This window comes from Balaenoptera physalus (genome assembly GCF_965194825.1).
Source record: "Balaenoptera physalus genome assembly, chromosome: 14".
Lineage (NCBI taxonomy): Eukaryota > Metazoa > Chordata > Mammalia > Artiodactyla > Balaenopteridae > Balaenoptera > Balaenoptera physalus.
Window position 1 is genome coordinate 101,342,191 of NC_138893.1, and position 72,089 is coordinate 101,414,279.

The following is a 72,089-nucleotide window of genomic DNA, read 5'->3' on the forward strand; positions in this document are numbered from 1 at the left end:
GTTTTAGAGAACTGTGTACCCTCTAGCTGCTGGTGAGATGTAAGAGGGTTAAACGCAAATAATGACAACAGAAAGGAGCTGCGTTTAAAAGGAAAAATTGAGGTACCATTCAATCCAGCAGGCACACCAATGTGCCACTCACCTGAGAAGACCAGAATGAAGAAGACCCGGGCTGCAAAAGCTGCACTGCAGCCTGATTCACAATAGACAAGACAGTGAAGCAACCAAAATGTCCATCAACAGATGAAACGATAAAGAAGAAGTGGTCCATGTACACAATGAATACTAGCCATGGAAAACAATGAAACACTGCTCTTTGAGGCACCATAGATGATCTTGGAGATAATCACAGAACATGAAGTAAGTCGGAAAGCAAAAGTCCTATATCCTATGATATCACTAATAGGCGTTATCTAATAACTGACACAAATGAACATATTTCCACACAGAAAGTCAATCACAGACTTATTAAAAAAAAACTATGCTTATCTAAAAGGAAAGGTGGGGGGAATGGATAAATGAAGATTAGCGTTACCATATGTATACAAATACATATTATATACATATATCAAAAAGACCAACCGTATAGCAAGGAAGGATTACGGAACACTCTGTAATAATTTACACGGAAAGAGGATCTCTACATAAATAGTTATATACAATATGTAGATGAACCAGAGTGTGTACACCTTGGACGAACAACATTCTAACCATTACCCCAATTGAAAAAATTAAAACAACGAACTAGGAGTAATGGGACATAAACTTATGGGGCGTTTTCCTGGCACATTCCATCCAAATTTAAAACCTAGGCAAACAACTTCCAGAATGGCTCTGCTGCCCTAGTACCCAGATTGGGGAATGGAGAAATGCTGCATCCTTGTGGCCGTTTCCCACAAGAGCAGCTTTAAACCCACTTGAAAAGGTCACTAAATATTCACCAATTGCAGGTCTGTAAATGACACCGGCCCTCCAAAAAATACTGAGGTCGAAAATCGACCAAAAAATTCCAGAGTGCAACCTTCCAAAAAGAAAATTTGAAGAGGTATATTATACTCACACTTTTTTTCTTTTTTCTTTTAACAGAAAAGGAAAAGGTGTGGAAAAATGATGAATTGTAGGAATTTTTACAGACATGTAAACCCAAATTACAAAAACCTATCAGCTCACACCAGTCAGAACTGCCATCAACAAAAATGCTGCAAACAATAAATGCTGACGTGATTGTGGAGAAATGCGTACCCTCGATTCTAAGGGGGATGTGGTAAGAGCCACTAATGAAAGCACAATTGAGGTGCCTTGAAAAGGTAAACGTTGACCTACCATACCAGTCAATCAATCATACCCACTGCTGGGTCTATCACCTGAGAAAATGAAAATCAAAAATCACAGGCTGCCAATCCTGCACTCCAGCAATATTTACCATAGGCAACACTTGGAAGCAATGAAAATGTCCATCAACAGAGGAATGCACCAAGAAGAAGTGGTCCATGTACACAATGGAATATTAGCCATGGAAAACATTGAAGCACCGCTCTTTGAGGCACCATAGATGAGCCTGGAGATAATCACAAAACATGAAGTAGGTCGGAAAGCAAAACACCTATATCCTATATTATCACTTATGGCATTATCTAATAACTGACACAGATGAACATATTTCCAAAGAGAAAGACACTCACAGGCTTAGAAAACAAACTATGCTCATCTGAAAGGAAAGGAGGGGGGAAATTGAGAAATGAAGATTAGTGTTACTATACATATACAAACACATATTATATACATGTATCAAAAACACCGAACATATAGCAAGGGAGGTCGATGGAACACTGTAGTATTTTACATGGGAAGAGGATCTGTACATTAATAGATATACAGAATGTACAAATGAACCAGATTGTGTACACCTAGGACAAACAATATTCTAAACTTTACCCAGATTAAAAAAAATTTAAAAACCAAGAAGAAGTAATGAGACATAAACTTATGGGGGGTTTTCCTGGCAAATTCCATTCTAATTTACAACCTAGGACAATGACTTCCAGAAAGGCTCTGCTGCCCTAGTACCCAGATTGGGGAATGGAGAAATGCTGCATCCTTGTGGCCGTTTCCCACAACAGCAGCTTTAAACCCACTGCAAAAGGTCACTAAATATTCAACAATTGCAGGTCTGTTAATGACACCGGCCCTCCAAAAAATACTGAGGTCGAAAATCGACCAAAAAATTCCAGAGTGCAACCTTCCAAAAAGAAAATTTGAAGAGGTATATTATAGTCACACTTTTTTGCTTTTTTCTTTTAACAGAAAAGAAAAAGGCGTGGAAAAATTATGAATTGTAGGAATTTTTACAGACATGTAAACTCAAATTAAAAAAACCTATCAGCTCATACCAGTCAGAATGGCCATCAACAAAAATGCTGCAAACAATAAATGCTGACGTGATTGGGGAGAAATGCGTACCCTCGATTCTAAGGGGGATGTGGTAAGAGCCACTAATGAAAGCACAATTGAGGTGCCTTGAAAAGGTAAACGTTGACCTACCATACCAGTCAATCAATCATACCCACTGCTGGGTCTATCACCTGAGAAAATGAAAATCAAAAATCACAGGCTGGCAATCCTGCACTCCAGCAATATTTACCATAGGCAACACTTGGAAGCAATGAAAATGTCCATCAACAGAGGAATGCACCAAGAAGAAGTGGTCCATGTACACAATGGAATATTAGCCATGGAAAACATTGAAGCACTGCTCTTTGAGGCACCATAGATGAGCCTGGAGATAATCACAAAACATGAAGTAGGTCGGACAGCAAAACACCTATATCCTATATTATCACTTATGGCATTATCTAATAACTGACACAGATGAACATATTTCCAAAGAGAAAGACACTCACAGGCTTAGAAAACAAACTATGCTCATCTGAAAGGAAAGGAGGGGGGAAATTGAGAAATGAAGATTAGTGTTACTATACATATACAAATACATATTATATACATGTATCAAAAACACCGAACATATAGCAAGGGAGGTCGACGGAACACTGTAATATTTTACATGGGAAGAGGATCTGTACATTAATAGACATACATAATGTACAAATGAACCAGATTGTGTACACCTAGGACAAACAATATTCTAAACTTTACCCAGATTAAAAAAATTTTAAAAACCAAGAAGAAGTAATGGGACATAAACTTATGGGGACTTCTCCTGGCAAATTCCATTCTAATTTACAACCTAGGACAATGACTTCCAGAAAGGCTCTGCTGCCCTAGTACCCAGAATGGGGAATGGAGAAATGCTACCTCCTTGTGGCCGTTTCTGAAAACAGCAGCTTTGAACCCACTGCAAACGGTCACTAAATTTTCACCAACTTGCAGTTCTGTAAATGACACCTGCCCTCCAGAAAATTTTTCGGTTCAAAAGTCGACCAAAAACTTCACAAGAGGGCAACCTTCGAAGAAGACAATTTCAAGAGCTATATAGTACTCACCGGGTTTTATTTTAAGAGAAAAGAAAAAGGGGTAGGAATATGACGAATTTAAAAAATTTTAATGACATGCATACCCATATTACAAAAACCTATCAGCTCACAGCAGTCAGAATGGCCATTAGGAAAAATGCTGCAAAAAATAAATGGTGAAGGGAGTGTGGAGAAATGCGTACCCTCGGTTGTAAGGGGGGGCATTTAAAGAGTCACTAATGAAAACACAGTGTAGGTGCTTTGAAAAGGGAAACATTGAGCTACCAGTCAATCAATCACAACCACTGCTTGGCCTATCACCTGAGAAAATGAGAAACTAAAAGTCACAGGCTGGCAAACCTGTACGCCAGCAAGATTTACCATAGCCAGCACTTGGAAGCAATGAAAATGTCCATCAACCGAGGAATGCACCAAGAAGAAGTGGTCCACGTACACAATGGAATATTAATCTAATAATAAATATTAATTAAATTTAAAAACACACAAAAGCAAGGAAACATCAACAATTTTGGGTTGATCCGGGCACATTGAACTCTAATTTATAACGGAAGAACACCACTGGCCGGTAGGTCAGTTTCCCTAGTACCAGCATGTAGAACGTAGAAACGCTGCCGCTCTCTGGCCATTACCTGCAAAAGGAGGTTTAAAGCCTGAGCTAATGGTCACTTCATATGAAAAATTACTGCAGGGCTCTAAATGAAACCTGCCCCCAAAATGTCTTGAAGGGGAAAATGGCCAAAATATTTCAAATGGTGACACACACTTTAAGAAAACACTTTGAAGAAATAAGCTCTAATCACAGCTGGAAAAATAAAAAGGACATGTCTTAAAGCTCAATTTCAACTCATTATGAGACACATGCAAATTCAACCACAAAGAGGTATCCGCTCACACCACTCAGAATAACCATCAGCAAAAACTACAAAGATTAAATGCTGAAGGTGCTGGGAAGTAATATATACCCTCCACTTTAAGTGGGACGTAACCTGGAAAGAACCACTAAGGAGAACAAAATAGAGGTGCCTTTAAAAGGTAAACATTGAGCTACCATATGATCCAGCAGACCTATTCCTGGACCTATAACCTAAGAAGGCAAAATTGGAAGGACACAGGCAAGCAAATCTGTATTGCATATTATTACAATAGCCAAGATATGGAAATAACCAAAAAGTCCACCGACAGATGGGTGGACAAAGAAGAACTGCTATCTGTACAGATGGAATATGAGCTAGTGAAAAAATGAAACAATATCATTTGCAGGACCATAGATGAGTGTAGAAGTAATCACACAACTTCGAGTAAGTGAGAAAGCGAAAGACACATATCCTATCATATCACATATAGGGGTTACCTAAAAAATGATACAAACAATGTTATTTCCACAGAGAAACACTATCATAGATTCATTAAAAATCTTATGGTTCACCAAATAGAAAGGTGTGCGGATTGGATACCTTACCATATTGAGGTTAACAGAGAGATACAAACACATGTTAAATATATAATCACCAGAGACCTACGCAATACCAAGAGAAGACTACTCAACATTGTGTCATAACCTACATGGGAAAAGGCGCCATAGAAGAAGAGATATATGTATATGTGTGAAAGAACCCCATCTTGCACACCTAGAACAAACAAAACATTGTACTCAAGATTGCTGTGATAAAAAATATAAATTAAGTTAAAAATACCAACAAGAAGTAATGAGATATAAACTTAAAGGGCTTTTTCCTCGCACATTCCATTCTAATTTACAAACTAGAACACCACTTCCAGTAAGGCTCTGTTGCCCTAGTAACCAGATTTGGTAAAGTAGAAATGCTGCCGCCTTGTGGCCGATTCCCGCAAGAGCAGCGTTTAACCCACAGATAATGGTCACTTACCATTCACAAGGACTCAGGGCTGTAAAGGAAACCTGCCCTCAAAATTGTGCTGAGGTATGGAATGGATAAAAAAATTCAAAACAGGCAAAATTTTCAAGAAGATAGTATGAAGAGGTAAGTTTTACTCATCTCTTTTTAAAGAAAGTAAAATGGATAAAAGCTCAACCTCAGGAAGTATTAGGCTCATGAAATCTAATCTACAAAAGTCTCCAACTCACACCAGTCGAATGACCATTGGCAAAAAGTCTACAAATAATAAATGCTGAAGAGGTTTTAGAGAACTGTGTACCCTCTAGCTGCTGGTGAGATGTAAAAGGGTTAAACGCAAATAATGACAACAGAAAGGAGCTGCGTTTAAAAGGAAAAATTGAGGTACCATTCAATCCAACAGGTGCACCAATGGGCCTCTCACCTGAGAAGACCAGAATGAAGAAGACCCGGGCTGCAAAAGCTGCACTGCAGCCTGATTCACAATAGACAAGACAGTGAAGCAACCAAAATGTCCATCAACAGATGAAAGGATAAAGAAGAACTGGTCCATGTACACAATGAATACTAGCCATGGAAAACAATGAAACAGTGCTCTTTGAGGCACCATAGATGATCTTGGAGATAATCACAGAATAAGAGATAAGTCGGAAAGCAAAAGTCCTGTAACCTATGATATCACTTATAGGCGTTATCTAATAACTGACACAAATGAACATATTTCCACAGAGAAAGTCAATCACAGACTTATTAAAAAAAACTATGCTTATCTAAAAGGAAAGGTGGGGGGAATGGATAAAGGAAGATTAGCGTTACCATATTTATACAAATACATGTTATATAAATATATCAAAGAGACCGACCATATAGCAAGGAAAGTTTACGAAACACTCTGTAATAATTTACACGGGCATAGGATCTCTACATAAATAGGTATATAGAATATGTAGATGAACCAGAGTGTGTACACCTTGGACAAGCAACTTTCTAACCATTACCCCAATTGAAAAAATTAAAACAACGAACTAGGAGTAATGAGACATAAACTTATGGGGGGTTTTCCTGGCACATTCCATTCAAACTTACAACCTAGGCAAATGACTTCCAGAACGGCTCTGCTGCCCTAGTACCCAGATTGGGGAATGGAGAAATGCTGCATCCTTGTGGCCGTTTCCCACAACAGCAGCTTTAAACCCTCTGCAAAAGTCACTAAATATTCACCAATTGCTGTTCTGTAAATGACACCTGCCCTCCAAAAAATACTGAGGTCGAAAATCAACCAAAAAATTCTAGAGTGCAACCTTCCAAAAAGAAAATTTGAAGTGGTATATTATACTAACACTTTTTTTCTTTTTTCTTTTAATAGAAAAGGAAAAGCCGTGGAGAAATGATGAATTGTAGGCATTTTTCCAGACATGTAAACCCACATTACAAAAACCTATCAGCTCACACCAGTCAGAATGGCCATCAACAAAAAGGCTGCAAACAATAAATGCTGACGTGACTGTGGAGAAATGCGTACACTCAATTCTAAGGGGGACGTGGTAAGAGCCACTAATGAAAGCACAATTGAGGTGCCTTGAAAAGGTAAACGTTGAGCTACCATACCAGTCAAGCAATCATACCCACTGCTGGGTCTATCACTTGAGAAAATGAAAATCAAAAATCACAGGCTGGCAATCCTGCACTCCAGCAATATTTACCATGGGCAACGCTTGGAAGCAACGAAAATGTCCATCAACAGAGGAATGCACCAACAAGAAGTGGTCCATGTACACAATGGAATATTAGCCATGGAAAACATTGAAGCACTGCTCTTTGAGGCACCATAGATGAGCCTGGAGATAATCACAAAACATGAAGTAGGTCGGAAAGCAAAACACCTATATCCTGTATTATCAGTTATGGCATTATCTAATAACTGACACAGATGAACATATTTCCAAAGAAAAAGACACTCACAGGCTTAGAAAACAAACTATGCTCATCTAAAAGGAAAGGATTGAGGAAATTGAGAAATGAAGATTAGTGTTACTATACATATACAAATACATATTATATACATGTATCAAAAAGACCAAACATATAGCAAGGGAGGTCGACGGAACACTGTAATATTTTACATGGGAAGAGGATCTGTACATTAATAGACATACATAATGTACAAATGAACCAGATTGTGTACACCTAGGGCAAACAATATTCTAAACTTTACCCAGATTAAAAAAAATTTAAAAACCAAGAAGAAGTAATGAGACATAAACTTATGGGGATTTCTCCTGGCAAATTCCATTCTAATTTACAACCTAGGACAATGATTTCCAGAAAGGCTCTGCTGCCCTAATACCCAGATTGGGGAATGGAGAAATGCTACCTCCTTGTGGCCGTTTCCCACAACAGCAGCTTTGAACCCACTGCAAAAGGTCACTAAATTTTCACCAACTTGCAGTTCTGTAAATGGCACCTGCCCTCCAGAAAATTTCTGGGGTCAAAAACCGACCAAAAAATTCAAAAAAGGGCAACCTTCGAAGAAGACAATTTCAAGAGCTATATTGTACCCACGGTTTTTTTTTTAAGAGAAAAGAAAAAGGCGTAGGAATATGATGAATTTAAAAAATTTTAATGACATGCATACCCATATTACAAAAACCTATCAGCTCACAGCAGTCAGAATGGCCATTAGGAAAAATGCTGCAAAAAATTAATGGTGAAGGGAGTGTGGAGAAATGTGTACCCTCGGTTGTAAGGGGGGGCATGTAAAGAGCCACTAATGAATACACGATGTAGGTGCTTTGAAAAGGGAAACATTGAGCTACCAGTCAATCAATCACAACCACTTCTTGGCCTATCACCTGAGAAAATGAGAATCAAAAAGTCACAGGCTGGCAAACCTGTACGCCAGCAAGATTTACCATAGCCAGCACTTGGAAGCAATGAAAATGTCCATCAACCGAGGAATGCACCAAGAAGAAGTGGTCCATGTACACAATGGAATATAAGCCATGGAAAACAATGAAGCACTGCTCTTTGAGGCACCATAGTTGAGCCTGGAGATAATCACAAAACATGAGGTATGTCGGAAAGCAAAAGACCTATACCCTATGATATCACTTATGGTGTTATCTAATAACTGACAGAAATGAACATATTTCCAAAGAGAAAGACACTCACGTGCTTAGAAATCAAACTCTGCTCATGTATAAGGAAAGGTGGGAGCAATGGATAAATGAATGTTAGTGTTACTATACATATATAAATACATAGTATATACATATATCAAAAAGCCAGACCATATATTAAGGGGGTTTTACGGAACACTCTGTAATATTTTACATAGGAACAGGATCTGTACATGAATAGACGTATATAATGTATAAATGAACCAGACTCTGTACACTTAGGACAAACAATATTCTAATCTTTACCTCAATTTAAAAAATTAAAAAAAAACAAGAAGACGTAATGAGACTTAAACATATGGGGCTATCTCCTGGCACATTCAATTCTAATTTACAACCTAGGAACACGACTTCCAGAAAGGCTCTTGCCCTAGTACCCAGATTTGGGAATGGAGAAATGCTACCTCACTGTAGCCGTTTCCCACAACAGAAGCTTTAAACCCATTGCAAAAGGTCACTAAGTATTCAGATAACCGCAGGCCTGTAAATGACACCTACTCTCCAAAACAATCCTTGGGTTGAAAATTGACCAAAAAATTCAAACGAGGGCAACGTTCCAAGAAGACACTTTCAAGAAGTATATTGTACTCACACTTTTTTCTTTTTTTTTTTAAACAGAAAATAAAAGGTGTGGAAAACTGATGAATTTAAAAATTTTAATGTAATGAATACCCATATTACAAAAACCTATCAGCTCACAGCAGTCAGAATGGCCATTAGGAAAAATGCTGCAAAAAATAAATGCTGAAGGGAATGTGGAGAAATGCGTACCCTCGGTTGTAAGGGGGGGCATGTAAAGAGCCACTAATGAAAACACAATGTAGGTGCTTTGAAAAGGGAAACATTGAGATACCAGTCAATCAGTCACAACCACTGCTGGGCCTATCACCTGAGAAAATGAATATCATAAAGTCACAGGCTGGCAATCCCGCACTCCAGCACTATTTACCATAGCCAACACTTGGAAGCAACAAAAATGTCCATCAACCGAGGAATGCACCAAGACGAAGTGGTCCATGTACACAATGGAATATTACTCCAATAATAAATATAAATTAAATCTAAAAAACAAAAGTAAGGAGACATCAGCATTTGTGGCTTCATCCCGGCACATTGCACTCTAATTTATAACAGAGGGTCACCAGTGGCCGGAAGGTGTGTTTCCCTAGTTACCAGAGTGTGGAACATAGAAAGGCTGCTGCCTTCTGGCCGTTACCTGCAAAAGCAGCTTTAAAGCCTGTGCTAATGGTCACTTCATATGAACAAGTACTGCAGGGCTGTAAATGAAACCTGCCCTCAAAATGTCTTGAGGGAGGTAATGGCCAAAAAATTTCAAAATGTGACACATACTTTAAGTAAACACTTTGAAGAACTAAGCTGTAATCACAGTTTGATAAATAAAAAGGACATGCTTTAAAGCTCAATTTCAACAGATTATGGGACACATGCAAGTTCAACCACAAAGAGGTCTCAGCTCGTACCTGTCAGAATAACCATCAGCAATAAGACTACAAACAATAAATACTGAAGGTGTTTTGGAGAAATGCATACCCTCAACTTTAAGTTGGACGTAACCTGGAAACAGCCACTAATGAGAACTGAATGGTGGTGCCTTTAAAACGTACACACCTAGCTACCATATGATACAGCAAACCCACTCCTTGGCCTATAACATAGGAAGATAGATCTGGAAAGACACAGGCAAGCAAATGTGCATTGCAGCAGTATTACAGTAGCCAAGACATGGATGCAACCAAAAAGTCCATCAAGAGTTGCGTGGCCAAAGAAGAACTGGTTCATGTACAGATGGAATATTAGCCAGGGAAAAAAATGAAACAATGCCATTTGCAGCACCATGTATGATTCTTGAGGTAATCAGGCAAATTGTACTAAGTCAGAAAACAAAAGACACATATCCTATAATATCACTTATAGGTCTTAGCTAAAAATTGATACCAATGAAGATATTTCCACAGAGAAATGCAATCACAGATTCATTAAAGAAACTTATGTTTCACCAAATGGAAAGCTGTGAGGACTGGATACATTAGGATATTGGTGTTAACATAGATATAGAAACATATGTGAAACATGTAATCACCAAAGACCTACGTAATACCAAGAGAAGATTACTCAACATTGTGTCATAACCTACATGGGAAAATGATCCAAAGAAGAATAGATATATGTATATGTTTAAAAGAACCACATCTTGCACACCTAGAAGAAACAAAACATTTTAATCAAATTTGCTCTGATAAAAAATAAAAATTAATTAAAAAAAGAACAAGAAGTAATGAGACATAACCTTAAGGGGCTTTTTGCTGGCACATTGCATTCTACTTTACAACCAGAACATGACTTCCATTAAGGCTCTGTCATCACTAATAAAGCAGCTTTATAAGCAATGTTGAAGATAGCTTAAAAGAAGTCTCACTAATTATTGATAGTAGCAAGAAAACAAAGTAAAGTAAAAATCTCACTGCAAAAAGTATACATAGAGTGAGGATAGTAGATCAAACACTTATTACATTTCTGTAAAGAATAAAAGACAACAATAGTATGTTTTTTTTAAAAAGAAAGGGCCCAAATAAATCTGAAATGAAAGAGATAATGTTACAACAGACACCACAGAAATACAAAGTATCCTAAGATACACACAGGGTAACTCAGGGCTCAGACTGGACAGGGCCCACTCTCCAGTCCCCTTTACATGACTTACAGGAGCCTCAGGAACTGAGGAGGGGGTCCCTGAGGAGAGGCTCAAGATAGAATATGGTAGGCATTAACATGGCTCCATTCATCTTAAACATGCCTGAACTACATTCACACGAGATGATTTTGTCCTGTATGTACATCGGCACCTCTAGTTGGAACTGCAGATCTTTGGCTTCATCACCTCTACTGAGAGCATTAGCTTCACCTGCTGTGGACCGTCTCCTATAGGATTTCTAGAACCACAAAACATCGAAGCTTCACGGGACCCAGAGTCTGTGCGACTCCACGCAGAGTCTCAGAGTCTCAACTCCACTCAGATACTCCACTCTTGGAGGGCACACACAAAGTAGTGTGCACATCAGGGCCCAGGGGAAGGAGCAGTGACCCCGTAGGAGAATGACCAGAACTACCTGATAGTTTTAGAGGGTCTCCTGCAGAGGCAGGTGGTGGCTGTGGCTGTGGCTCACTGTGAGGACAACGACACTGGTAGCAGAAGTTCTGGGAAATACTCCTTGGTGTGAGCCCTCCCAGAGTCCGCCATTAGCCCCACCAAGAGCAAGGTAGGCTCCAGTGCTGGGTTGCCTCAGGCCAAACAACCAACGGGGAGGGAACCCAGCCCCATGGATCAGCAGACAAGCGGATTAAACTTTTTATTAAAGTTTTATTTAATCCGCAGACAAGCGGATTAAAGCTCTGCCCAACAAAGCAACACCCAGCTCTACCCACCACCAGTCCCTCCCATCAGGAAGCTCGCACAAGCCTCTAAGACAGACTCATCCACTGGAGAGCAGACAGCAGAAGGAAGAAGAACTACAATTCTGAAGCCTGTGGAAGGAAAACCACATTCACAGAAAGATACACAAAATGAAAAGGCAGAGGACTTTATACCAGATCAAGGAACAAGATAAAACCCCAGAAAAAAAACGAAATGAGGTGGAGATAGGGAACCTTCCAGAAAAAGAATCAGAATAAAGATAGTGAAGATGATCCTAGACCTTGGCAAAAGAATGGAGGCAAAAACAAAAAGAATAAAATATCTAGGAATAAACCTACCTAAGGAGACAAAAGACCTGTATGCAGAAAATTATAGGACACTGATGAAAGAAATTAAAGATGATACAAATAGATGGAGAGAGATACCATGTTCTTGGATTGGAAGAATCAACATTGTGAAAATGACTCTACTACCCAAAGCAATCTACAGATTCAATGCAATCCCTATCAAATTACCACTGGCATTTTTCACAGAACTAGAACAAAAAATTTCACAATTTGTATGGAGACACAAAAGACCCCGAATAGCCAAAGCAATCTTGAGAATGAAAAATGGAGCTGGAGGAATCAGGCTCCCTGACTTCAGACTATATTACAAAGCTACAGTAATCAAGACAGTTTGGTACTGGCACAAAAACAGAAATATAGATCAATGGAACAGGATAGAAAGCCCAGAGATAAACCCACGCACATATGGTCACCTTATCTTTGATAAAGGAGGCAAGCATATACAGTGGAGAAAAGACAGCCTCTTCAATAAGTGGTGCTGGGAAAATTGGACAGGTACATGTAAAAGTATGAAATTAGAACACTCTCTGACACCATACACAAAAATAAACTCAAAATGGATTAAAGACCTAAGTGTAAAGCCAGACACTATCAAACTCTTAGAGGAAAACATAGGCAGAGCACTCTATGACATACATCACAGCAAGATCCTTTTTGACCCACCTCCTAGAGAAATGGAAATAAAAACACAAATAAACAAATGGGACCTAATGAAACTTAAAAGCTTTTGCACAGCAAAGGAAACCATAAACAAGACCAAAAGACAACCCTCATAATGGGAGAAAATATTTGCAAATGAAGCAAATGACAAAGGATTAATCTCCAAGATTTACAAGCAGCTCATGCAGCTCAATAACAAAAAAACAAACAACCCAATCCAAAAATGTGCAGAAGACCTAAATAGACATTTCTCCAAAGAAGATATACAGATGGCCAACAGACACATGAAAGAATGCGCAACATCATTAATCATTAGAGAAATGCAAATCAAAACTACAATGAGGTATCATCTCACACCGGTCAGAATGGCCATCATCAAAAAATCTAGAAACAATAAATGCTGGAGAGGGTGTGGAGAAAAGGGAACACTCTTGCACTGTTGGTGGGAATGTAAATTGATACAGCCACTATGGAGAACAGTATGGAGGTTCCTTAAAAAACTAAAAAATAGAACTACCATACGACCCAGCAATCCCACTACTGGGCATATACCCTGAGCAAACCATAATTCAAAAAGAGTCATGTACCAAAATGTTCATTGCAGCTCTATTTACATTAGCCAGGACATGGAAGCAACCTAAGTTTCCATCATCGGATGAATGGATAAAGAAGATGTGGCACATATATACAATGGAATATTACTCAGCCATAAAAAGAAATGAAATGGAGGTATTTGTAATGAAGTGGATGGAGTTAGAGTCTGTCATACAGAGTGAAGTAAGTCAGAAAGAGAAAAACAAATACAGTATGCTAACACATATATATGGAATATAAGGGAAAAAAAAGGTCATGAAGAACCTAGTGGCAAGATGGGAATAAAGACATAGACCTACTAAAGAATGGACTTGAGGATATGGGGAGGGGGAGGGGTGAGATGTGACAGAGTGTCATGGACATATATACACTACCAAATGTTAAATAGATGGCTAGTGGGAAGCAGCCGCATAGCACAGGGAGATCACCTCGGTGCTTTGTGACCACCTGGGGGGGTGGGATGGGGAGGGTGGGAGGGAGGGAGATGCGGGAGGGAGGAGATATGGGAACGTGTGTATATGTGTAGCTGATTCACTTTGTTATAAAGCAGATACTAACACACCATTGTGAAGCAATTATACTTCAATAAAGATGTTTTAAAAAAAAACGTAAAAAAAGAATGGAGGCAAAGATCGAGAAGATGCAAGAAATGCTTAACAAAGACCTAGAAGAATTAAGGGACAAACACCTAGAAGAATTAAAGAACAAACAAACAGAGGTGAATAATATAATAACTGAAATGAAAAATACACTAGAAGGAATCAGTAGCAGAATAACTGTGGCAGAAGAACGGATAAGTGACCTGGAAGACAGAAAGGTGGAAATCACTGCCATGGAACAGAATAAAGAAAAAGAATGAAAATAAATGAAGACACCCTAAGAGTCCTCTGGGACAACATTAAATGCAACAACATTCACAATATAGGGGTCCCAGAAGGAGAAGAGAGAGAGAAAGGTCGCAAGAATATATTTGAAGAGATTATAGTCAAAAACTTCCCTAGCATGGGAAAAGAAATAGCCACCCAAGTCCACGAAGCGCAGAGAGTCCCAGGCAGGATAAATCAAAGGAGAAAAATGCCAAGACACATAGTAACCAAATTGACAAAAATTAAAGACAAAGAAAAATTATTGAAAGCAACAAGGGAAAAATGATAAATAACATAAAAGGGAACTCCCATAACAGCTGATTTCTCAGCAGAAAATCTACAAGCCAGAAGGGAGTGGCATGATAAATTTAAAGTGATGAAAGGGAAGAACCGACAACCAAGAGTACTCCACCCAGCAAGGATCTCTTTCAGATTTCACAGAGAAATCAAAAGTCCTACAGACAAGCAAAAGCTAAGAGAATTCAGCACCATGAAACCAGCTCTACACCAAATGCTAAAGGAAATTCTCTAAGTGGGAAACACAAGAGAAGAAAAGGACCCAACAAGACAAACCCGTAACAATTAAGAAAATAGTAATATACATATCAATAATTACCTTAAACATGAATGGACTAAATGTTCCAACCAAAAGACACAGCCTCTCTGAATGGATACAAAAACAAGACCTATATATATGCTGTCTACAAGAGACCCATTTCAGACCTAGGGACACATACAGACTGAAAGTGAGGTGATGGAAAAATATATTCTATGCAAATGAAAATCAAAAGAAAGCTGGAGTAGCAATACTCATATCAGATAAAATAGACTTTAAAATAAAGAATGTTACAAGAGACAAGGAAAGATACTACATAACGGTCAAGGGATGAATCCAAGAAGAAGATATAACAATTATAAATATATATGTACCCAACATAGGAGCACCTCAATATATAAGGCAACTGCTAACAGCTATAAAAGAGGAAATCGACAGTAACACAATAATAGTGGGGGACTTTAACAGCTCACTTACACCAGTGGAGATCATCCAGAAAGAAAATTAATAAGGAAACACAAGCTTTAAATGACACAATAGACCAGATAGAGTTAACTGATATTTATAGGACATTCCATCCAAAAAGAGCAGATTACACGTTCTTCTCAACTGCACACGGAACATTCTCCAGGATAGATCACATCTTGGGTCACAAAAAAGCCTCAGTAAATTAAAGAAAACTGAAATCATATCAAGCAGCTGTTCCGACCACAATGCTATGAGATTAGAAATCAATTACAGGGGAAAATCTGTAAAAAACAAAAAACATGGAGGCTAAACAATACGTTACTAAATAACCAAGAGATCACTGAAGAAATAAAAGAGGAAATCAAAAACTACCTAGAGACAAATGACAACAAACCACGATGATCCAAAACCTATGGGATGCGGCAAAAGCAGTTCAAGAGGGAAGTTTATAGCAATACAAGCCTACCTCAAGAAACAAGAAAAATCTCAAATAAACAATCTAACCTTACACCTAGAGGAACTAGAGAAAGAAGAACAAAACCCAAAGTTAGTAGAAGGAAAGGAATCATAAAGATCAGAGCAGAAATAAATGGAATAGAAACAAAGAAAATGAAAGCAAAGATCAATAAAACTAAAAGCTGGTTCTTTGAGAAGATAAACAAAAATGATAAGCCTTTAGCCAGACCCAAGAAAAAGAGGTAGAGGACTCAAATCAACAAAATTAGAAGTGAAAAAGGAGAAGTTACAACAGACACCACAGGAATACAAAGCATCCTAAGAGACTACTACAAGGAACTCTATGCCAATAAAATGGACAACCTGGAAGAAATGGACAAATTCTTAGAAAGGGATAACTTTCCAAGACTGAATCAGGAAGAAATAGAGAATGTGAACAAACCTATCACAAGCAATGAAATTGAAACTGTGATTAAAAATCTTCCAACAAACAAAAGTCCAGAACCAGATGGCATCACAGGTGAATTCTATCAAATATTTAGAGAAGAGCTAGCACCCAACCTTCTCAAATTCTTCAAAACAATTGCAGGGGAAGGAACACTCCCAAACTCATTCTATGAGACCACCATCACCCTGATACCAAAACCAGACAAAGATACTACAAGGAAAATAAATTATAGACCAATATCACTGATGAATATAGATGTAAAAATCCTCAACAAAATACTAGCAAACAGAATTGAACAACACGTTAGAAGGATCATACACCATGATCAAGTGGGGTTTATCCCAGGGATGCAAGGATTCTTCAATATACACAAATCAATGTGATACACCATATTAACAAATTGTAGAATAAAACCATATGATCATCTCAATAGATGCAGGAAAAGATTTTGAGAAAATTCAACATCCATTTATGATAAAAACTCTGCAGAGTGTGGGCATAGAGGGAAACTACCTCAACCTTATAAAGGCCATATATGACAAACCCACAGCAAATAGCATTCTCAATGGTGAAAAACTGAAAGCGTTTCCTCTAAGATCAGGAACAAGACGAGGATGTCCACTCTCACCACTACTATTCAACATAGTTTTGGAAGTCCTAGCCATGGCAATCAGAGAAGAAATAGAAATAAAAGGAATACAAAAAGGAAAAGAAGAAGTAAAATTGTCACTGTTTGCAGATGACATCATATCATAGGTAGAGAATCCTAAAGATGCCACCAGAAAACCACTGGAGCTAATCAATGAATTTGGTAAAGTTGCAGGATACAAAATTAATGCACAGAAATTGCTTGCATTCCTATACACTAACAATGAAAGAACAGAAAGAGAAATTAAGGAAACAATCCCATTACCACTGCAACAAAAAGAATAAACTACCTAGGAATAAACCTACCTAAGGAAGTAAAAGACCTGTACTCAGAAAACTATACGACACTGATGAAAGAAATCAAAGATGATATAAACAGATGGAGACATATACCATGTTCTTGGATTAGAAGAATCAATATTGTGAAAATGACTATACTACCCAAAGCAATCTACAGATTCAATGCAATCCCTATCAAAATACCTTTGGCATTTTCTACAGAACTAGAAAAAAAATCTTAAAATTTGTAGGGAGACACAAAAGACCCCGGATAGCCAAAGCAGCCTTGAGGGGAAAAAAAAAGAGCTGGAGTAATCAGACTTCCAGACTTCAGACTATATTACAAAGCTACAGTAATCAAGATGATATGGTACTGACACAAAAACAGAAATAGAGATTAATAAAACAGGATAGAAAGCACAGAGATAAACCCACGTACCTATGGTTAACTAATCTATGACAAAGGAGGCAAGGGTATACAATGGAGAAAAGACAGTGTCTTCAGTAAGTGGTGCTGGGAAAACTGGACAGCTACATGTAAAAGAATGAAATTAGAACTCTCCCTAACACCATACACAAAAATAAACACAAAATGGATTAGAGACCTAAATGTAAGACCAACCACTATAAAACTCTTAGAGGAAAACATAAGCAGAACAGTCTATGACATAAATCACAGCAAGATCCTTTTTGACCCACCTTCTAGGGAAATGGAAATAAAAACAAAAATTTAAAAAATGGTACCTAATGAAACTTAAAATCTTTTGCACAGCAAAGGAAAACATAAGCAAGATGAAAAGACAACCATCAGAATGGGAGAAAATATTTTCAAATGAAGCAAATGGCAAAGGATTAATCTTCAAAAAGCAGCTCATGTAGCTCAATATCACAAAACCAAACAACCCAATCCAAAAATGGGCAGAAGACCTAAATAGACATTTCTACAAAGAAGATATACAGTTTCCCAACAAACACATGAAAGGATGCTGAACATCACTAATCATTAGAGAAATGCAAATCAAAACTACAGTGAGATATCACCTCACACCAGTCAGAATGGCCGTCATCAAAAAATCTACAAACAGTAAATGCTGGAGAGGCATTTATTGGAAAAAAGGGAACCCTCTTGCACTGTTGGTGGGAATGTAAATTGATATAGCTACTAGGGAGAACGGTATGGGGGTTCCTTAAAAACTAAAAATAGAAAAACCGTACAACCCAGCAATACCACTACTGGACATTTACCCTGAGAAAACCATAATTCAAAAAGAGTCATGTACCACAATGTTCATTGTAGCTCTATTTACAATAGCCAGGACATGGAAGCAACCTAAGTGTCCATCAACACATAACTGCATAAAGAAGATGTGGCACATATATACAATGGAACATTATTCAGCCATAAAAAGAAACGAAATTGAGTTATTTGTAGTGAGGTGGATGGATCTAGAGTCTGTCCTACAGAGTGAAGTAAGTCAGAAAGAGAAAAACAAATACCGTATGCTAACACATATATATGGAATCTAAAAGAAAAAAGTTTATGAAGAACCTAAGGGCAGGAAAGGATTAAGGACACAGACGTAGAGAAAGGACTTGAGGACACGGGGAGGGGGAAGGGTAAGCTGGGACAAAGTGAGAGAGTGGTATGGACATATATACACTACCAAATGTAAAATTGATAGCTACTGGGAAGCAGCCACATAGCACAGGGAGATCAGCTCGGTGCTTTGTGACCACCTAAAGGGGTGGGATAAGGGAGTGAGAGGGAAGTGCAAGAGGGAGGGGATATGGTGTTATATGTATACATATAGCTGATTCACTTTTTCATACAGCAGAAACTGACACACAATTGTAAAGCAATTATACTCCAATAAAGATGTAAAAGATAAAAAAAAGAAAGCCCAGAGACAAACCTACACACCTATGGTCCACTAATCTATGACAAAGGAGGCAAGGATATACAATGGAGAAAAGACAGTCTCTTCAATAAGTGGTGCTGGGAAAAATGGACAACTACACGTAAAAGAATGAAATTAGAACACTCCCTAACACCATACACAAAAAATAAACTCAAAATGAATTAGAGACCGAAATGTTAGACCGGACACTATAAAACTCATAGAGGAAAACATGGGAAGAATATTCTTTGACATAAATCACAGCAAGATCTTTTTTGATCCACCTCCTAGAGTAATGGAATAAAAAACAAAAATAAACAAATGGGAGCAAATGAAACCTAAAACCTTTTGGAAAGCAAAGGAAACTACAAAGACGACAAAAAGACAACCCTCAGAATGGGAGAAAATATTTGCAAACGAATCAATGGACAAAGGATTAATCTCCAATATATATAAACAGCTCATGCAGCTCAACAGTAAAAAAACAAACAACCCAATCCAAAAATGGGCAGATGTCGTAAATAGACATTTGTCCCAAGAAGACATACAGATGGCCAAGAAGCACATGAAAAGCTGCTCAACATCACTAATTATTAGAGAAATATAAACCAAAACTACAATGAGGTATTACCTCACACAAGTTAGAATGGGCATCATCAGAAAATCTACAAACAACAAATGCTGGAGAGGGTGTGGAGAAAAGGGAACCCTCTTACACTATTTGTGGGAATGTAAATTGATACAGTCACTATGGAGAACAGTATGGAGGTTCCTTAAAAAACTAAAAATAGAATTACCATATGACCCAGCAATCCCACTACTGGGCATATACCCAGAGAAAACCATAATTAAAAAAGACACATTCACCACAATGTTCATTGCAGCACTATTTACAATAGCCAGGTCATGGAAGCAACCTAAATGCCCATAGATAGACAAATGGAAAATATGTGGTACATATATAAAATGGAATATTACTCAGTCATAAAAAGGAATGAAATTGGGTCACTTGTAAAGACATGGATAGATCTAGAGACTGTCATACAGAGTGAAGTAAGTCAGAAAAAGAAAAACAAATATCGTATATTAACGCATACATGTGGAACCTAGAAAAATGGTACAGATGAACCGGTTTGCAAGGCAGAAATAGAGACACAGATGTAGAGAACAAATGTATGGTCACCAAGGGGGGAAAGTGGCAGGGTGGTGGTGATGGGATGAATTGCGAGCCTGGGATTGACATATATACACTTATATGTATAAAATAGATAACCAATAAGAGCCTGCTGTATAAAAAAATGAATAAAATAAAATTTAAAAATTAGAAAATAATATTTAAAAACATAAAACACAAAAAAAAGTTCTGTCCTTCCCATAGACGTATTTATATGAATGAATTATTCCCATGCTTATATCTATAAATACAAAAAGAGGAATAAAACCTACCTTGAACCAAAAAAGAAAAAAAAAAAACAGAACCCACTGGTCATACAGAGGAAAACCCTATCAGGGCACTTGCTCCAGTGGTAAACAATTCTGAAGTTGGTCAGAGGTGGGGAATCGTCTCCCATGCAGCCAGCAGCTCCCCCGCAAGGAGCGTCCTCATTGCAAAGCTGGGGGACCGTGAGGAGGCGTCTCTGAGTAAACCTGAGCTGAGCCTCAGGGCAGCTGCTGCTGAACTTTTCCCACCCTTCCCAGGTAAAACACCTGAATGTGTGCAAAGACTTTAAAGCCTAGAGGAAAGGGCTTGGAGTCACACCAGCGACAGCACGCAGGCCGACTTGGTGCCTGCAGGCCAGCCAGGATGGTCCTGGCCCCGGGCGCTCTTCTGGAAGCTTTCCATTTCCCTGACTGAGGTACCCCTCCTGTCCCGGTCCCCACTGCTTTTTTCCTTCCTCACCTCTGCCCGGGGAGAAATTCCAGCAGCAGGTATGGGTGACACATCGTCTTCTTTAGCAGGTGGCAGCCCGGCAACTCCTGCAGAAAGTCCAGCAGAGCCCCACTCACACGGCGCCACTCATAGAGCCCTGGGCCCTACTCCCTCCCACCAGCACAACCCCGAGACTGCTGACGGGGCAGAGAATATGGCGTCAGGCACAGCTGCAGAGGCTTTTGCTGCCTGGAGGGGTGTTTATATTGACCTCAACCCAGGCACACCTGGGAAGGGCTGGCCGGCCAGGTCAGGCTGCCCAGGTCAGCCAATCCTCGCCCCTCAGGGGCTCAGAGTTGCAGAGAATGGGCCTTGCTGCACCGGCCAGATCCAAGGAACAGGTGTAGGGTCCCGAGAGTCAGGATAGACAAGGGGTGGCAGCCCTGGCTTGTTTTCTAATCATTTTATCTGGTCCATGAGTGGAAGACAACTTCAAGAAGACCCTCTCCTAATGAGAGGCACCCAGGAGTCAGGGAGAGGAGGGTTGGTGGGTGAAGACAGATGCCTGGTGCCCCGGCTGCAGTGGAAGCCCCTGGAAGACCAGGTGGAGGGAGGCTGCACAGAGTGAAGCCTAGGGTCACAGACATGTCGGAGCTGCTGTTTGTTAGTTCAAGCCCTGCTCTGAGGTGCTCTGTGTCAGCTCTGAGCGACAGGTGTGCTGGCGGTGCTCTGCAATGAGGGCTATGTGCACGGTTCCTGTGTGCCCAGCTCTGCCGGGGTACCTGTCCAAGGGAGCTCCATATCCAGGGAGGGTCCTGCCCACGAGAGCCCCGTGAGCTGCTGGGTACCTGCCCAGGTGAGCTCCATATCCTGGTAGGGGCCTGCCCATGAGAGCCCCGTGAGCTGCTGGGTACCTGCCCAGGTGAGCTCCATATCCTGGGAGGGGCCTGACCACGAGAGCCCCGTGGGCTGCTGGGTACCTGCCCAGGTGAGCTCCATATCCTGGGAGGGGCCTGACAATGAGAGCCCCATGGGCTGCTGGGTACCTGCACAGGTGAGCTCCATATCCTGGGAGGGGCCTAACCACGAGAGCCCCGTGGGCTGCTGGCTACCTGCACAGGTGAGCTCCATATCCTGGGAGGGGCCTGACCATGAGAGCCCCGTGGGCTGCTGGGGACCTGGTAAAGGACGCCAGGACAGTCAGTGAAGCCACAGAGGATATACATCCAGTAGTTCCTAATTCCTACACCCTGCTGGCCATTCTACCATCCACCAGGACATGGTATTCTGTATTAGACTTCAATGATGCCTTTTTCTGTATTCCATTAGTCCCAGAGTCACAAGAAATTTTGGCTGTGAGTGGCAGGACTCAACATACAACAAAAACAATACTGCTTGGCCGTCCTGCCCCAGGGGTTCAAAAATTCCCACACCATCTTTGGGGAAACGTTAGCTAAAACCCTAAAAGATCTACCTCTGGAGAAGTGAACCCTCCTTCAATATGCAGACGACATTCTGGGCTTCCCTGGTGGCGCAGTGGTTGAGAATCTGCCTGCCAATGCAGGGGACACAGGTTCGAGCCCTGGTCTGAGAAGATCCCATATGCCGCGGAGCAACTAGGCCCATGAGCCACAATTACTGAGCCTGCGCTTCTGGAGCCTGTGCTCCACAATAAGAGAGGCTGCGATAGTGAGAGGCCCGCGCACCGCGATGAAGACTGGCCCCCGCTTGCCGCAACTAGAGAAAGCCCTCGCACAGAAACGAAGACACAACACAGCCATAAATAATAAATAAATAACTTTTAAAAAAATATGCAGACGACATTCTGATCGCCAGCCCTACTAAGGAGGCCTCTGGACTACCTAGCCAATAAAAGATAGAAGGTGTCCAAGAAAAAGGCTCAAATATCACAGACTAAGGTGACCTGCCTGGGCTTCATTCTCACAGAAGATCGGAGAAGCCCATCCCAGGAAAGGGAAGAAGCCATTTGCAGCCTCACCCTTCCTAAAACTAGAAGACAGCTTAGGGGTTCCTGGGGAGACTGGGGTTTGCTGCATCTGGATCCCTAACTACAGTCTAATACCTGGGCCTCTATATGAAACACTGAAAGGAAAAGATGATGATCCTTTTGAATAGAATCCAGAAGCGGCCTTTCAAAAATGGAAAGAGCAGTCAATTCAGACCCTTGCCCTGGACCTCCCTAATTTAGCTAAACCCTTTGACCTTTACATTCCTGGTCGAAGGCGAATCGCCCTTGGAGTTTTAGTGTCAAAACTGGGACCACTTGAAATGGAACAACGCAAGAATGCCCTCCAGGCATTGGCCAGCCACCCCATCCGACCAGGATACTGGGGGTATCTAAAAACCTGGAAATGAGCAGCCCGCAAGGCCAGCTCCCTCCTAAGGGTAAAGGACGCCACTTGGTGATCCTAAACACCCACCATGCCCTGAAGTTGCAGGGATCGCTCCGTGGGCACAATGACCTCGAGTGAGGAGGCCCTCCAACTCCAACCTCCAGAGAGACAACCTGGGACAAAAGGCCCCCATGACGACTCATGTGACCATCACTTGACCTGGAGCTTCTCTCAGAAAACCACAAGAGTGTGCCCCAAAGGAACAGACTATTGCTTGCAGGACTTACTGCACCCAGAGCGGAGCTAATAAACCTGGCAGGGGACCCGTAAATAACGCTGCCACCATAGAAAAGCCTACAGACACCACGGTGACGGCGGCCAATGAGACCAGATGTGCTCCTGGTTACTTCAAAAGGGCGGTGACTGAGTGGCCATCATGGTCCTGGATCACCACCGGCCCTGGACTGTCTGGGAGTTGAGCAGGCAGGGCTCTGAAACCTGGTGCTGTTTGTACGTTAATTCAGTGGCCTAACTGAAGAAAGCACAGACTACTGGTCAGAGCATCTAGGCTGGCAGAAACCGTCAGCCTAAGGGGGCCGAACCAATGTGGAGCAGGGTAAAACCGGCCCCCCCAGCGTCCCTGTGCATCTCTTTCCTGGACCCTTAAAGGTCATTAGAATCTATAAAACTTCCAACGCTGGTGCTCAGGCAGACGAGCAGTGAGGGAGGAGGCCTCGGGACAATCAACCTCACCTGGAGGCTGCTGGGGAGAAGTCCTGACCCTCCCCCCGGGTATGAGGATACCCAACTCAGCACGAAGCATTTACAGAAGAGGTGTCTGCACCCTCAGCGCCCCAAGAATGTGGAATGGGACAAGAGGCAGAGGAGGGGTTTGTCACCGGCAAAGCCCATTAAAAATTCCTGGGAGATAAAAATAGAATCTGGGCAATAAAATAAAGTCTAACCTTTTTTTCCTTTGTGCTTTTTCTAATTTCACTTGTTCCTAGGTTTCCACAGGCAGAGGTCCCACACCTGGCACTTCTGACCCGATTTCCTAGTGCAAAATGGCTGGGCCGACACCTCAGCTCTCGGGGCCCTGTGCAGACTCCGCCACATAGAGCCTGAGCTCCAGCCAACCCAGACCTCGAGAGCTCCGCCCCATCCCTCCTGCTGACGCTGACGGGATCCCTACACAGCAGCCCGGCCCACAGCCCGCGGGGGAGCGCACGCTCTCACCTCTCCATTCTCTGATCAAAATATAAAGTTTTCCTTTGCTTCTGAACCAAACTCAGTCTCGATCTGTTGGCTCCAATGACACTGGGCAGGGGGACCCTTGTTGGGGCCGACTCTGCAGGATCAGTAACAGAATTTGAGAACATTGTAACTTCAATGAACAGATGTGTGAGCCAAATACTGTAACTTCAATGAACATATGTGTGAGCCAAATATTGTAACTTCAATGAACAGATGTGTGAGCCAAACTGTAGTTAACATAGAGCAGTGTATAAGGCTCGTGTAAAATAAGGTATTTCTAACACTTCCATTTGATATTTCCATCACTTTATTATAAGCAAGTTCAGTGGAGGGGTTTGTCGTATTTGTCAGGTCAACATTAGAGAAATGCAGTGATTTCTTTCCAAGGATGTGGATCTACTAATCTTGGCTGAAGTTTCAATCTTGTTTTGAATGATTTTCCATTGAAAATGATACCTCTCTTTCAGCTCCTAGATTTCTGAGAAGTATAAAATCTTGTATTTTTTTTATTACCAAAGGGGAAAGGTGGGAGGAGGGATAAATTAACAGTTTCGGATTAACATATACACACTGCTATGTATAAAATATATCATCAACAAGGAACTGCTGTATAGCACAGGGAACTATACTCAATATTTTGTAATAACCCCTAAGGGGAAATAATCTGAAAAACAATAGATATCTATATCGACATCATCTATCAACTACAGATAAAATGGAAACTAAAGGAGGCCGATGGTGAGCGTTTCTGACCATGAAGACTTCAATCCTCTAAAGTTCGGACTCTGCCTACAGCCCAGTCCCTTAATGAACATACATGTACCAGTAGCTTAAAAATTCCCAAGATTGGGGTTCGGGGAGACACTGATTTGAAAAAATCCCTGGTGTTCTCCTTACATACATGGGAGCTTTCCTACAGCTAAAACATGCCTGTGACACCCAGAAGATGGTACACGGTTGGATCAGGAAGATTTTGGAAAAGGCACCTCATCTCCTAATCCCCTGGTTGTCGGGTTAACCCCTCCAGCCTCTTTCCTAACATTCTCCACACTTGAGGATGTCAGCACCTTCAACATCCTGTTGCACAGACTTTGGAATTTGTCCAGAGGATGAAGGGGAAGGAGGAGAAACAATGAGAGACAAGCCCTAGATGTTCAGATAGGCACAGGTCACTCTAATTTCAAATCAAAAAGAAGAATTAACCACAGGCTCAGCCTGCCCCACGGAACCAGTATAAGGCCTAAAGGAATCCTGCGGTTTTGCAGCCAGATCACAAAAAAGCGAGTTTAAAAATGGAGCTCAGGGGCACTGCAATTCACAAACATGCAGAATTATAAATGATCACTCTCGTCCAAAAATATATTGAGGGAAGGCAACAAAGACGATTTGAAAGCAAGGCAGAATTGCAGGAAACAAATTTCAGGAGGTAGATTCGAATCGCCTTTAAAGCACATGAAAAGCGGTAAAACGTCGACAATGATGCCCTTGGCCAAAGAGGGCGAACACCTGTTTTCCTGAATATACTCAGGAAAAAAGGCATACGCCTTTTTTCACCAACCAAGCAAGCCAGAAATGCAAATGAGCACTACAAAGAAGTCTCACTTCCCAGGGTTCAAAAGGGCCATTCTAAAAGAGTGTAAAACCCAGAAATGCAGGACAGGCCAGGGAGAAAAGGGAGCCTTGTTAGGCTGATGGGCGGGATGTAATTTGCCAACGGCCACTCTGGAGAAGTATATAGTGTTTCCTAAAACATCTAAAAAACACAGCTAGAGAGCATAGGGCACTTCCACTCATGGGCGTATAAACTGGGAAAAATAAAAATCAAAAAGACACAGGTACCCCAAAGTTTAGGGCTGCTCTGTTTACAAGAACCTCCATTTCAGTACACCATTAATATGCCAGGATAGAGAAAAATGGATAAAGAAGTTGTGCTAATATGTACAATGGAATACCATTCAGCCATGAAATCAATGTCATACGGCTAATAGCAGCATGATGAGTGGATTCAAGTACAATGTTTCTAAGTGAAATAAGTCACACAGAAAAAGATACTTATCATAAGATATCACTTATACAGGGGATGTAAAAACAGCTACACTTGAACTGAATTACAAAACAGAACAGAGTCACATGTTTAGAAAACACACTATGGCTGCTTAACGGGAAAGGTGAGGTGGGGTGATGCATAAAACAAGGGTTTCAAATTAGCTCAGACACGGTTCCATATAACCAATATGTAATAGACAAAACCTACCCCTTGCTCAGAGAACTGGACTCAACACTCCCTATTCACGGCACAAGAATATATCTCACTAGTAAGAATCTTAAAACCTATGTATTGATATCTCTCTGTAAGTGAGTCAAGTGGGTGTAAAGCAGCATAAACACAGCAGTGAAAATCAGCTAAACCCCAATCTAAAAATAAATTACAAAAAAAAACCCAACAAATAAAATGAAAGAAAGAGAAATTAGTAAAAATTTCATTCAGGGGCAGTGAAGCAACCTGGATTGACCATATCTAGACCCACGGCTGGGTTACACATAAGGCTGAACACTCTTGGGGCAGAGAGGATTGGTGAGGTTGGGAGAGCAGACGCAGACCCTTTAAAGTAATACTGCGTGGTACCCATCCCACGGGTCCCAAATCTCCAGGTTCAAGGGCATCTTCCTACATCGAAAACATGCATGAGAAACCCAGAAGATGATAAACGGTGTGATCGGGAAAGGATTCTAAAACGCACCTCATTTCTCATCTCCTACTGCTCGGGTTAGCCATTCCAGCCACTTTACTAGCAACCTCCCTCCTTGGATAATCAGCACCTTTAACCTCCTGTTCTGTACAGGTTGCAATTTGTCCTGAGGATGAACGGGAAGAGGGGGAACCAAAGAGAGACTAGCTCTTGGTGTTGGGACAGGCACATGCTACTCTATTTTCCCATGAGGAAGAAGAATTAACCACAGGCTCAGCCTGCCGCCTGGGACCAGAATAGGGCCTGAAGCAATCCTGTGCTTTTGCGGCCAGCTCCCAAGAAAGCGTGTTGAAAAATGGAGCTCAGGGGCACTGCAATTCACAAACCTGCAGACTTATAAATGATGACTCTCGTCCACAAATATATTGAGGGAAGGCAACGAAGAGGATTTGAAAGCAAGGCAGAATTGCAGGAAACAGATTTCAGGAGGGAGATTCGAATCGCCTTTAAAGCACAGGAAAAGCGGCAAAACCTCGACAATGATGCCCTTGGCCAAAAAGGGCGTATGCGTTTTTTCCTGAATATATTCAGGAAAAAACGCATACGCCCTTTTTGGCCAACCAAGCAACCTGGAAAGGCAAATCAGCGCTACAAAGAAGTCTCGCTTCCCATCGGTCAAAAGGGCCATGCTAAATAAAGTGTCAAAACCAGAAATGCAAGACTGGCCATGGGTAAACGGGAGCCTAGCTACGCTGATGGGCGGGATGTTAATTGCCAACAGCCAATCTGGAGAAGTGCAAGGTGTGTCCTGAAACATCTAAAAAAGTCAGCTTAGGGAGCATAGGGCACTTCCACTCATGGGCGTATAAATTGGGAAAACTAAAAATCAGCAAGACACAGGCACCCCAAGGTTTAGGGCTGCTCTGTTGACAAGAACCTCCACTTCGTTACACCTTAAATATCCCAGGAAAGAGAAAAATGGATAAAGAAGTTGTGGTCCTTATGTACAATGGAATATCACTCAGCCATGAAATCAACGTCATAAGGCTAGTAGCAGCAAGATGAGTGGATTTAGGTAGGACGATTCTAAGTGAAATAAGTCACACAGAAAAAGATACTTATCATAAGATAGCACTTATAGAGGGAATATAAAAACCTCTACCCTTGAACTGAATTACATATCAGAGCAGGGTCACACGTTTAGAAAACACACTATGGCTGCTTAATAGGAAAGGTGAGGTGGGGTGATGCTAAAACAAGGGATTCAAATTAGCTCAGATACCGTTCCATAAACCCAATATGTAATAGAGAAGACCTACTCCTTGCTCAGTGAATTGGACACAACACCCCCTATTCACCGCCCAAGAATATATCTGACTAGTCAGAATCTTAAAACCTATGCATTGATATCTCTCTGTAAGTGAGTCAAGTGGGTGTAAAGCGGCAATATCACAGCAGTGAAAAGCAGGTAATCCCCATTGTAAAAATCAATTACTTTTAAAAACCCGTGAAACAAAGACAGTGAAAGAGAGAGAAATTCTCAAAAAATTCGTTCAGGAGCTGTGATGCCACCTGGATTTACCATATCTAGACCCACAGCTGATTGAGACATAAGGGTGGACACTCTTGGGGCTGAGAGGTTTGGTGAGGTTGGGTGAGCAAACGCAGACCCTTTAAAGTAATACTGCGTGGTACCCATCCCATGCGTCCCAAATCTCCAGGTTCAAGGGCATCTTCCTACATCGAAAACATGCATGAGAAACCCAGAAGATGGTACACCGTGTGATCGGGAAAGGTTTTTAAAACGCACCTAATTTCTCATCTCCTTGTGCTCGGGTTCGCCATTCCAGCCGCTTTACTAGCAATCTCCCTCCTTGGAGAATCAGCACCTTTAACCTCCTGTTCCGTACAGGTTGCAATTTGTCCTGAGGATGAACGGGAAGAGGGGGAACCAATGATAGACTAGCTCTAGGTGTTGGTAAAGGCACAGGTCTCTCTATTTTCCATTCAGGAAGAAGAATTAACCACAGGCTCAGGCTGCCGCCCGGGACCAGAATAGGGCCTGAAGCAATCCTGTGCTTTTGCGGCCAGCTCCCAAGAAAGCGAGTTGAAAAATGGAGCTCAGGGGCACTGCAATTCACAAACCTGCAGACTTATAAATGATGACTCTCGTCCACAAATATATTGAGGGAAGGCAACGAAGAGGATTTGAAAGCAAGGCTGAATTGCAGGAAACAGATTTCAGGAGGGAGATTCGAATCGCCTTTAAAGCACAAGAAAAGCGGCAAAACCTCGACAATGATGCCCTTGGCCAAAAAGGGCGTATGCGTTTTTTCCTGAATATATTCAGGAAAAAACGCATACGCCCTTTTTGGCCAACCAAGCACCCTGGAAAGGCAAATCAGCGCTACAAAGAAGTCACGCTTCCCATCGGTCAAAAGGGCCATGCTGATTAAACTGTCAAAACCAGAAATGCAGGACAGGCCATGGAGAAACGGGAGCCTGGCTTCGCTGATGGGCAGGATGTAAATTGCCAACAGCCACTCTGGAGAAGTGCACGGTGTGTCCTGAAACATCTAAAAAACTCAGCTTAGGGAGCATAGGGCACTTCCACTCATGGTCGTATAAATTAGGAAAACTAAAAATCAGCAAGACACAGGCACCCCAAAGTTTAGGGCTGTTCTGTTGACAAGAACCTCCACTTCGTTACACCTTAAATATCCCAGGTAAGAAAAAAATGGATAAAGAAGTTGTGTTCCTTATGTACAATGGAATATCACTCAGCCATGAAATCAACGTCATAAGGCTAGTAGCAGCATGATGAGTGGATTTAGGTACCACGATTCTAAGTGAAATAAGTCACACAGAAAAAGACACTTATCATAAGATATCACTTATAGAGGGAATGTAAAAACCGCTACCCTTGAACTGAATTACAAAAACAGAATAGAGTCACACGTTTAGAAAACACACTATGGCTGCTTAATGGGAAAGGTGAGGTGGGGTGATGCTAAAACAAGGGATTCAAATTAGCTCAGATACCGTTCCATAAACCCAATAGGTAATAGACAAGACATACTCCTTGCTCAGTGAATTGGACACAACACCCCCTATTCACCGCCCAAGAATATATCTGACTAGTAAGAATCTTAAAACCTATGCATTGATATCTCTCTGTAAGTGAGTCAAGTGGGGGTAAAGCGGCAAAATCACAGCAGTGAAAAGCAGGTAAACCCCATTATAAAAATCAATTACTTTTAAAAAACCGTGAAACAAAGACAGTGAAAGAGAGAGAAATTCTTACAAAATTCGTTCAGGAGGTGTGATGCCACCTGGATTGACCATATCTAGACTCACATCTGACTGAGACATAAGGGTGGACACTCTTGGGGCTGAGAGGTTTGGTGAGGTTGGGTGAGCAAACGCAGACCCTTTAAAGTAATACTGCGTGGTACCCATCCCATGCGTCCCAAATCTCCAGGTTCAAGGGCATCTTCCTACATCGAAAACATGCATGAGAAACCCAGAAGATGGTACACCGTGTGATCGGGAAAGATTTCTAAAACGCACCTCATTTCTCATCTCCTTGTGCTCGGGTTCGCCATTCCAGCCGCTTTACTAGCAATCTCCCTCCTTGGAGAATCAGCACCTTTAACCTCCTGTTCCGTACAGGTTGCAATTTGTCCTGAGGATGAACGGGAAGAGGGGGAACCAATGACAGACTAGCTCTAGGTGTTGGGACAGGCACAGGTCACTCTATTTTCCCATCAGGAAGAAGAATTAACCACAGGCTCAGCCTGCCGCCTGGGACCAGAATAGGGCCTGAAGCAATCCTGCGCTTTTGCAGCCAGCTCCCAAGAAAGCGAGTTGAAAAATGGAGCTCAGGGGCACTGCAATTCACAAACCTGCAGACTTATAAATGATGACTCTCGTACACAAATATATTGAGGGAAGGCAACGAAGAGGATTTGAAAGCAAGGCAGAATTGCAGGAAACAGATTTCAGGGGGGAGATTCGAATCGCCTTTAAAGCACAGGAAAAGCGGCAAAACCTCGACAATGATGCCCTTGGCCGAAAAGGGCGTATGCATTTTTTCCTGAATATATTCAGGAAAAAACGCATACGCCCTTTTTGGCCAACCAAGCAACCTGGAAAGGCAAATCAGCTCTACAAAGAAGTCTCGCTTCCCATCGGTCAAAAGGGCCATGCTGAATAAAATGTCAAAACCAGAAATGCAGGACAGGCCATGGAGAAACGGGAGCCTGGCTACGCTGATGGGCGGGATGTAAATTGCCAACAGCCACTTTGGAGAAGTGCACGGTGTGTCCTAAAACATCTAAAAAACTCAGCTTAGGGAGCATAGGGCACTTCCACTCATGGGCGTATAAATTGGGAAAATTAAAAATCAGCAAGACACAGGCACCCCAAAGTTTAGGGCTGCTCTGTTGACAAGAACCTCCACTTCGTTACACCTCAAATATCCCAGGAAAGAGAAAAATGGATAAAGAAGTTGTGGTCCTTATGTATAATGGAATATCACTCAGCCATGAAATCAACGTCATAAGGCTAGTAGCAGCATGATGAGTGGAATTAGGTACGACGATTCTAAGTGAAATAAGTCACACAGAAAAAGACACTTATCATAAGATATCACTTACAGAGGGAATGTAAAAACCCCTACCCTTGAACTGAATTACAAAACAGAATAGAGTCACACGTTTAGAAAACACACTATGGCTGCTTAACGGGAAAGGTGAGGTGGGGTGATGCATAAAACAAGGGTTTCAAATTAGCTCAGATACCGTTCCATAAACCCAATATGTAATAGACAAGCCCTACTCCTTGCTCAATGAATTGGACTCAACACCCCCTATTCACCGCCCAAGAATATATCTGACTAGTAAGAATCTTGAAACCTATGCATTGATATCTCTCTGTAAGTGAGTCAAGTGGGTGTAAAGCGGCAATATCACAGCAGTGAAAAGCAGGTAAACCCCATTATAAAAATCAATTACTTTTAAAAACCCGTGAAACAAAGACAGTGAAAGAGAGAGAAATTCTTACAAAATTCGTTCAGAGGCTGTGATGCCACCTGGACTGACCATATCTAGACCCACAGCTGATTGAGACATAAGGGTGGACACTCTTGGGGCTGAGAGGTTTGGTGAGGTTGGGTGAGCAAACGCAGACCCTTTAAAGTAATACTGCGTGGTACCCATCCCATGGGTCCCAAATCTCCAGGTTCAAGGGCATCTTCCTACATCGAAAACATGCATGAGAAACCCAGAAGATGGTACACCGTGTGATCGGGAAAGGTTTCCAAAACGCACCTCATTTCTCATCTCCTTGTTCTTGGGTTCGCCATTCCAGCCGCTTTACTAGCAATCTCCCTCCTTGGAGAATCAGCACCTTAACCTCCTGTTCCGTACAGGTTGCAATTTGTCCTGAGGATGAACGGGAAGAGGGGGAACCAATGAGAGACTAGAACTAGGTGTTGGGACAGGAACAGGTCACTCTAGTTTCCCATCAGGAAGAAGAATTAACCACAGGCTCAGCCTGCCGCCCGGTACCAGAATAGGGCCTGAAACAATCCTGCGCTTTTGCGGCCAGCTCCCAAGAAAGCGAGTTGAAAAATGGAGCTCAGGGCCACTGCAATTCACAAACCTGCAGACTTATAAATGATGACTCTCGTCCACAAATATATTGAGGGAAGGCAACGAAGAGGATTTGAAAGAAAGGCAGAATTGCAGGAAACAGATTTCAGGAGGGAGATTCGAATCGCCTTTAAAGCACAGGAAAAGCGGCAAAACCTCGACAATGATGCCCTTGGCCAAAAAGGGCGTATGCGTTTTTTCCTGAATATATTCAGGAAAAAACGCATACGCCCTTTTTGGCCAACCAAGCAACCTGGAAAGGCAAATCAGCGCTACAAAGAAGTCTCGCTTCCCATCGGTCAAAAGGGCCATGCTGAATAAAGTGTCAAAACCAGAAATGCAGGACAGGCCATGGAGAAACGGGAGCCTGGCTACGCTGATGGGCGGGATGTAAATTGCCAACAGCCACTCTGGAGAAGTGCACGGTGTGTCCTGAAACATCTAAAAAACTCAGCTTAGGGAGCATAGGGCACTTCCACTCATGGGCGTATAAATTGGGAAAACTAAAAATCAGCAAGACACAGGCACCCCAAAGTTTAGGGCTGCTCTGTTGACAAGAACCTCCACTTGGTTACACCTTAAATATCCCAGGAAAGAGAAAAATGGATAAAGAAGTTGTGGTCCTTATGTACAATGGAAAATCACTGAGCCATGAAATCAACGTCATAAGGCTAGTAGCAGCATGATGAGTGGATTTAGGTACGACGATTCTAAGTGAAATAAGTCACACAGAAAAAGACACTTATCATAAGATATCACTTATAGAGGGAATGTAAAAACCGCTACCCTTTAACTGAATTACAAAACAGAATAGAGTCACACGTTTAGAAAACACACTATGGCTGCTTAACGGGAAAGGTGAGGTGGGGTGATGCATAAAACAAGGGTTTCAAATTAGCTCAGATACCGTTCCATAAACCCAATAGGTAATAGACAAGACCTACTCCTTGCTCAGTGAATTGGACTCAACACCCCCTATTCACCGCCCAAGAATATATCTGCCTAGTAAGAATCTTGAAACCTATGCATTGATATCTCTCTGTAAGTGAGTCAAGTGGGTGTAAAGCGGCAAAATCACAGCAGTGAAAAGCAGGTAAACCCCATTATAAAAATCAATTACTTTTAAAAACCCGTGAAACAAAGACAGTGAAAGAGAGAGAAATTCTTACAAAATTCGTTCAGGAGCTGTGATGCCACCTGGATTGACCATATCTAGACCCACAGCTGACTGAGACATAAGGGTGGACACTCTTGGGGCTGAGAGGTTTGGTGAGGTTGGGTGAGCAAACGCAGACCCTTTAAAGTAATACTGCGTGGTACCCATCCCATGGGTCCCAAATCTCCAGGTTCAAGGGCATGTTCCTACATCGAAAACATGCATGAGAAACCCAGAAGATGGTACACCGTGTGATCGGGAAAGGTTTCAAAATCGCACCTCATTTCTCATCTCCTTGTACTCGGGTTCGCCATTCCAGCCGCTTTACTAGCAATCTCCCTCCTTGGAGAATCAGCACCTTTAACCTCCTGTTCCGTACAGGTTGCAATTTATCCGGAGGATGAACGGGAAGAGGGGGAAGCAATGAGAGACTAGCTCTAGGTTTTGGGACAGGCAGAGGTCACTCTATTTTCCCATCAGGAAGAAGAATTAACCACAGGCTCAGCCTGCCGCCTGGGACGAGAATAGGGCCTGAAGCAATACTGCGCTTTTGCGGCCAGCTCCCAAGAAAGCGAGTTGAAAAATGGAGCTCAGGGGCACTGCAATTCACAAACCTGCAGACTTATAAATGATGACTCTCGTCCACAAATATATTGAGGGAAGGCAACGAAGAGGATTTGAAAGAAAGGCAGAATTGCAGGAAACAGATTTCAGGAGGGAGATTCGAATCGCCTTTAAAGCACAGGAAAAGCGGCAAAACCTCGACAATGATGCCCTTGGCCAAAAAGGGCGTATGCGTTTTTTCCTGAATATATTCAGGAAAAAACGCATACGCCCTTTTTGGCCAACCAAGCAACCTGGAAAGGCAAATCAGCGCTACAAAGAAGTCTCGCTTCCCATCGGTCAAAAGGGCCATGCTGAATAAAGTGTCAAAACCAGAAATGCAGGACAGGCCATGGAGAAACGGGAGCCTGGCTACGCTGATGGGCGGGATGTAAATTGCCAACAGCCACTCTGGAGAAGTGCACGGTGTGTCCTGAAACATCTAAAAAACTCAGCTTAGGGAGCATAGGGCACTTCCACTCATGGGCGTATAAATTGGGAAAACTAAAAATCAGCAAGACACAGGCACCCCAAAGTTTAGGGCTGCTCTGTTGACAAGAACCTCCACTTGGTTACACCTTAAATATCCCAGGAAAGAGAAAAATGGATAAAGAAGTTGTGGTCCTTATGTACAATGGAAAATCACTGAGCCATGAAATCAACGTCATAAGGCTAGTAGCAGCATGATGAGTGGATTTAGGTACGACGATTCTAAGTGAAATAAGTCACACAGAAAAAGACACTTATCATAAGATATCACTTATAGAGGGAATGTAAAAACCGCTACCCTTTAACTGAATTACAAAACAGAATAGAGTCACACGTTTAGAAAACACACTATGGCTGCTTAACGGGAAAGGTGAGGTGGGGTGATGCATAAAACAAGGGTTTCAAATTAGCTCAGATACCGTTCCATAAACCCAATAGGTAATAGACAAGACCTACTCCTTGCTCAGTGAATTGGACTCAACACCCCCTATTCACCGCCCAAGAATATATCTGCCTAGTAAGAATCTTGAAACCTATGCATTGATATCTCTCTGTAAGTGAGTCAAGTGGGTGTAAAGCGGCAAAATCACAGCAGTGAAAAGCAGGTAAACCCCATTATAAAAATCAATTACTTTTAAAAACCCGTGAAACAAAGACAGTGAAAGAGAGAGAAATTCTTACAAAATTCGTTCAGGAGCTGTGATGCCACCTGGATTGACCATATCTAGACCCACAGCTGACTGAGACATAAGGGTGGACACTCTTGGGGCTGAGAGGTTTGGTGAGGTTGGGTGAGCAAACGCAGACCCTTTAAAGTAATACTGCGTGGTACCCATCCCATGGGTCCCAAATCTCCAGGTTCAAGGGCATGTTCCTACATCGAAAACATGCATGAGAAACCCAGAAGATGGTACACCGTGTGATCGGGAAAGGTTTCAAAATCGCACCTCATTTCTCATCTCCTTGTACTCGGGTTCGCCATTCCAGCCGCTTTACTAGCAATCTCCCTCCTTGGAGAATCAGCACCTTTAACCTCCTGTTCCGTACAGGTTGCAATTTATCCGGAGGATGAACGGGAAGAGGGGGAAGCAATGAGAGACTAGCTCTAGGTTTTGGGACAGGCAGAGGTCACTCTATTTTCCCATCAGGAAGAAGAATTAACCACAGGCTCAGCCTGCCGCCTGGGACGAGAATAGGGCCTGAAGCAATACTGCGCTTTTGCGGCCAGCTCCCAAGAAAGCGAGTTGAAAAATGGAGCTCAGGGGCACTGCAATTCACAAACCTGCAGACTTATAAATGATGACTCTCGTCCACAAATATATTGAGGGAAGGCAACGAAGAGGATTTGAAAGAAAGGCAGAATTGCAGGAAACAGATTTCAGGAGGGAGATTCGAATCGCCTTTAAAGCACAGGAAAAGCGGCAAAACCTCGACAATGATGCCCTTGGCCAAAAAGGGCGTATGCGTTTTTTCCTGAATATATTCAGGAAAAAACGCATACGCCCTTTTTGGCCAACCAAGCAACCTGGAAAGGCAAATCAGCGCTACAAAGAAGTCTCGCTTCCCATCGGTCAAAAGGGCCATGCTGAATAAAGTGTCAAAACCAGAAATGCAGGACAGGCCATGGAGAAACGGGAGCCTGGCTACGCTGATGGGCGGGATGTAAATTGCCAACAGCCACTCTGGAGAAGTGCACGGTGTGTCCTGAAACATCTAAAAAACTCAGCTTAGGGAGCATAGGGCACTTCCACTCATGGGCGTATAAATTGGGAAAACTAAAAATCAGCAAGACACAGGCACCCCAAAGTTTAGGGCTGCTCTGTTGACAAGAACCTCCACTTGGTTACACCTTAAATATCCCAGGAAAGAGAAAAATGGATAAAGAAGTTGTGGTCCTTATGTACAATGGAAAATCACTGAGCCATGAAATCAACGTCATAAGGCTAGTAGCAGCATGATGAGTGGATTTAGGTACGACGATTCTAAGTGAAATAAGTCACACAGAAAAAGACACTTATCATAAGATATCACTTATAGAGGGAATGTAAAATCCGCTACCCTTGAACTGAATTACAAAACAGAATAGAGTCACACGTTTAGAAAAGACACTATGGCTGCTTAACGGGAAAGGTGAGGTGGGGTGATGCATAAAACAAGGGTTTCAAATTAGCTCAGATACCGTTCCATAAACCCAATAGGTAATAGACAAGACCTACTCCTTGCTCAATGAATTGGACTCAACACCCCCTATTCACCGCCCAAGAATATATCTGACTAGTAAAATCTTGAAACCTATGCATTGATATCTCTCTGTAAGTGAGTCAAGTGGGTGTAAAGCGGCAAAATCACAGCAGTGAAAAGCAGGTAAACCCCATTATAAAAATCAATTACTTTTAAAAACCCGTGAAACAAAGACAGTGAAAGAGAGAGAAATTCTTACAAAATTCGTTCAGGGGCTGTGATGCCACCTGGATTGACCATATCTAGACCCACAGCTGATTGAGACATAAGGGTGGACACTCTTGGGGCTGAGAGGTTTGGTGAGGTTGGGTGAGCAAACGCAGACCCTTTAAAGTAATACTGCGTGGTACCCATCCCATGGGTCCCAAATCTCCAGGTTCAAGGGCATGTTCCTACATCGAAAACATGCATGAGAAACCCAGAAGATGGTACACCGTGTGATCGGGAAAGGTTTCAAAATCGCACCTCATTTCTCATCTCCTTGTACTCGGGTTCGCCATTCCAGCCGCTTTACTAGCAATCTCCCTCCTTGGAGAATCAGCACCTTTAACCTCCTGTTCCGTACAGGTTGCAATTTGTCCGGAGGATGAACGGGAAGAGGGGGAAGCAATGAGAGACTAGCTCTAGGTTTTGGGACAGGCAGAGGTCACTCTATTTTCCCATCAGGAAGAAGAATTAACCACAGGCTCAGCCTGCCGCCTGGGACGAGAATAGGGCCTGAAGCAATACTGCGCTTTTGCGGCCAGCTCCCAAGAAAGCGAGTTGAAAAATGGAGCTCAGGGGCACTGCAATTCACAAACCTGCAGACTTATAAATGATGACTCTCGTCCACAAATATATTGAGGGAAGGCAACGAAGAGGATTTGAAAGAAAGGCAGAATTGCAGGAAACAGATTTCAGGAGGGAGATTCGAATCGCCTTTAAAGCACAGGAAAAGCGGCAAAACCTCGACAATGATGCCCTTGGCCAAAAAGGGCGTATGCGTTTTTTCCTGAATATATTCAGGAAAAAACGCATACGCCCTTTTTGGCCAACCAAGCAACCTGGAAAGGCAAATCAGCGCTACAAAGAAGTCTCGCTTCCCATCGGTCAAAAGGGCCATGCTGAATAAAGTGTCAAAACCAGAAATGCAGGACAGGCCATGGAGAAACGGGAGCCTGGCTACGCTGATGGGCGGGATGTAAATTGCCAACAGCCACTCTGGAGAAGTGCACGGTGTGTCCTGAAACATCTAAAAAACTCAGCTTAGGGAGCATAGGGCACTTCCACTCATGGGCGTATAAATTGGGAAAATTAAAAATCAGCAAGACACAGGCACCCCAAAGTTTAGGGCTGCTCTGTTGACAAGAACCTCCACTTCGTTACACCTCAAATATCCCAGGAAAGAGAAAAATGGATAAAGAAGTTGTGGTCCTTATGTATAATGGAATATCACTCAGCCATGAAATCAACGTCATAAGGCTAGTAGCAGCATGATGAGTGGAATTAGGTACGACGATTCTAAGTGAAATAAGTCACACAGAAAAAGACACTTATCGTAAGATATCACTTACAGAGGGAATGTAAAAACCCCTACCCTTGAACTGAATTACAAAACAGAATAGAGTCACACGTTTAGAAAACACACTATGGCTGCTTAACGGGAAAGGTGAGGTGGGGTGATGCATAAAACAAGGGTTTCAAATTAGCTCAGATACCGTTCCATAAACCCAATATGTAATAGACAAGCCCTACTCCTTGCTCAATGAATTGGACTCAACACCCCCTATTCACCGCCCAAGAATATATCTGACTAGTAAGAATCTTGAAACCTATGCATTGATATCTCTCTGTAAGTGAGTCAAGTGGGTGTAAAGCGGCAATATCACAGCAGTGAAAAGCAGGTAAACCCCATTATAAAAATCAATTACTTTTAAAAACCCGTGAAACAAAGACAGTGAAAGAGAGAGAAATTCTTACAAAATTCGTTCAGAGGCTGTGATGCCACCTGGACTGACCATATCTAGACCCACAGCTGATTGAGACATAAGGGTGGACACTCTTGGGGCTGAGAGGTTTGGTGAGGTTGGGTGAGCAAACGCAGACCCTTTAAAGTAATACTGCGTGGTACCCATCCCATGGGTCCCAAATCTCCAGGTTCAAGGGCATCTTCCTACATCGAAAACATGCATGAGAAACACAGAAGATGGTACACCGTGTGATCGGGAAAGGTTTCTAAAACGCACCTCATTTCTCATCTCCTTGTGCTCGGGTTCGCCATTCCAACCGCTTTACTAGCAATCTCCCTCCTTGGAGAATCAGCACCTTTAACCTCCTGTTCCGTACAGGTTGCAATTTGTCCTGAGGATGAACGGGAAGAGGGGGAACCAATGAGAGACTAGCTCTAGGTTTTGGGACAGGCAGAGGTCACTCTATTTTCCCATCAGGAAGAAGAATTAACCACAGGCTCAGCCTGCCGCCTGGGACGAGAATAGGGCCTGAAGCAATCCTGCGCTTTTGCGGCCAGCTCCCAAGAAAGCGAGTTGAAAAATGGAGCTCAGGGGCACTGCAATTCACAAACCTGCAGACTTAGAAATGATGACTCTCGTCCACAAATATATTGAGGGAAGGCAACGAAGAGGATTTGAAAGCAAGGCAGAATTGCAGGAAACAGATTTCAGGAGGGAGATTCGAATCGCCTTTAAAGAACAGGAAAAGCGGCAAAACCTCGACAATGATGCCCTTGGCCAAAAAGGGCGTATGCATTTTTTCCTGAATATATTCAGGAAAAAACGCATACGCCCTTTTTGGCAAACCAAGCAACCTGGAAAGGCAAATCAGCGCTACAAAGAAGTCTCGCTTCCCATCGGTCAAAAGGGCCATGCTGAATAAAGTGTCAAAACCAGAAATGCAGGACAGGCCATGGAGAAACGGGAGCCTGGCTACGCTGATGGGCGGGATGTAAATTGCCAATAGCCACTTTGGAGAAGTGCACGGTGTGTCCTAAAACATCTAAAAAACTCAGCTTAGGGAGCATAGGGCACTTCCACTCATGGGCGTATAAATTGGGAAAACTAAAAATCAGCAAGACACAGGCACCCCAAAGTTTAGGGCTGCTCTGTTGACAAGAACCTCCACTTCGTTACACCTCAAATATCCCAGGAAAGAAAAATGGATAAAGAAGTTGTGGTCCTTATGTACAATGGAATATCACTCAACCATGAAATCAACGTCATAAGGCTAGTAGCAGCATGATGAGTGGATTTAGGTACGACGATTCTAAGTGAAATAAGTCACACAGAAAAAGACACTTATCATAAGATATCACTTATAGAGGGAATGTACAAACCGCTACCCTTGAACTGAATTACAAAACAGAATAGAGTCACACGTTTAGAAAACACACTATGGCTGCTTAATGGGAAAGGTGAGGTGGGGTGATGCATAAAACAAGGGTTTCAAATTAGCTCAGATACCGTTCCATAAACCCAATAGGTAATAGACAAGCCCTACTCCTTGCTCAATGAATTGGACTCAACACCCCCTATTCACCGCCAAAGAATATATCTGACTAGTAAGAATCTTGAAACCTATGCATTGATATCTCTCTGTAAGTGAGTCAAGTGGGTGTAAAGCGGCAAAATCACAGCAGTGAAAAGCAGGTAAACCCCATTATAAAAATCAATTACTTTTAAAAACCCGTGAAACAAAGACAGTGAAAGAGAGAGAAATTCTTACAAAATTCGTTCAGAGGCTGTGATGCCACCTGGACTGACCATATCTAGACCCACAGCTGATTGAGACATAAGGGTGGACACTCTTGGGGCTGAGAGGTTTGGTGAGGTTGGGTGAGCAAACGCAGACCCTTTAAAGTAATACTGCGTGGTACCCATCCCATGGGTCCCAAATCTCCAGGTTCAAGGGCATCTTCCTACATCGAAAACATGCATGAGAAACCCAGAAGATGGTACACCGTGTGATCGGGAAAGGTTTCCAAAACGCACCTCATTTCTCATCTCCTTGTTCTTGGGTTCGCCATTCCAGCCGCTTTACTAGCAATCTCCCTCCTTGGAGAATCAGCACCTTAACCTCCTGTTCCGTAAAGGTTGCAATTTGTCCTGAGGATGAACGGGAAGAGGGGGAACCAATGAGAGACTAGCTCTAGGTGTTGGGACAGGAACAGGTCACTCTAGTTTCCCATCAGGAAGAAGAATTAACCACAGGCTCAGCCTGCCGCCCGGGACCAGAATAGGGCCTGAAACAATCCTGCGCTTTTGCGGCCAGCTCCCAAGAAAGCGAGTTGAAAAATGGAGCTCAGGGCCACTGCAATTCACAAACCTGCAGACTTATAAATGATGACTCTCGTCCACAAATATATTGAGGGAAGGCAACGAAGAGGATTTGAAAGAAAGGCAGAATTGCAGGAAACAGATTTCAGGAGGGAGATTCGAATCGCCTTTAAAGCACAGGAAAAGCGGCAAAACCTCGACAATGATGCCCTTGGCCAAAAAGGGCGTATGCGTTTTTTCCTGAATATATTCAGGAAAAAACGCATACGCCCTTTTTGGCCAACCAAGCAACCTGGAAAGGCAAATCAGCGCTACAAAGAAGTCTCGCTTCCCATCGGTCAAAAGGGCCATGCTGAATAAAGTGTCAAAACCAGAAATGCAGGACAGGCCATGGAGAAACGGGAGCCTGGCTACGCTGATGGGCGGGATGTAAATTGCCAACAGCCACTCTGGAGAAGTGCACGGTGTGTCCTGAAACATCTAAAAAACTCAGCTTAGGGAGCATAGGGCACTTCCACTCATGGGCGTATAAATTGGGAAAATTAAAAATCAGCAAGACACAGGCACCCCAAAGTTTAGGGCTGCTCTGTTGACAAGAACCTCCACTTCGTTACACCTCAAATATCCCAGGAAAGAGAAAAATGGATAAAGAAGTTGTGGTCCTTATGTATAATGGAATATCACTCAGCCATGAAATCAACGTCATAAGGCTAGTAGCAGCATGATGAGTGGAATTAGGTACGACGATTCTAAGTGAAATAAGTCACACAGAAAAAGACACTTATCGTAAGATATCACTTACAGAGGGAATGTAAAAACCCCTACCCTTGAACTGAATTACAAAACAGAATAGAGTCACACGTTTAGAAAACACACTATGGCTGCTTAACGGGAAAGGTGAGGTGGGGTGATGCATAAAACAAGGGTTTCAAATTAGCTCAGATACCGTTCCATAAACCCAATATGTAATAGACAAGCCCTACTCCTTGCTCAATGAATTGGACTCAACACCCCCTATTCACCGCCCAAGAATATATCTGACTAGTAAGAATCTTGAAACCTATGCATTGATATCTCTCTGTAAGTGAGTCAAGTGGGTGTAAAGCGGCAATATCACAGCAGTGAAAAGCAGGTAAACCCCATTATAAAAATCAATTACTTTTAAAAACCCGTGAAACAAAGACAGTGAAAGAGAGAGAAATTCTTACAAAATTCGTTCAGAGGCTGTGATGCCACCTGGACTGACCATATCTAGACCCACAGCTGATTGAGACATAAGGGTGGACACTCTTGGGGCTGAGAGGTTTGGTGAGGTTGGGTGAGCAAACGCAGACCCTTTAAAGTAATACTGCGTGGTACCCATCCCATGGGTCCCAAATCTCCAGGTTCAAGGGCATCTTCCTACATCGAAAACATGCATGAGAAACACAGAAGATGGTACACCGTGTGATCGGGAAAGGTTTCTAAAACGCACCTCATTTCTCATCTCCTTGTGCTCGGGTTCGCCATTCCAACCGCTTTACTAGCAATCTCCCTCCTTGGAGAATCAGCACCTTTAACCTCCTGTTCCGTACAGGTTGCAATTTGTCCTGAGGATGAACGGGAAGAGGGGGAACCAATGAGAGACTAGCTCTAGGTTTTGGGACAGGCAGAGGTCACTCTATTTTCCCATCAGGAAGAAGAATTAACCACAGGCTCAGCCTGCCGCCTGGGACGAGAATAGGGCCTGAAGCAATCCTGCGCTTTTGCGGCCAGCTCCCAAGAAAGCGAGTTGAAAAATGGAGCTCAGGGGCACTGCAATTCACAAACCTGCAGACTTAGAAATGATGACTCTCGTCCACAAATATATTGAGGGAAGGCAACGAAGAGGATTTGAAAGCAAGGCAGAATTGCAGGAAACAGATTTCAGGAGGGAGATTCGAATCGCCTTTAAAGAACAGGAAAAGCGGCAAAACCTCGACAATGATGCCCTTGGCCAAAAAGGGCGTATGCATTTTTTCCTGAATATATTCAGGAAAAAACGCATACGCCCTTTTTGGCAAACCAAGCAACCTGGAAAGGCAAATCAGCGCTACAAAGAAGTCTCGCTTCCCATCGGTCAAAAGGGCCATGCTGAATAAAGTGTCAAAACCAGAAATGCAGGACAGGCCATGGAGAAACGGGAGCCTGGCTACGCTGATGGGCGGGATGTAAATTGCCAATAGCCACTTTGGAGAAGTGCACGGTGTGTCCTAAAACATCTAAAAAACTCAGCTTAGGGAGCATAGGGCACTTCCACTCATGGGCGTATAAATTGGGAAAACTAAAAATCAGCAAGACACAGGCACCCCAAAGTTTAGGGCTGCTCTGTTGACAAGAACCTCCACTTCGTTACACCTCAAATATCCCAGGAAAGAAAAATGGATAAAGAAGTTGTGGTCCTTATGTACAATGGAATATCACTCAACCATGAAATCAACGTCATAAGGCTAGTAGCAGCATGATGAGTGGATTTAGGTACGACGATTCTAAGTGAAATAAGTCACACAGAAAAAGACACTTATCATAAGATATCACTTATAGAGGGAATGTACAAACCGCTACCCTTGAACTGAATTACAAAACAGAATAGAGTCACACGTTTAGAAAACACACTATGGCTGCTTAATGGGAAAGGTGAGGTGGGGTGATGCATAAAACAAGGGTTTCAAATTAGCTCAGATACCGTTCCATAAACCCAATAGGTAATAGACAAGCCCTACTCCTTGCTCAATGAATTGGACTCAACACCCCCTATTCACCGCCAAAGAATATATCTGACTAGTAAGAATCTTGAAACCTATGCATTGATATCTCTCTGTAAGTGAGTCAAGTGGGTGTAAAGCGGCAAAATCACAGCAGTGAAAAGCAGGTAAACCCCATTATAAAAATCAATTACTTTTAAAAACCCGTGAAACAAAGACAGTGAAAGAGAGAGAAATTCTTACAAAATTCGTTCAGAGGCTGTGATGCCACCTGGACTGACCATATCTAGACCCACAGCTGATTGAGACATAAGGGTGGACACTCTTGGGGCTGAGAGGTTTGGTGAGGTTGGGTGAGCAAACGCAGACCCTTTAAAGTAATACTGCGTGGTACCCATCCCATGGGTCCCAAATCTCCAGGTTCAAGGGCATCTTCCTACATCGAAAACATGCATGAGAAACCCAGAAGATGGTACACCGTGTGATCGGGAAAGGTTTCCAAAACGCACCTCATTTCTCATCTCCTTGTTCTTGGGTTCGCCATTCCAGCCGCTTTACTAGCAATCTCCCTCCTTGGAGAATCAGCACCTTAACCTCCTGTTCCGTAAAGGTTGCAATTTGTCCTGAGGATGAACGGGAAGAGGGGGAACCAATGAGAGACTAGCTCTAGGTGTTGGGACAGGAACAGGTCACTCTAGTTTCCCATCAGGAAGAAGAATTAACCACAGGCTCAGCCTGCCGCCCGGGACCAGAATAGGGCCTGAAACAATCCTGCGCTTTTGCGGCCAGCTCCCAAGAAAGCGAGTTGAAAAATGGAGCTCAGGGCCACTGCAATTCACAAACCTGCAGACTTATAAATGATGACTCTCGTCCACAAATATATTGAGGGAAGGCAACGAAGAGGATTTGAAAGAAAGGCAGAATTGCAGGAAACAGATTTCAGGAGGGAGATTCGAATCGCCTTTAAAGCACAGGAAAAGCGGCAAAACCTCGACAATGATGCCCTTGGCCAAAAAGGGCGTATGCGTTTTTTCCTGAATATATTCAGGAAAAAACGCATACGCCCTTTTTGGCCAACCAAGCAACCTGGAAAGGCAAATCAGCGCTACAAAGAAGTCTCGCTTCCCATCGGTCAAAAGGGCCATGCTGAATAAAGTGTCAAAACCAGAAATGCAGGACAGGCCATGGAGAAACGGGAGCCTGGCTACGCTGATGGGCGGGATGTAAATTGCCAACAGCCACTCTGGAGAAGTGCACGGTGTGTCCTGAAACATCTAAAAAACTCAGCTTAGGGAGCATAGGGCACTTCCACTCATGGGCGTATAAATTGGGAAAACTAAAAATCAGCAAGACACAGGCACCCCAAAGTTTAGGGCTGCTCTGTTGACAAGAACCTCCACTTGGTTACACCTTAAATATCCCAGGAAAGAGAAAAATGGATAAAGAAGTTGTGGTCCTTATGTACAATGGAAAATCACTGAGCCATGAAATCAACGTCATAAGGCTAGTAGCAGCATGATGAGTGGATTTAGGTACGACGATTCTAAGTGAAATAAGTCACACAGAAAAAGACACTTATCATAAGATATCACTTATAGAGGGAATGTAAAAACCGCTACCCTTGAACTGAATTACAAAACAGAATAGAGTCACACGTTTAGAAAACACACTATGGCTGCTTAACGGGAAAGGTGAGGTGGGGTGATGCATAAAACAAGGGTTTCAAATTAGCTCAGATACCGTTCCATAAACCCAATAGGTAATAGACAAGACCTACTCCTTGCTCAGTGAATTGGACTCAACACCCCCTATTCACCGCCCAAGAATATATCTGACTAGTAAAATCTTGAAACCTATGCATTGATATCTCTCTGTAAGTGAGTCAAGTGGGTGTAAAGCGGCAAAATCACAGCAGTGAAAAGCAGGTAAACCCCATTATAAAAATCAATTACTTTTAAAAACCCGTGAAACAAAGACAGTGAAAGAGAGAGAAATTCTTACAAAATTCGTTCAGGGGCTGTGATGCCACCTGGATTGACCATATCTAGACCCACAGCTGATTGAGACATAAGGGTGGACACTCTTGGGGCTGAGAGGTTTGGTGAGGTTGGGTGAGCAAACGCAGACCCTTTAAAGTAATACTGCGTGGTACCCATCCCATGGGTCCCAAATCTCCAGGTTCAAGGGCATCTTCCTACATCGAAAACATGCATGAGAAACCCAGAAGATGGTACACCGTGTGATCGGGAAAGGTTTCAAAATCGCACCTCATTTCTCATCTCCTTGTACTCGGGTTCGCCATTCCAGCCGCTTTACTAGCAATCTCCCTCCTTGGAGAATCAGCACCTTTAACCTCCTGTTCCGTACAGGTTGCAATTTGTCCGGAGGATGAACGGGAAGAGGGGGAAGCAATGAGAGACTAGCTCTAGGTTTTGGGACAGGCAGAGGTCACTCTATTTTCCCATCAGGAAGAAGAATTAACCACAGGCTCAGCCTGCCGCCTGGGACGAGAATAGGGCCTGAAGCAATACTGCGCTTTTGCGGCCAGCTCCCAAGAAAGCGAGTTGAAAAATGGAGCTCAGTGGCACTGCAATTCACAAACCTGCAGACTTATAAATGATGACTCTCGTCCACAAATATATTGAGGGAAGGCAACGAAGAGGATTTGAAAGAAAGGCAGAATTGCAGGAAACAGATTTCAGGAGGGAGATTCGAATCGCCTTTAAAGCACAGGAAAAGCGGCAAAACCTCGACAATGATGCCCTTGGCCAAAAAGGGCGTATGCGTTTTTTCCTGAATATATTCAGGAAAAAACGCATACGCCCTTTTTGGCCAACCAAGCAACCTGGAAAGGCAAATCAGCGCTACAAAGAAGTCTCGCTTCCCATCGGTCAAAAGGGCCATGCTGAATAAAGTGTCAAAACCAGAAATGCAGGACAGGCCATGGAGAAACGGGAGCCTGGCTACGCTGATGGGCGGGATGTAAATTGCCAACAGCCACTCTGGAGAAGTGCACGGTGTGTCCTGAAACAGCTAAAAAACTCAGCTTAGGGAGCATAGGGCACTTCCACTCATGGGCGTATAAATTGGGAAAACTAAAAATCAGCAAGACACAGGCACCCCAAAGTTTAGAGCTGCTCTGTTGACAAGAACCTCCACTTGGTTACACCTTAAATATCCCAGGAAAGAGAAAAATGGATAAAGAAGTTGTGGTCCTTATGTACAATGGAAAATCACTGAGCCATGAAATCAACGTCATAAGGCTAGTAGCAGCATGATGAGTGGATTTAGGTACGACGATTCTAAGTGAAATAAGTCACACAGAAAAAGACACTTATCATAAGATATCACTTATAGAGGGAATGTAAAAACCGCTACCCTTGAACTGAATTACAAAACAGAATAGAGTCACACGTTTAGAAAACACACTATGGCTGCTTAACGGGAAAGGTGAGGTGGGGTGATGCATAAAACAAGGGTTTCAAATTAGCTCAGATACCGTTCCATAAACCCAATAGGTAATAGACAAGACCTACTCCTTGCTCAGTGAATTGGACTCAACACCCCCTATTCACCGCCCAAGAATATATCTGCCTAGTAAGAATCTTGAAACCTATGCATTGATATCTCTCTGTAAGTGAGTCAAGTGGGTGTAAAGCGGCAAAATCACAGCAGTGAAAAGCAGGTAAACCCCATTATAAAAATCAATTACTTTTAAAAACCCGTGAAACAAAGACAGTGAAAGAGAGAGAAATTCTTACAAAATTCGTTCAGGGGCTGTGATGCCACCTGGATTGACCATATCTAGACCCACAGCTGACTGAGACATAAGGGTGGACACTCTTGGGGCTGAGAGGTTTGGTGAGGTTGGGTGAGCAAACGCAGACCCTTTAAAGTAATACTGCGTGGTACCCATCCCATGGGTCCCAAATCTCCAGGTTCAAGGGCATCTTCCTACATCGAAAACATGCATGAGAAACCCAGAAGATGGTACACCGTGTGATCGGGAAAGGTTTCAAAATCGCACCTCATTTCTCATCTCCTTGTACTCGGGTTCGCCATTCCAGCCGCTTTACTAGCAATCTCCCTCCTTGGAGAATCAGCACCTTTAACCTCCTGTTCCGTACAGGTTGCAATTTGTCCGGAGGATGAACGGGAAGAGGGGGAAGCAATGAGAGACTAGCTCTAGGTTTTGGGACAGGCAGAGGTCACTCTATTTTCCCATCAGGAAGAAGAATTAACCACAGGCTCAGCCTGCCGCCTGGGACGAGAATAGGGCCTGAAGCAATACTGCGCTTTTGCGGCCAGCTCCCAAGAAAGCGAGTTGAAAAATGGAGCTCAGGGGCACTGCAATTCACAAACCTGCAGACTTATAAATGATGACTCTCGTCCACAAATATATTGAGGGAAGGCAACGAAGAGGATTTGAAAGAAAGGCAGAATTGCAGGAAACAGATTTCAGGAGGGAGATTCGAATCCCCTTTAAAGCACAGGAAAAGCGGCAAAACCTCGACAATGATGCCCTTGGCCAAAAAGGGCGTATGCGTTTTTTCCTGAATATATTTAGGAAAAAACGCATACGCCCTTTTTGGCCAACCAAGCAACCTGGAAAGGCAAATCAGCGCTACAAAGAAGTCTCGCTTCCCATCGGTCAAAAGGGCCATGCTGAATAAAGTGTCAAAACCAGAAATGCAGGACAGGCCATGGAGAAACGGGAGCCTGGCTACGCTGATGGGCGGGATGTAAATTGCCAACAGCCACTCTGGAGAAGTGCACGGTGTGTCCTGAAACATCTAAAAAACTCAGCTTAGGGAGCATAGGGCACTTCCACTCATGGGCGTATAAATTGGGAAAACTAAAAATCAGCAAGACACAGGCACCCCAAAGTTTAGGGCTGCTCTGTTGACAAGAACCTCCACTTGGTTACACCTTAAATATCCCAGGAAAGAGAAAAATGGATAAAGAAGTTGTGGTCCTTATGTACAATGGAAAATCACTGAGCCATGAAATCAACGTCATAAGGCTAGTAGCAGCATGATGAGTGGATTTAGGTACGACGATTCTAAGTGAAATAAGTCACACAGAAAAAGACACTTATCATAAGATATCACTTATAGAGGGAATGTAAAAACCGCTACCCTTGAACTGAATTACAAAACAGAATAGCGTCACACGTTTAGAAAACACACTATGGCTGCTTAACGGGAAAGGTGAGGTGGGGTGATGCATAAAACAAGGGTTTCAAATTAGCTCAGATACCGTTCCATAAACCCAATAGGTAATAGACAAGACCTACTCCTTGCTCAATGAATTGGACTCAACACCCCCTATTCACCGCCCAAGAATATATCTGACTAGTAAAATCTTGAAACCTATGCATTGATATCTCTCTGTAAGTGAGTCAAGTGGGTGTAAAGCGGCAAAATCACAGCAGTGAAAAGCAGGTAAACCCCATTATAAAAATCAATTACTTTTAAAAACCCGTGAAACAAAGACAGTGAAAGAGAGAGAAATTCTTACAAAATTCGTTCAGGGGCTGTGATGCCACCTGGATTGACCATATCTAGACCCACAGCTGATTGAGACATAAGGGTGGACACTCTTGGGGCTGAGAGGTTTGGTGAGGTTGGGTGAGCAAACGCAGACCCTTTAAAGTAATACTGCGTGGTACCCATCCCATGGGTCCCAAATCTCCAGGTTCAAGGGCATCTTCCTACATCGAAAACATGCATGAGAAACCCAGAAGATGGTACACCGTGTGATCGGGAAAGGTTTCAAAATCGCACCTCATTTCTCATCTCCTTGTACTCGGGTTCGCCATTCCAGCCGCTTTACTAGCAATCTCCCTCCTTGGAGAATCAGCACCTTTAACCTCCTGTTCCGTACAGGTTGCAATTTGTCCGGAGGATGAACGGGAAGAGGGGGAAGCAATGAGAGACTAGCTCTAGGTTTTGGGACAGGCAGAGGTCACTCTATTTTCCCATCAGGAAGAAGAATTAACCACAGGCTCAGCCTGCCGCCTGGGACGAGAATAGGGCCTGAAGCAATACTGCGCTTTTGCGGCCAGCTCCCAAGAAAGCGAGTTGAAAAATGGAGCTCAGGGGCACTGCAATTCACAAACCTGCAGACTTATAAATGATGACTCTCGTCCACAAATATATTGAGGGAAGGCAACGAAGAGGATTTGAAAGAAAGGCAGAATTGCAGGAAACAGATTTCAGGAGGGAGATTCGAATCGCCTTTAAAGCACAGGAAAAGCGGCAAAACCTCGACAATGATGCCCTTGGCCAAAAAGGGCGTATGCGTTTTTTCCTGAATATATTCAGGAAAAAACGCATACGCCCTTTTTGGCCAACCAAGCAACCTGGAAAGGCAAATCAGCGCTACAAAGAAGTCTCGCTTCCCATCGGTCAAAAGGGCCATGCTGAATAAAGTGTCAAAACCAGAAATGCAGGACAGGCCATGGAGAAACGGGAGCCTGGCTACGCTGATGGGCGGGATGTAAATTGCCAACAGCCACTCTGGAGAAGTGCACGGTGTGTCCTGAAACATCTAAAAAACTCAGCTTAGGGAGCATAGGGCACTTCCACTCATGGGCGTATAAATTGGGAAAACTAAAAATCAGCAAGACACAGGCACCCCAAAGTTTAGGGCTGCTCTGTTGACAAGAACCTCCACTTGGTTACACCTTAAATATCCCAGGAAAGAGAAAAATGGATAAAGAAGTTGTGGTCCTTATGTACAATGGAAAATCACTGAGCCATGAAATCAACGTCATAAGGCTAGTAGCAGCATGATGAGTGGATTTAGGTACGACGATTCTAAGTGAAATAAGTCACACAGAAAAAGACACTTATCATAAGATATCACTTATAGAGGGAATGTAAAAACCGTTACCCTTGAACTGAATTACAAAACAGAATAGCGTCACACGTTTAGAAAACACACTATGGCTGCTTAACGGGAAAGGTGAGGTGGGGTGATGCATAAAACAAGCGTTTCAAATTAGCTCAGATACCGTTCCTTAAACCCAATAGGTAATAGACAAGACCTACTCCTTGCTCAGTGAATTGGACTCAACACCCCCTATTCACCGCCCAAGAATATATCTGCCTAGTAAGAATCTTGAAACCTATGCATTGATATCTCTCTGTAAGTGAGTCAAGTGGGTGTAAAGCGGCAAAATCACAGCAGTGAAAAGCAGGTAAACCCCATTATAAAAATCAATTACTTTTAAAAACCCGTGAAACAAAGACAGTGAAAGAGAGAGAAATTCTTACAAAATTCGTTCAGGAGCTGTGATGCCACCTGGATTGACCATATCTAGACCCACAGCTGACTGAGTCATAAGGGTGGACACTCTTGGGGCTGAGAGGTTTGGTGAGGTTGGGTGAGCAAACGCAGACCCTTTAAAGTAATACTGCGTGGTACCCATCCCATGGGTCCCAAATCTCCAGGTTCAAGGGCATGTTCCTACATCGAAAACATGCATGAGAAACCCAGAAGATGGTACACCATGTGATCGGGAAAGGTTTCAAAATCGCACCTCATTTCTCATCTCCTTGTACTCGGGTTCGCCATTCCAGCCGCTTTACTAGCAATCTCCCTCCTTGGAGAATCAGCACCTTTAACCTCCTGTTCCGTACAGGTTGCAATTTGTCCGGAGGATGAACGGGAAGAGGGGGAAGCAATGAGAGACTAGCTCTAGGTTTTGGGACAGGCAGAGGTCACTCTATTTTCCCATCAGGAAGAAGAATTAACCACAGGCTCAGCCTGCCGCCTGGGACCAGAATAGGGCCTGAAGCAATACTGCGCTTTTGCGGCCAGCTCCCAAGAAAGCGAGTTGAAAAATGGAGCTCAGGGGCACTGCAATTCACAAACCTGCAGACTTATAAATGATGACTCTCGTCCACAAATATATTGAGGGAAGGCAACGAAGAGGATTTGAAAGAAAGGCAGAATTGCAGGAAACAGATTTCAGGAGGGAGATTCGAATCGCCTTTAAAGCACAGGAAAAGCGGCAAAACCTCGACAATGATGCCCTTGGCCAAAAAGGGCGTATGCGTTTTTTCCTGAATATATTCAGGAAAAAACGCATACGCCCTTTTTGGCCAACCAAGCAACCTGGAAAGGCAAATCAGCGCTACAAAGAAGTCTCGCTTCCCATCGGTCAAAAGGGCCATGCTGAATAAAGTGTCAAAACCAGAAATGCAGGACAGGCCATGGAGAAACGGGAGCCTGGCTACGCTGATGGGCGGGATGTAAATTGCCAACAGCCACTCTGGAGAAGTGCACGGTGTGTCCTGAAACATCTAAAAAACTCAGCTTAGGGAGCATAGGGCACTTCCACTCATGGGCGTATAAATTGGGAAAACTAAAAATCAGCAAGACACAGGCACCCCAAAGTTTAGGGCTGCTCTGTTGACAAGAACCTCCACTTGGTTACACCTTAAATATCCCAGGAAAGAGAAAAATGGATAAAGAAGTTGTGGTCCTTATGTACAATGGAAAATCACTGAGCCATGAAATCAACGTCATAAGGCTAGTAGCAGCATGATGAGTGGATTTAGGTACGACGATTCTAAGTGAAATAAGTCACACAGAAAAAGACACTTATCATAAGATATCACTTATAGAGGGAATGTAAAAACCGCTACCCTTGAACTGAATTACAAAACAGAATAGCGTCACACGTTTAGAAAACACACTATGGCTGCTTAACGGGAAAGGTGAGGTGGGGTGATGCATAAAACAAGGGTTTCAAATTAGCTCAGATACCGTTCCATAAACCCAATATGTAATAGAAAAGACCTACTCCTTGCTCAATGAATTGGACTCAACACCCCCTATTCACCGCCCAAGAATATATCTGACTAGTAAAATCTTGAAACCTATGCATTGATATCTCTCTGTAAGTGAGTCAAGTGGGTGTAAAGCGGCAAAATCACAGCAGTGAAAAGCAGGTAAACCCCATTATAAAAATCAATTACTTTTAAAAACCCGTGAAACAAAGACAGTGAAAGAGAGAGAAATTCTTACAAAATTCGTTCAGGGGCTGTGATGCCACCTGGATTGACCATATCTAGACCCACAGCTGATTGAGACATAAGGGTGGACACTCTTGGGGCTGAGAGGTTTGGTGAGGTTGGGTGAGCAAACGCAGACCCTTTAAAGTAATACTGCGTGGTACCCATCCCATGGGTCCCAAATCTCCAGGTTCAAGGGCATCTTCCTACATCGAAAACATGCATGAGAAACCCAGAAGATGGTACACCGTGTGATCGGGAAAGGTTTCAAAATCGCACCTCATTTCTCATCTCCTTGTACTCGGGTTCGCCATTCCAGCCGCTTTACTAGCAATCTCCCTCCTTGGAGAATCAGCACTTTTAACCTCCTGTTCCGTACAGGTTGCAATTTGTCCGGAGGATGAACGGGAAGAGGGGGAAGCAATGAGAGACTAGCTCTAGGTTTTGGGACAGGCAGAGGTCACTCTATTTTCCCATCAGGAAGAAGAATTAACCACAGGCTCAGCCTGCCGCCTGGGACGAGAATAGGGCCTGAAGCAATACTGCGCTTTTGCGGCCAGCTCCCAAGAAAGCGAGTTGAAAAATGGAGCTCAGGGGCACTGCAATTCACAAACCTGCAGACTTATAAATGATGACTCTCGTCCACAAATATATTGAGGGAAGGCAACGAAGAGGATTTGAAAGAAAGGCAGAATTGCAGGAAACAGATTTCAGGAGGGAGATTCGAATCGCCTTTAAAGCACAGGAAAAGCGGCAAAACCTCGACAATGATGCCCTTGGCCAAAAAGGGCGTATGCGTTTTTTCCTGAATATATTCAGGAAAAAACGCATACGCCCTTTTTGGCCAACCAAGCAACCTGGAAAGGCAAATCAGCGCTACAAAGAAGTCTCGCTTCCCATCGGTCAAAAGGGCCATGCTGAATAAAGTGTCAAAACCAGAAATGCAGGACAGGCCATGGAGAAACGGGAGCCTGGCTACGCTGATGGGCGGGATGTAAATTGCCAACAGCCACTCTGGAGAAGTGCACGGTGTGTCCTGAAACATCTAAAAAACTCAGCTTAGGGAGCATAGGGCACTTCCACTCATGGGCGTATAAATTGGGAAAACTAAAAATCAGCAAGACACAGGCACCCCAAAGTTTAGGGCTGCTCTGTTGACAAGAACCTCCACTTGGTTACACCTTAAATATCCCAGGAAAGAGAAAAATGGATAAAGAAGTTGTGGTCCTTATGTACAATGGAAAATCACTGAGCCATGAAATCAACGTCATAAGGCTAGTAGCAGCATGATGAGTGGATTTAGGTACGACGATTCTAAGTGAAATAAGTCACACAGAAAAAGACACTTATCATAAGATATCACTTATAGAGGGAATGTAAAAACCGCTACCCTTGAACTGAATTACAAAACAGAATAGCGTCACACGTTTAGAAAACACACTATGGCTGCTTAACGGGAAAGGTGAGGTGGGGTGATGCATAAAACAAGGGTTTCAAATTAGCTCAGATACCGTTCCATAAACCCAATATGTAATAGACAAGACCTACTCCTTGTTCAATGAATTGGACTCAACACCCCCTATTCACCGCCCAAGAATATATCTGACTAGTAAAATCTTGAAACCTATGCATTGATATCTCTCTGTAAGTGAGTCAAGTGGGTGTAAAGCGGCAAAATCACAGCAGTGAAAAGCAGGTAAACCCCATTATAAAAATCAATTACTTTTAAAAACCCGTGAAACAAAGACAGTGAAAGAGAGAGAAATTCTTTCAAAATTCGTTCAGGAGCTGTGATGCCACCTGGATTGACCATATCTAGACCCACAGCTGATTGAGACATAAGGGTGGACACTCTTGGGGCTGAGAGGTTTGGTGAGGTTGGGTGAGCAAACGCAGACCCTTTAAAATAATACTGCGTGGTACCCATCCCATGGGTCCCAAATCTCCAGGTTCAAGGGCATCTTCCTACATCGAAAACATGCATGAGAAACCCAGAAGATGGTACACCGTGTGATCGGGAAAGGTTTCAAAATCGCACCTCATTTCTCATCTCCTTGTACTCGGGTTCGCCATTCCAGCCGCTTTACTAGCAATCTCCCTCCTTGGAGAATCAGCACCTTTAACCTCCTGTTCCGTACAGGTTGCAATTTGTCCGGAGGATGAACGGGAAGAGGGGGAAGCAATGAGAGACTAGCTCTAGGTTTTGGGACAGGCAGAGGTCACTCTATTTTCCCATCAGGAAGAAGAATTAACCACAGGCTCAGCCTGCCGCCTGGGACGAGAATAGGGCCTGAAGCAATACTGTGCTTTTGCGGCCAGCTCCCAAGAAAGCGAGTTGAAAAATGGAGCTCAGGGGCACTGCAATTCACAAACCTGCAGACTTATAAATGATGACTCTCGTCCACAAATATATTGAGGGAAGGCAACGAAGAGGATTTGAAAGAAAGGCAGAATTGCAGGAAACAGATTTCAGGAGGGAGATTCGAATCGCCTTTAAAGCACAGGAAAAGCGGCAAAACCTCGACAATGATGCCCTTGGCCAAAAAGGGCGTATGCGTTTTTTCCTGAATATATTCAGGAAAAAACGCATACGCCCTTTTTGGCCAACCAAGCAACCTGGAAAGGCAAATCAGCGCTACAAAGAAGTCTCGCTTCCCATCGGTCAAAAGGGCCATGCTGAATAAAGTGTCAAAACCAGTAATGCAGGACAGGCCATGGAGAAACGGGAGCCTGGCTACGCTGATGGGCGGGATGTAAATTGCCAACAGCCACTCTGGAGAAGTGCACGGTGTGTCCTGAAACATCTAAAAAACTCAGCTTAGGGAGCATAGGGCACTTCCACTCATGGGCGTATAAATTGGGAAAACTAAAAATCAGCAAGACACAGGCACCCCAAAGTTTAGGGCTGCTCTGTTGACAAGAACCTCCACTTGGTTACACCTTAAATATCCCAGGAAAGAGAAAAATGGATAAAGAAGTTGTGGTCCTTATGTACAATGGAAAATCACTGAGCCATGAAATCAACGTCATAAGGCTAGTAGCAGCATGATGAGTGGATTTAGGTACGACGATTCTAAGTGAAATAAGTCACACAGAAAAAGACACTTATCATAAGATATCACTTATAGAGGGAATGTAAAAACCGCTACCCTTGAACTGAATTACAAAACAGAATAGAGTCACACGTTTAGAAAACACACTATGGCTGCTTAACGGGAAAGGTGAGGTGGGGTGATGCATAAAACAAGGGATTCAAATTAGCTCAGATACCGTTCCATAAACCCAATATGTAATAGACAAGCCCTACTCCTTGCTCAATGAATTGGACTCAACACCCCCTATTCACCGCCCAAGAATATATGTGACTAGTAAAATCTTGAAACCTATGCATTGATATCTCTCTGTAAGTGAGTCAAGTGGGTGTAAAGCGGCAAAATCACAGCAGTGAAAAGCAGGTAAACCCCATTATAAAAATCAATTACTTTTAAAAACCCGTGAAACAAAGACAGTGAAAGAGAGAGAAATTCTTACAAAATTCGTTCAGGAGCTGTGATGCCACCTGGATTGACCATATCTAGACCCACAGCTGATTGAGACATAAGGGTGGACACTCTTGGGGCTGAGAGGTTTGGTGAGGTTGGGTGAGCAAACGCAGACCCTTTAAAGTAATACTGCGTGGTACCCATCCCATGGGTCCCAAATCTCCAGGTTCAAGGGCATCTTCCTACATCGAAAACATGCATGAGAAACCCAGAAGATGGTACACCGTGTGATCGGGAAAGGTTTCAAAATCGCACCTCATTTCTCATCTCCTTGTACTCGGGTTCGCCATTCCAGCCGCTTTACTAGCAATCTCCCTCCTTGGAGAATCAGCACCTTTAACCTCCTGTTCCGTACAGGTTGCAATTTGTCCGGAGGATGAACGGGAAGAGGGGGAAGCAATGAGAGACTAGCTCTAGGTTTTGGGACAGGCAGAGGTCACTCTATTTTCCCATCAGGAAGAAGAATTAACCACAGGCTCAGCCTGCCGCCTGGGACGAGAATAGGGCCTGAAGCAATACTGCGCTTTTGCGGCCAGCTCCCAAGAAAGCGAGTTGAAAAATGGAGCTCAGGGGCACTGCAATTCACAAACCTGCAGACTTATAAATGATGACTCTCGTCCACAAATATATTGAGGGAAGGCAACGAAGAGGATTTGAAAGAAAGGCAGAATTGCAGGAAACAGATTTCAGGAGGGAGATTCGAATCGCCTTTAAAGCACAGGAAAAGCGGCAAAACCTCGACAATGATGCCCTTGGCCAAAAAGGGCGTATGCGTTTTTTCCTGAATATATACAGGAAAAAACGCATACGCCCTTTTTGGCCAACCAAGCAACCTGGAAAGGCAAATCAGCGCTACAAAGAAGTCTCGCTTCCCATCGGTCAAAAGGGCCATGCTGAATAAAGTGTCAAAACCAGTAATGCAGGACAGGCCATGGAGAAACGGGAGCCTGGCTACGCTGATGGGCGGGATGTAAATTGCCAACAGCCACTCTGGAGAAGTGCACGGTGTGTCCTGAAACATCTAAAAAACTCAGGTTAGGGAGCATAGGGCACTTCCACTCATGGGCGTATAAATTGGGAAAACTAAAAATCAGCAAGACAGAGGCACCCCAAAGTTTAGGGCTGCTCTGTTGACAAGAACCTCCACTTGGTTACACCTTAAATATCCCAGGAAAGAGAAAAATGGATAAAGAAGTTGTGGTCCTTATGTACAATGGAAAATCACTGAGCCATGAAATCAACGTCATAAGGCTAGTAGCAGCATGATGAGTGGATTTAGGTACGACGATTCTAAGTGAAATAAGTCACACAGAAAAAGACACTTATCATAAGATATCACTTATAGAGGGAATGTAAAAACCGCTACCCTTGAACTGAATTACAAAACAGAATAGAGTCACACGTTTAGAAAACACACTATGGCTGCTTAACGGGAAAGGTGAGGTGGGGTGATGCATAAAACAAGGGATTCAAATTAGCTCAGATACCGTTCCATAAACCCAATATGTAATAGACAAGCCCTACTCCTTGCTCAATGAATTGGACTCAACACCCCCTATTCACCGCCCAAGAATATATCTGACTAGTAAAATCTTGAAACCTATGCATTGATATCTCTCTGTAAGTGAGTCAAGTGGGTGTAAAGCGGCAAAATCACAGCAGTGAAAAGCAGGTAAACCCCATTATAAAAATCAATTACTTTTAAAAACCCGTGAAACAAAGACAGTGAAAGAGAGAGAAATTCTTTCAAAATTCGTTCAGGGGCTGTGATGCCACCTGGATTGACCATATCTAGACCCACAGCTGATTGAGACATAAGGGTGGACACTCTTGGGGCTGAGAGGTTTGGTGAGGTTGGGTGAGCAAACGCAGACCCTTTAAAGTAATACTGCGTGGTACCCATCCCATGGGTCCCAAATCTCCAGGTTCAAGGGCATCTTCCTACATCGAAAACATGCATGAGAAACCCAGAAGATGGTACACCGTGTGATCGGGAAAGGTTTCAAAATCGCACCTCATTTCTCATCTCCTTGTACTCGGGTTCGCCATTCCAGCCGCTTTACTAGCAATCTCCCTCCTTGGAGAATCAGCACCTTTAACCTCCTGTTCCGTACAGGTTGCAATTTGTCCGGAGGATGAACGGGAAGAGGGGGAAGCAATGAGAGACTAGCTCTAGGTTTTGGGACAGGCAGAGGTCACTCTATTTTCCCATCAGGAAGAAGAATTAACCACAGGCTCAGCCTGCCGCCTGGGACGAGAATAGGGCCTGAAGCAATACTGCGCTTTTGCGGCCAGCTCCCAAGAAAGCGAGTTGAAAAATGGAGCTCAGGGGCACTGCAATTCACAAACCTGCAGACTTATAAATGATGACTCTCGTCCACAAATATATTGAGGGAAGGCAACGAAGAGGATTTGAAAGAAAGGCAGAATTGCAGGAAACAGATTTCAGGAGGGAGATTCGAATCGCCTTTAAAGCACAGGAAAAGCGGCAAAACCTCGACAATGATGCCCTTGGCCAAAAAGGGCGTATGCGTTTTTTCCTGAATATATTCAGGAAAAAACGCATACGCCCTTTTTGGCCAACCAAGCAACCTGGAAAGGCAAATCAGCGCTACAAAGAAGTCTCGCTTCCCATCGGTCAAAAGGGCCATGCTGAATAAAGTGTCAAAACCAGTAATGCAGGACAGGCCATGGAGAAACGGGAGTCTGGCTACGCTGATGGGCGGGATGTAAATTGCCAACAGCCACTCTGGAGAAGTGCACGGTGTGTCCTGAAACATCTAAAAAACTCAGCTTAGGGAGCATAGGGCACTTCCACTCATGGGCGTATAAATTGGGAAAACTAAAAATCAGCAAGACACAGGCACCCCAAAGTTTAGGGCTGCTCTGTTGACAAGAACCTCCACTTGGTTACACCTTAAATATCCCAGGAAAGAGAAAAATGGATAAAGAAGTTGTGGTCCTTATGTACAATGGAAAATCACTGAGCCATGAAATCAACGTCATAAGGCTAGTAGCAGCATGATGAGTGGATTTAGGTACGACGATTCTAAGTGAAATAAGTCACACAGAAAAAGACACTTATCATAAGATATCACTTATAGAGGGAATGTAAAAACCGCTACCCTTGAACTGAATTACAAAACAGAATAGAGTCACACGTTTAGAAAACACACTATGGCTGCTTAACGGGAAAGGTGAGGTGGGGTGATGCATAAAACAAGGGATTCAAATTAGCTCAGATACCGTTCCATAAACCCAATATGTAATAGACAAGCCCTACTCCTTGCTCAATGAATTGGACTCAACACCCCCTATTCACCGCCCAAGAATATATCTGACTAGTAAAATCTTGAAACCTATGCATTGATATCTCTCTGTAAGTGAGTCAAGTGGGTGTAAAGCGGCAAAATCACAGCAGTGAAAAGCAGGTAAACCCCATTATAAAAATCAATTACTTTTAAAAACCCGTGAAACAAAGACAGTGAAAGAGAGAGAAATTCTTTCAAAATTCGTTCAGGAGCTGTGATGCCACCTGGATTGACCATATCTAGACCCACAGCTGATTGAGACATAAGGGTGGACACTCTTGGGGCTGAGAGGTTTGGTGAGGTTGGGTGAGCAAACGCAGACCCTTTAAAGTAATACTGCGTGGTACCCATCCCATGGGTCCCAAATCTCCAGGTTCAAGGGCATCTTCCTACATCGAAAACATGCATGAGAAACCCAGAAGATGGTACACCGTGTGATCGGGAAAGGTTTCAAAATCGCACCTCATTTCTCATCTCCTTGTACTCGGGTTCGCCATTCCAGCCGCTTTACTAGCAATCTCCCTCCTTGGAGAATCAGCACCTTTAACCTCCTGTTCCGTACAGGTTGCAATTTGTCCGGAGGATGAACGGGAAGAGGGGGAAGCAATGAGAGACTAGCTCTAGGTTTTGGGACAGGCAGAGGTCACTCTATTTTCCCATCAGGAAGAAGAATTAACCACAGGCTCAGCCTGCCGCCTGGGACGAGAATAGGGCCTGAAGCAATACTGCGCTTTTGCGGCCAGCTCCCAAGAAAGCGAGTTGAAAAATGGAGCTCAGGGGCACTGCAATTCACAAACCTGCAGACTTATAAATGATGACTCTCGTCCACAAATATATTGAGGGAAGGCAACGAAGAGGATTTGAAAGAAAGGCAGAATTGCAGGAAACAGATTTCAGGAGGGAGATTCGAATCGCCTTTAAAGCACAGGAAAAGCGGCAAAACCTCGACAATGATGCCCTTGGCCAAAAAGGGCGTATGCGTTTTTTCCTGAATATATTCAGGAAAAAACGCATACGCCCTTTTTGGCCAACCAAGCAACCTGGAAAGGCAAATCAGCGCTACAAAGAAGTCTCGCTTCCCATCGGTCAAAAGGGCCATGCTGAATAAAGTGTCAAAACCAGTAATGCAGGACAGGCCATGGAGAAACGGGAGCCTGGCTACGCTGATGGGCGGGATGTAAATTGCCAACAGCCACTCTGGAGAAGTGCACGGTGTGTCCTGAAACATCTAAAAAACTCAGCTTAGGGAGCATAGGGCACTTCCACTCATGGGCGTATAAATTGGGAAAACTAAAAATCAGCAAGACACAGGCACCCCAAAGTTTAGGGCTGCTCTGTTGACAAGAACCTCCACTTGGTTACACCTTAAATATCCCAGGAAAGAGAAAAATGGATAAAGAAGTTGTGGTCCTTATGTACAATGGAAAATCACTGAGCCATGAAATCAACGTCATAAGGCTAGTAGCAGCATGATGAGTGGATTTAGGTACGACGATTCTAAGTGAAATAAGTCACACAGAAAAAGACACTTATCATAAGATATCACTTATAGAGGGAATGTAAAAACCGCTACCCTTGAACTGAATTACAAAACAGAATAGAGTCACACGTTTAGAAAACACACTATGGCTGCTTAACGGGAAAGGTGAGGTGGGGTGATGCATAAAACAAGGGTTTCAAATTAGCTCAGATACCGTTCCATAAACCCAATATGTAATAGACAAGACCTACTCCTTGCTCAATGAATTGGACTCAACACCCCCTATTCACCGCCCAAGAATATATCTGACTAGTAAAATCTTGAAACCTATGCATTGATATCTCTCTGTAAGTGAGTCAAGTGGGTGTAAAGCGGCAAAATCACAGCAGTGAAAAGCAGGTAAACCCCATTATAAAAATCAATTACTTTTAAAAACCCGTGAAACAAAGACAGTGAAAGAGAGAGAAATTCTTACAAAATTCGTTCAGGGGCTGTGATGCCACCTGGACTGACCATATCTAGACCCACAGCTGATTGAGACATAAGGGTGGACACTCTTGGGGCTGAGAGGTTTGGTGAGGTTGGGTGAGCAAACGCAGACCCTTTAAAGTAATACTGCGTGGTACCCATCCCATGGGTCCCAAATCTCCAGGTTCAAGGGCATCTTCCTACATCGAAAACATGCATGAGAAACCCAGAAGATGGTACACCGTGTGATCGGGAAAGGTTTCAAAATCGCACCTCATTTCTCATCTCCTTGTACTCGGGTTCGCCATTCCAGCCGCTTTACTAGCAATCTCCCTCCTTGGAGAATCAGCACCTTTAACCTCCTGTTCCGTACAGGTTGCAATTTGTCCGGAGGATGAACGGGAAGAGGGGGAAGCAATGAGAGACTAGCTCTAGGTTTTGGGACAGGCAGAGGTCACTCTATTTTCCCATCAGGAAGAAGAATTAACCACAGGCTCAGCCTGCCGCCTGGGACGAGAATAGGGCCTGAAGCAATACTGCGCTTTTGCGGCCAGCTCCCAAGAAAGCGAGTTGAAAAATGGAGTTCAGGGGCACTGCAATTCACAAACCTGCAGACTTATAAATGATGACTCTCGTCCACAAATATATTGAGGGAAGGCAACGAAGAGGATTTGAAAGAAAGGCAGAATTGCAGGAAACAGATTTCAGGAGGGAGATTCGAATCGCCTTTAAAGCACAGGAAAAGCGGCAAAACCTCGACAATGATGCCCTTGGCCAAAAAGGGCGTATGCGTTTTTTCCTGAATATATTCAGGAAAAAACGCATACGCCCTTTTTGGCCAACCAAGCAACCTGGAAAGGCAAATCAGCGCTACAAAGAAGTCTCGCTTCCCATCGGTCAAAAGGGCCATGCTGAATAAAGTGTCAAAACCAGAAATGCAGGACAGGCCATGGAGAAACGGGAGCCTGGCTACGCTGATGGGCGGGATGTAAATTGCCAACAGCCACTCTGGAGAAGTGCACGGTGTGTCCTGAAACATCTAAAAAACTCAGCTTAGGGAGCATAGGGCACTTCCACTCATGGGCGTATAAATTGGGAAAACTAAAAATCAGCAAGACACAGGCACCCCAAAGTTTAGGGCTGCTCTGTTGACAAGAACCTCCACTTGGTTACACCTTAAATATCCCAGGAAAGAGAAAAATGGATAAAGAAGTTGTGGTCCTTATGTACAATGGAAAATCAATCAGCCATGAAATCAACGTCATAAGGCTAGTAGCAGCATGATGAGTGGATTTAGGTACGACGATTCTAAGTGAAATAAGTCACACAGAAAAAGACACTTATCATAAGATATCACTTATAGAGGGAATGTAAAAACCGCTACCCTTGAACTGAATTACAAAACAGAATAGAGTCACACGTTTAGAAAACACACTATGGCTGCTTAACGGGAAAGGTGAGGTGGGGTGATGCATAAAACAAGGGTTTCAAATTAGCTCAGATACCGTTCCATAAACCCAATAGGTAATAGACAAGACCTACTCCTTGCTCAGTGAATTGGACTCAACACCCCCTATTCACCGCCCAAGAATATATCTGACTAGTAAGAATCTTGAAACCTATGCATTGATATCTCTCTGTAAGTGAGTCAAGTGGGTGTAAAGCGGCAAAATCACAGCAGTGAAAAGCAGGTAAACCCCATTATAAAAATCAATTACTTTTAAAAACCCGTGAAACAAAGACAGTGAAAGAGAGAGAAATTCTTACAAAATTCGTTCAGGGGCTGTGATGCCACCTGGATTGACCATATCTAGACCCACAGCTGATTGAGACATAAGGGTGGACACTCTTGGGGCTGAGAGGTTTGGTGAGGTTGGGTGAGCAAACGCAGACCCTTTAAAGTAATACTGCGTGGTACCCATCCCATGGGTCCCAAATCTCCAGGTTCAAGGGCATCTTCCTACATCGAAAACATGCATGAGAAACCCAGAAGATGGTACACCGTGTGATCGGGAAAGGTTTCAAAATCGCACCTCATTTCTCATCTCCTTGTACTCGGGTTCGCCATTCCAGCCGCTTTACTAGCAATCTCCCTCCTTGGAGAATCAGCACCTTTAACCTCCTGTTCCGTACAGGTTGCAATTTGTCCGGAGGATGAACGGGAAGAGGGGGAAGCAATGAGAGACTAGCTCTAGGTTTTGGGACAGGCAGAGGTCACTCTATTTTCCCATCAGGAAGAAGAATTAACCACAGGCTCAGCCTGCCGCCTGGGACGAGAATAGGGCCTGAAGCAATACTGCGCTTTTGCGGCCAGCTCCCAAGAAAGCGAGTTGAAAAATGGAGTTCAGGGGCACTGCAATTCACAAACCTGCAGACTTATAAATGATGACTCTCGTCCACAAATATATTGAGGGAAGGCAACGAAGAGGATTTGAAAGAAAGGCAGAATTGCAGGAAACAGATTTCAGGAGGGAGATTCGAATCGCCTTTAAAGCACAGGAAAAGCGGCAAAACCTCGACAATGATGCCCTTGGCCAAAAAGGGCGTATGCGTTTTTTCCTGAATATATTCAGGAAAAAACGCATACGCCCTTTTTGGCCAACCAAGCAACCTGGAAAGGCAAATCAGCGCTACAAAGAAGTCTCGCTTCCCATCGGTCAAAAGGGCCATGCTGAATAAAGTGTCAAAACCAGAAATGCAGGACAGGCCATGGAGAAACGGGAGCCTGGCTACGCTGATGGGCGGGATGTAAATTGCCAACAGCCACTCTGGAGAAGTGCACGGTGTGTCCTGAAACATCTAAAAAACTCAGGTTAGGGAGCATAGGGCACTTCCACTCATGGGCGTATAAATTGGGAAAACTAAAAATCAGCAAGACAGAGGCACCCCAAAGTTTAGGGCTGCTCTGTTGACAAGAACCTCCACTTGGTTACACCTTAAATATCCCAGGAAAGAGAAAAATGGATAAAGAAGTTGTGGTCCTTATGTACAATGGAAAATCACTGAGCCATGAAATCAACGTCATAAGGCTAGTAGCAGCATGATGAGTGGATTTAGGTACGACGATTCTAAGTGAAATAAGTCACACAGAAAAAGACACTTATCATAAGATATCACTTATAGAGGGAATGTAAAAACCGCTACCCTTGAACTGAATTACAAAACAGAATAGAGTCACACGTTTAGAAAACACACTATGGCTGCTTAACGGGAAAGGTGAGGTGGGGTGATGCATAAAACAAGGGTTTCAAATTAGCTCAGATACCGTTCCATAAACCCAATAGGTAATAGACAAGACCTACTCCTTGCTCAGTGAATTGGACTCAACACCCCCTATTCACCGCCCAAGAATATATCTGACTAGTAAGAATCTTGAAACCTATGCATTGATATCTCTCTGTAAGTGAGTCAAGTGGGTGTAAAGCGGCAAAATCACAGCAGTGAAAAGCAGGTAAACCCCATTATAAAAATCAATTACTTTTAAAAACCCGTGAAACAAAGACAGTGAAAGAGAGAGAAATTCTTACAAAATTCGTTCAGGGGCTGTGATGCCACCTGGATTGACCATATCTAGACCCACAGCTGATTGAGACATAAGGGTGGACACTCTTGGGGCTGAGAGGTTTGGTGAGGTTGGGTGAGCAAACGCAGACCCTTTAAAGTAATACTGCGTGGTACCCATCCCATGGGTCCCAAATCTCCAGGTTCAAGGGCATCTTCCTACATCGAAAACATGCATGAGAAACCCAGAAGATGGTACACCGTGTGATCGGGAAAGGTTTCAAAATCGCACCTCATTTCTCATCTCCTTGTACTCGGGTTCGCCATTCCAGCCGCTTTACTAGCAATCTCCCTCCTTGGAGAATCAGCACCTTTAACCTCCTGTTCCGTACAGGTTGCAATTTGTCCGGAGGATGAACGGGAAGAGGGGGAAGCAATGAGAGACTAGCTCTAGGTTTTGGGACAGGCAGAGGTCACTCTATTTTCCCATCAGGAAGAAGAATTAACCACAGGCTCAGCCTGCCGCCTGGGACGAGAATAGGGCCTGAAGCAATACTGCGCTTTTGCGGCCAGCTCCCAAGAAAGCGAGTTGAAAAATGGAGCTCAGGGGCACTGCAATTCACAAACCTGCAGACTTATAAATGATGACTCTCGTCCACAAATATATTGAGGGAAGGCAACGAAGAGGATTTGAAAGAAAGGCAGAATTGCAGGAAACAGATTTCAGGAGGGAGATTCGAATCGCCTTTAAAGCACAGGAAAAGCGGCAAAACCTCGACAATGATGCCCTTGGCCAAAAAGGGCGTATGCGTTTTTTCCTGAATATATTCAGGAAAAAACGCATACGCCCTTTTTGGCCAACCAAGCAACCTGGAAAGGCAAATCAGCGCTACAAAGAAGTCTCGCTTCCCATCGGTCAAAAGGGCCATGCTGAATAAAGTGTCAAAACCAGAAATGCAGGACAGGCCATGGAGAAACGGGAGCCTGGCTACGCTGATGGGCGGGATGTAAATTGCCAACAGCCACTCTGGAGAAGTGCACGGTGTGTCCTGAAACATCTAAAAAACTCAGCTTAGGGAGCATAGGGCACTTCCACTCATGGGCGTATACATTGGGAAAACTAAAAATCAGCAAGACACAGGCACCCCAAAGTTTAGGGCTGCTCTGTTGACAAGAACCTCCACTTCGTTACACCTAAAATATCCCAGGAAAGAGAAAAATGGATAAAGAAGTTGTGGTCCTTATGTACAATGGAAAATCACTGAGCCATGAAATCAACGTCATAAGGCTAGTAGCAGCATGATGAGTGGATTTAGGTACGACGATTCTAAGTGAAATAAGTCACACAGAAAAAGACACTTATCATAAGATATCACTTATAGAGGGAATGTAAAAACCGCTACCCTTGAACTGAATTACAAAACAGAATAGAGTCACACGTTTAGAAAACACACTATGGCTGCTTAACGGGAAAGGTGAGGTGGGGTGATGCATAAAACAAGGGTTTCAAATTAGCTCAGATACCGTTCCATAAACCCAATAGGTAATAGACAAGACCTACTCCTTGCTCAGTGAATTGGACTCAACACCCCCTATTCACCGCCCAAGAATATATCTGACTAGTAAGAATCTTGAAACCTATGCATTGATATCTCTCTGTAAGTGAGTCAAGTGGGTGTAAAGCGGCAAAATCACAGCAGTGAAAAGCAGGTAAACCCCATTATAAAAATCAATTACTTTTAAAAACCCGTGAAACAAAGACAGTGAAAGAGAGAGAAATTCTTACAAAATTCGTTCAGGGGCTGTGATGCCACCTGGATTGACCATATCTAGACCCACAGCTGATTGAGACATAAGGGTGGACACTCTTGGGGCTGAGAGGTTTGGTGAGGTTGGGTGAGCAAACGCAGACCCTTTAAAGTAATACTGCGTGGTACCCATCCCATGGGTCCCAAATCTCCAGGTTCAAGGGCATCTTCCTACATCGAAAACATGCATGAGAAACCCAGAAGATGGTACACCGTGTGATCGGGAAAGGTTTCAAAATCGCACCTCATTTCTCATCTCCTTGTACTCGGGTTCGCCATTCCAGCCGCTTTACTAGCAATCTCCCTCCTTGGAGAATCAGCACCTTTAACCTCCTGTTCCGTACAGGTTGCAATTTGTCCGGAGGATGAACGGGAAGAGGGGGAAGCAATGAGAGACTAGCTCTAGGTTTTGGGACAGGCAGAGGTCACTCTATTTTCCCATCAGGAAGAAGAATTAACCACAGGCTCAGCCTGCCGCCTGGGACGAGAATAGGGCCTGAAGCAATACTGCGCTTTTGCGGCCAGCTCCCAAGAAAGCGAGTTGAAAAATGGAGCTCAGGGGCACTGCAATTCACAAACCTGCAGACTTATAAATGATGACTCTCGTCCACAAATATATTGAGGGAAGGCAACGAAGAGGATTTGAAAGAAAGGCAGAATTGCAGGAAACAGATTTCAGGAGGGAGATTCGAATCGCCTTTAAAGCACAGGAAAAGCGGCAAAACCTCGACAATGATGCCCTTGGCCAAAAAGGGCGTATTCGTTTTTTCCTGTATATATTCAGGAAAAAACGCATACGCCCTTTTTGGCCAACCAAGCAACCTGGAAAGGCAAATCAGCGCTACAAAGAAGTCTCGCTTCCCATCGGTCAAAAGGGCCATGCTGAATAAAGTGTCAAAACCAGAAATGCAGGACAGGCCATGGAGAAACGGGAGCCTGGCTACGCTGATGGGCGGGATGTAAATTGCCAACAGCCACTCTGGAGAAGTGCACGGTGTGTCCTGAAACATCTAAAAAACTCAGCTTAGGGAGCATAGGGCACTTCCACTCATGGGCGTATAAATTGGGAAAACTAAAAATCAGCAAGACACAGGCACCCCAAAGTTTAGGGCTGCTCTGTTGACAAGAACCTCCACTTGGTTACACCTTAAATATCCCAGGAAAGAGAAAAATGGATAAAGAAGTTGTGGTCCTTATGTACAATGGAAAATCACTGAGCCATGAAATCAACGTCATAAGGCTAGTAGCAGCATGATGAGTGGATTTAGGTACGACGATTCTAAGTGAAATAAGTCACACAGAAAAAGACACTTATCATAAGATATCACTTATAGAGGGAATGTAAAAACCGCTACCCTTGAACTGAATTACAAAACAGAATAGAGTCACACGTTTAGAAAACACACTATGGCTGCTTAACGGGAAAGGTGAGGTGGGGTGATGCATAAAACAAGGGTTTCAAATTAGCTCAGATACCGTTCCATAAACCCAATATGTAATAGACAAGACCTACTCCTTGCTCAATGAATTGGACTCAACACCCCCTATTCACCGCCCAAGAATATATCTGACTAGTAAAATCTTGAAACCTATGCATTGATATCTCTCTGTAAGTGAGTCAAGTGGGTGTAAAGCGGCAAAATCACAGCAGTGAAAAGCAGGTAAACCCCATTATAAAAATCAATTACTTTTAAAAACCCGTGAAACAAAGACAGTGAAAGAGAGAGAAATTCTTACAAAATTCGTTCAGGGGCTGTGATGCCACCTGGATTGACCATATCTAGACCCACAGCTGATTGAGACATAAGGGTGGACACTCTTGGGGCTGAGAGGTTTGGTGAGGTTGGGTGAGCAAACGCAGACCCTTTAAAGTAATACTGCGTGGTACCCATCCCATGGGTCCCAAATCTCCAGGTTCAAGGGCATCTTCCTACATCGAAAACATGCATGAGAAACCCAGAAGATGGTACACCGTGTGATCGGGAAAGGTTTCAAAATCGCACCTCATTTCTCATCTCCTTGTACTCGGGTTCGCCATTCCAGCCGCTTTACTAGCAATCTCCCTCCTTGGAGAATCAGCACCTTTAACCTCCTGTTCCGTACAGGTTGCAATTTGTCCGGAGGATGAACGGGAAGAGGGGGAAGCAATGAGAGACTAGCTCTAGGTTTTGGGACAGGCAGAGGTCACTCTATTTTCCCATCAGGAAGAAGAATTAACCACAGGCTCAGCCTGCCGCCTGGGACGAGAATAGGGCCTGAAGCAATACTGCGCTTTTGCGGCCAGCTCCCAAGAAAGCGAGTTGAAAAATGGAGCTCAGGGGCACTGCAATTCACAAACCTGCAGACTTATAAATGATGACTCTCGTCCACAAATATATTGAGGGAAGGCAAAGAAGAGGATTTGAAAGAAAGGCAGAATTGCAGGAAACAGATTTCAGGAGGGAGATTCGAATCGCCTTTAAAGCACAGGAAAAGCGGCAAAACCTCGACAATGATGCCCTTGGCCAAAAAGGGCGTATGCGTTTTTTCCTGAATATATTCAGGAAAAAACGCATACGCCCTTTTTGGCCAACCAAGCAACCTGGAAAGGCAAATCAGCGCTACAAAGAAGTCTCGCTTCCCATCGGTCAAAAGGGCCATGCTGAATAAAGTGTCAAAACCAGAAATGCAGGACAGGCCATGGAGAAACGGGAGCCTGGCTACGCTGATGGGCGGGATGTAAATTGCCAACAGCCACTCTGGAGAAGTGCACGGTGTGTCCTGAAACATCTAAAAAACTCAGCTTAGGGAGCATAGGGCACTTCCACTCATGGGCGTATAAATTGGGAAAACTAAAAATCAGCAAGACACAGGCACCCCAAAGTTTAGGGCTGCTCTGTTGACAAGAACCTCCACTTGGTTACACCTTAAATATCCCAGGAAAGAGAAAAATGGATAAAGAAGTTGTGGTCCTTATGTACAATGGAAAATCACTGAGCCATGAAATCAACGTCATAAGGCTAGTAGCAGCATGATGAGTGGATTTAGGTACGACGATTCTAAGTGAAATAAGTCACACAGAAAAAGACACTTATCATAAGATATCACTTATAGAGGGAATGTAAAAACCGCTACCCTTGAACTGAATTACAAAACAGAATAGAGTCACACGTTTAGAAAACACACTATGGCTGCTTAACGGGAAAGGTGAGGTGGGGTGATGCATAAAACAAGGGTTTCAAATTAGCTCAGATACCGTTCCATAAACCCAATATGTAATAGACAAGACCTACTCCTTGCTCAATGAATTGGACTCAACACCCCCTATTCACCGCCCAAGAATATATCTGACTAGTAAAATCTTGAAACCTATGCATTGATATCTCTCTGTAAGTGAGTCAAGTGGGTGTAAAGCGGCAAAATCACAGCAGTGAAAAGCAGGTAAACCCCATTATAAAAATCAATTACTTTTAAAAACCCGTGAAACAAAGACAGTGAAAGAGAGAGAAATTCTTACAAAATTCGTTCAGGGGCTGTGATGCCACCTGGATTGACCATATCTAGACCCACAGCTGATTGAGACATAAGGGTGGACACTCTTGGGGCTGAGAGGTTTGGTGAGGTTGGGTGAGCAAACGCAGACCCTTTAAAGTAATACTGCGTGGTACCCATCCCATGGGTCCCAAATCTCCAGGTTCAAGGGCATCTTCCTACATCGAAAACATGCATGAGAAACCCAGAAGATGGTACACCGTGTGATCGGGAAAGGTTTCAAAATCGCACCTCATTTCTCATCTCCTTGTACTCGGGTTCGCCATTCCAGCCGCTTTACTAGCAATCTCCCTCCTTGGAGAATCAGCACCTTTAACCTCCTGTTCCGTACAGGTTGCAATTTGTCCGGAGGATGAACGGGAAGAGGGGGAAGCAATGAGAGACTAGCTCTAGGTTTTGGGACAGGCAGAGGTCACTCTATTTTCCCATCAGGAAGAAGAATTAACCACAGGCTCAGCCTGCCGCCTGGGACGAGAATAGGGCCTGAAGCAATACTGCGCTTTTGCGGCCAGCTCCCAAGAAAGCGAGTTGAAAAATGGAGTTCAGGGGCACTGCAATTCACAAACCTGCAGACTTATAAATGATGACTCTCGTCCACAAATATATTGAGGGAAGGCAACGAAGAGGATTTGAAAGAAAGGCAGAATTGCAGGAAACAGATTTCAGGAGGGAGATTCGAATCGCCTTTAAAGCACAGGAAAAGCGGCAAAACCTCGACAATGATGCCCTTGGCCAAAAAGGGCGTATGCGTTTTTTCCTGAATATATTCAGGAAAAAACGCATACGCCCTTTTTGGCCAACCAAGCAACCTGGAAAGGCAAATCAGCGCTACAAAGAAGTCTCGCTTCCCATCGGTCAAAAGGGCCATGCTGAATAAAGTGTCAAAACCAGAAATGCAGGACAGGCCATGGAGAAACGGGAGC